Source organism: Panulirus ornatus, chromosome 21 (genome assembly GCF_036320965.1).
Source record: "Panulirus ornatus isolate Po-2019 chromosome 21, ASM3632096v1, whole genome shotgun sequence".
NCBI lineage: Eukaryota > Metazoa > Arthropoda > Malacostraca > Decapoda > Palinuridae > Panulirus > Panulirus ornatus.
Window position 1 is genome coordinate 7,825,137 of NC_092244.1, and position 72,089 is coordinate 7,897,225.

At 37.4% G+C, this 72,089-nt stretch overlaps 3 protein-coding genes across 5 annotated transcripts in view; 1 reads left to right on the top strand and 2 right to left on the bottom strand.

Annotated features, from left to right (window-relative positions):
- Oat (Ornithine aminotransferase precursor) overlaps nucleotides 1-10,298 on the bottom strand; it is a 22,639-nt gene extending 12,341 nt beyond the window's left edge. The window contains exons 1-4 of the mRNA XM_071675693.1: nucleotides 10,123-10,298; nucleotides 5,059-5,264; nucleotides 1,837-2,061; nucleotides 1-195 (exon numbers count right to left, since the gene is read on the bottom strand). The exon at nucleotides 1-195 is cut by the window's left edge and continues 29 nt beyond it. Of these exons, the coding sequence (XP_071531794.1) occupies nucleotides 1-195; nucleotides 1,837-2,061; nucleotides 5,059-5,263 (625 nt within the window). The 5' untranslated portion in view covers nucleotide 5,264; nucleotides 10,123-10,298. The remainder of the gene's footprint in view (nucleotides 196-1,836; nucleotides 2,062-5,058; nucleotides 5,265-10,122) is intronic.
- A 3,463-nt stretch (nucleotides 10,299-13,761) lies between these two features.
- On the bottom strand, nucleotides 13,762-55,807 carry Usp8 (Ubiquitin specific protease 8). The gene is made up of 22 exons (XM_071675696.1): nucleotides 55,682-55,807; nucleotides 52,420-52,523; nucleotides 51,506-51,614; nucleotides 49,154-49,275; nucleotides 47,200-47,342; nucleotides 46,594-46,762; nucleotides 45,965-46,124; nucleotides 44,963-45,113; nucleotides 43,062-43,528; nucleotides 40,086-40,232; nucleotides 36,412-36,552; nucleotides 35,132-35,295; nucleotides 34,063-34,124; nucleotides 33,131-33,240; nucleotides 32,220-32,360; nucleotides 31,932-32,047; nucleotides 30,157-30,271; nucleotides 27,427-27,531; nucleotides 24,725-24,964; nucleotides 21,511-21,641; nucleotides 19,747-19,842; nucleotides 13,762-18,546 (listed from the first exon to the last, which is right to left on the bottom strand). The coding sequence occupies exons 2-22, from the start codon at nucleotides 52,512-52,514 to the stop codon at nucleotides 18,327-18,329; spliced, it is 3,204 nt and encodes a 1,067-aa protein (XP_071531797.1). The 5' UTR covers nucleotides 52,515-52,523; nucleotides 55,682-55,807; the 3' UTR covers nucleotides 13,762-18,326.
- A 1,779-nt stretch (nucleotides 55,808-57,586) lies between these two features.
- Nucleotides 57,587-66,799, top strand: LOC139756341 (116 kDa U5 small nuclear ribonucleoprotein component). Of its 3 annotated transcripts, none has more exons than XM_071675698.1 (5): nucleotides 57,587-57,695; nucleotides 59,479-59,772; nucleotides 61,023-61,210; nucleotides 62,436-62,604; nucleotides 64,173-66,799. In XM_071675698.1, exons 2-5 carry the CDS (start codon nucleotides 59,482-59,484, stop codon nucleotides 66,450-66,452), a joined length of 2,928 nt encoding a protein of 975 aa, XP_071531799.1. In that variant the 5' UTR covers nucleotides 57,587-57,695; nucleotides 59,479-59,481; the 3' UTR covers nucleotides 66,453-66,799. The 3 variants fall into 3 exon arrangements, with proteins under 3 accessions (XP_071531799.1, XP_071531798.1, XP_071531800.1); XM_071675697.1 differs by having other exon boundaries at nucleotides 57,602-57,738; XM_071675699.1 differs by having other exon boundaries at nucleotides 57,617-57,728.
- Nucleotides 66,800-72,089: the final 5,290 nt, after the last annotated feature.

A 72,089-nucleotide genomic window follows, 5' to 3' on the forward strand; every position in this document is an offset into this window, starting at 1 on the left:
TGAGAGAAAAGCCTGGCAAATAAGGGCCATACTCGCCATAAGCTTCTGGGTCCGAAGAGCTGGAGACAGCAGCAAGGGTGCGGCCCCAGAAGTTGTTCTGTACAAAGATAATTTTAGCCTGATCCTTGGGAATGCCTTTCACCTGGTACCCCCACTTACGAGAAAGCTTGCATGCTGTTTCACCTCCTTCCACACCTGCAACAAACCTATGGTATGACAAATATTGAATTTCATTTGGTGTATAAAATTTACCTCATCAGAGGAAATCAACTAGAAAAGGCATCCTCTTTAAAATATTTAAGTATATTATGAATATCGGTCACCTCTCACAGGTAGAAAGTAGCAATGGATGTGGACTGGATGAATTTCTGTTCTATTTTTGTTGTTCCTGAGATTTAGACTATAACTGAATGGTTCTTAGAAGAACTTCATAGAAATAATAAAACATTCTGATGTTAGATGGTTCTAGAGTTGAAATGTTAAATACCTAGAGTGTGTTTCTCTAAAACTAAGCATACAAAAATTTGGTTAATGACATCAACAGTAAATGGATGATGAGATACTGCCACTATAGAGGGGCAAGTTAACTAAATGGGTGGCAGAGAAATGGGTCAGTGAAGATTATGGATAGGCTATTGTATGTGTGTGCTGGCCTGCATGAGGGGAAATAAGGAACATGTATAGATAGTGGCAAATAGCATTTCGTGGTGACAGGAAAGCACATATGAATTACTTGGGTTTTATACCTATGGAGGAAGAGAGAAATAAAGCCATAAGCTGGAAAGTAGAAGTATGTAGCAAGGCAGCAGCACAGGTGAATGGTGAGGCACTGGAGGTAGGTAGGTGAGGCTGTGCATGTGCATGTGGATGCTGAGGCAGTAGGGATTGGTGGCAAAGCGGTAAAAGTAAATGGAATGGTAAGGTAGTAGACTAAATTAATGGGTTGTAGAGATGGAGTGTTGGTCTTCTAAATTTGGGGATGGAGAAGAATTGGGTGGTTGGGCAGTAGGGGTTGGTGTCATGCAGCATAGGTGGATAGTAAAGCATTATAGGTGAATAATAGGACTATAGATATGTGTGTTACAACAGTAGAAAGGGGTGGTAAAACTGCAAAGATAGTAATATGGCAGATAAAACTGCAAAGATAGTAATATGGCAGTAAGGATTGGTGGCAAGGCAGCATAGGCAGATAGTTGAATTGAGGCAGTAGCAAAGGTTGGTGAGGTTGAAGGGGTGTGTCAAGGCTGTAGAGTTGAATGCTAGAACAGCAGAAGCAGATTTTGAAGCACTAGAAATATTGGTGGATAGTGATTAGGGAGCTGTGCAAGTGGGTGACGTCACAACGACTAGTGGGTTTTGCTTAATAGATGGCAGTTAGAATACGTGAGACACTAGAGGTGGTTCGCAGAGTTACAAGTATGTGCAGGTTGGCAGCTGAGGGGATTTATTGAGAAGTTGACATGAGAAGCAGGGCAGAGGAAGCAAGTAATGGTGATGTAGGAGTGAGTAGCAGAGTGGTAGATGTGGGTGACAAAGCAGCATAAGTGGTTGGCAAAGAGGCAACAGAGTTGTTTGAGGGCAGCTGAGGTGGATGGTTCAGAATTAGAATAAAAGCAGAGTTATATATTATGGCGGTAGGTAGGTGGATAAGTAGAGCTACATGGCATGACAACAAAGATGGGCAGTAGCGTTACAGATGGATGAATGCTTGATAGGACAGGGCAGTAGGAGTGGATGTTAGAGTAGTATGAGTATGTAACGGAACAGCACCAGGTGGAAGTGAATATATGACAATACGTTGTAGCAGTCAGAGAAGTTTAATCAGGATGGCAGTACCTGTATTCATGGGGAGGACCTTGTCATAACCAAGGAGGGACGTGATATACTCCTCAAATTCGCCCAGGACATTGTTATAGAAAGCTCTCGAGGTGAGGGTGAGAGTTGAGGCTTGATTATGTAGTGCCTGCAGGATTCTTGGATGGCAGTGGCCTTGATTCACCGCAGAGTAAGCGCTCAGGAAATCGTAGTAGCGTTTACCCTCCACATCCCACATATATACACCTGAATGAAGGAGACGTACTTATGAAATATGTTGCTTCTCAGTTATTTGCTTTTTACGAATAAAGCAAGCCGAAGAACATCATGAAGTAAGTTGTGTTTTTGCCAAAGTCACTGATTCTAGAGAACTCCTGTGAGCTTATTAAAGTCGGTATTTTTCCTGAAAACTGAAGTAACTTGATAAATAGCTAAGTCTACTTCTAAGAAACCGGGAGTATTCTTTAGATGTCAAGAATTCTTCTCTTCTGAACAGTTGCTCCGTTTATACAAAGGACTGAATCGCCCTTATGTGGAGTACTGCTCTAACCTTTGGGGTGGTTCTATGTCTACTTACTTGACGGAGTCGAACGTGATCCGACTTATAAACTTTCCAAGGCTAACTTCAAAACTTGACTTGGTTGCCCTATGTCATAATGTTCGATCACTGCCCCTCTTTGATAGGTATTTCTTTCGTTTTTGCTCTTGAGAGCTAGCTACTTGTGTTTCCCCACAGTCAACTAGACCAAACAATACAAGGCGAGCTGCTGCTCACATTATTACTTTGTGGCCATGGGCAACTCAGGGGTAGCCATTTCGTTAATTATTTCTTTCCCTACACTAGAAACTTCGGAACACACTATCGCCTCATGTCTATCCCATGTTTTAAAGACAGGTTTATCACTTTCTCCAAAATACGTAAGTACTTTCCCTTCTCTTTTTCTCTTCCAGTAACCTTTCTGTTTCAATCAAGGTCTGGCATTGATGTGGACTCGTTCTTGACTGGATTCCAACCTTTAATTTCCTATATAAAAAAGAAAATCTTAAAAGTTAATTGTAAATTAGTTGTTATAAGTTGCTTTATTGATAAGCTGAACATGAAAAACGACTATAAGTTTCATTACAGCCTAGAATAATGTGTCCCCATGCATGAGTGTAGCTGAAATCACCATCTGGATAGAAGACTCTTCTGAACCTGTATCTAAACCTCTCAGGTACTTTTGGCAAAAAGTGACACCATGATTCCAGAAAGAATATCTTCACTTAAAGTCACCATTTACAAATGGTGTATTTTTGAGACACCTACACCAAAACTCCAAAGTATCCTAGGATCCAAGTGATTCCTGAGGGTTCTACTTTACTGTATTATTTACCCCAATGACATCCTCATCAGACAGATCCCCAGCGAAAATGTAGAGGGAAATGAGTGAGTGCTGCAGCTGGATCCATAGCAAGAATGTCTATTCCCTGGCAACACTGTCAAGGTAGGGAGAAACAACACTGGCATGGGCTAAACATCCGCACCTCCCCTAAGAGAAGTGTTGCCGGCAACTCGGCAATTGACAAAGGCCCTTCCTCTCTGTACAAGCGTTTTTTAAGAACTTGCTGAAGATCCTGAATGAGAACTGCAACGAGCTCAAGTATAAAACAAGTGCATGTCGCGTATCATGAGTGAATGAGGAAGTGAAGATAAAGGTTTTTGCTTTACTACGGCAAACAGGATTACAGTGAACTGGGAAAAGGAAACACGAACAAACTCGAGCCTTGGACCCGGGTGAACGTATTCTGCGGCCGTACCTTTTTTTTTTAGTAGTATCTTATCACAAAAGGTCATAGACCTACTGGACTATAGTCAGTGTTTTTCTCAGTACGGAATTATGCATACATTACTGCTATGGCTGGAGAAAACCTGTGAGTGATTACCCAGTGAGCTGTCTGTAAATTTACGATAGAGAGATACTGGTGTACTTACACCCAAGAGAGTTGCCAGACGCACGATACCTACCGTACATAAACTGTGGCCAATAATTCTTCTATTTCCATGGAATTATAGACTTGCATGACACCTTCCCCTCTTACACACCTCCATGGATATAAATTGTTGGCTGTTGGGGTGATATATTTTTGATGAAATATTTTGTATTTTAACTACGATAAAATGCCTTTCAGTAGAATTTAGTTGCTGGAGCCCGAATATGCCAGTATCTATTGTCACTGGGATACTGGTGTATGAAAGCTTACAGTTCACATCGACTTCCACACATTTATTTAAACAAAAATGCACTGCGAAGAGAGACAATAAATAAGTTTAGAAACGGAAACTTGCTTCACCACCGATGGCCGGATACATTTCGCCAGATAGGAAGTGCACACAATACGTGGGAGGTCATGAGGCGCAACATATATATATATATATATATATATATATATATATATATATATATATATATATATATATATATATATATATATATATAAATGGAGATAGGGAGGAGTACGAATATGTATAAAAAAAATTCTCTCTCTCTCTCTCTCTCTCTCTCTACACACACACACACACACACACATATATATATATATATATATATATATATATATATATATATATATATAAACTCAAAGGGTGTGTTGGTGTACCACCAGTTCCCTTTATCCTGAAAACTGGCCATTAAGTCCCCCACCCTCCTAAGAAAGCAATGAAAGTTAGGTTAAACGTCTGTAAAATATCTTAAAGGTAGTGTCCATTTTCACTGTTAAAGACTTGGAAGATTAAGGAATGACTAATGAGTTTTTTTTTTTAATGTCATGTTCATAAACTACTACTTTGAAAGTTTTGTATTACATAAAAAGGACAAATTTTTCACCAGTTTCGTAAGAATTTAGTATACTGCATTTAGAATTTTCTTTATTTTTATATAGATTATTAATAAGTTAAGGAAATATGGTTTTGTAAATATCATGAGAGTGAAACAAAATGACATATAAATCCCATCTTCACAAGTACCAGCCATATTAGCATTCCCCGCGATTCTACCTAATAACGTCAAGAGTTAAGAGAACAAGGCTGGCTTATAACCCTGAGGGATTTTGTATATTACTACAGATCACATATCATCCTTGTAAATAAGGCACAGTAAGCTTAAAGTATAAGAATGGTTTCGGTCACCAAACTACATTTACTATGGCTGTGGTTTTCACTCGAGATCAAGAGAATACTTTATATATTGTAGGGTCATAACTTACCCTCCGCCCGACAAATGGCTACCGGAAGAGGTTTGTAATTGTGAGCTCCATACGTTGCTTCTCTGTCTATGACTTGCTGCGTGGTCAACCCCTCTAGTGGCTTGGTTCTGGCCTGAGGGGAGGGATACGACTTGACCTCATTGGTGGTAAGACCTCTCCTGGCTACCCAACCCACCACCTGCCTTGCCTTTAGCAGTAGCGACATTCTGAAAAAAAAGAAGAAACTCTTTAGAGTTTATGCCCTAACGAAGTTACGAAAGTTCTGTTCTGTACAGTCGACAGACATATTCTTAGGAAGCCCCTAAGTTAAGAACACTCATTCGTAGTATTCACTGACTTGTCGTATATCATCACACCAAAAAATCTCTGGGGCTGAAACTGTAATAAATTAAAATATATATATATATATATATATATATATATATATATATATATATATATATATATATATATATATATATATATATATTATCCCTGGGGATAGGGAAGAAAGAATACTTCCCACGTATTCCAGTTTTCCAAAAGAAGGAACAGAGAAGGGGGCCAAGTGAGGATATTCCCTCAAAGGCTCAGTCCTCTGTTCTTAACGTTACCTCGCTAACGCGGGAAATGGCGAAAAGTATGAAAAATATATATATATATACCGTCCTGCTGAAAAAAAATGAGAAGAAAGCTAAACAAAATATATAAATGAGTCAGTTTTGCACTGAAGGTCGGTCACTCTTGGTTTCCACATCTCATTTGTATTTGTTAACAATAATAATAATTGTAATAAAAATAATTATAATAACGTTCATACATGAATAAGACCAAAAAAATGGGTACATACATTTAACATTCAACATTACAGACAATAAAAATTTAAATGTAATTATGATAAAAATACTCATGTGACGCTTGCAAATTTAATTGCAGCAGAAACTATTTCTCGATACTATGTGGTAGTGGGTCTCAGATCAGAGATGTTTCACACTGTTTTGTTTTTCTTTAGAAAACGAAGACGGCAGCACACAGGGGTCGAGTAAACAGGACCTGAGCCAACCTCATTGGGCAACCCCTTTACAAAGGACTCTCTCTCTCTCTCTCTCTCTCTCTCTCTCTCTCTCTCTCTCTCTCTCTCTTTGAGAGAATTTACTAATAAGATCCATAACTGTGACAGCAAACGAGCTCGTAAACAAAGCAAGACATATATATGTATATACATAGTGTATTGTGTAACAGATGATCCTGGACTCCTGACTGGGCCCCCGCTCAGGGACCGCTCTGACTAGGCCTGACACTGCATCAGAGAGCGTTGTGTTGAATTAGGTTGCATATCTTGTACACTTTGTGGCCGCTTAACTGCCAGATTTTCGTGTCTAAATGTTTCATCGATCACATGAAACTTTCATCTTTATAAAGTTAATGTGCAGTGGGGTCTGGCGATTTGCTGAGCAGCAACAATAAGAGGAAAATATCCAACTCGTTGTCTTGGCGTGTCGGCATTAAGGGGTGGGGCCACCGCTTGACCTATTCTATTGACGCCCGTTCATACAAGGCATCCTACTTTTAATGAGGACTTGAAAGGGAGAGCCTTCAGTTTCTTAGATAAATAACGCAAAATAAATAACACACACCAGCGTGAAATAAGAGAATGAACTGAATTTCAAAAAGTAAGTGGTTTGGGCTACAACTTTTCCTACTATGGGTGAATAACCATCAAGATCGTTAACTAGTTAGACGTTGTCAGCACTGAACATTTTTTCCTTGAGATCCATTGCCAATTAGAGGTCAGAACAGCTTGTTAGGCAAGAAGTTTCTTAGAAAGGGCGTTACAATAAAAAAAAAAAATGTTTTACTGTAATGGTGGTGAATGACTGGAATAAACTCTGATGAAACTGTCAAAGCCGTCACTTGCGTTTCAAAAGATTCTCGAGGGGAGTTCAAGACTCGGTCCCACTAATGTAGCAGTGTCACACACTTATTTACAATTTTTAGCTTGTGGTTGAAGCCAGAGAATGGATGTGAGCGAGTGCACAATGACCTTACAAACGACTCATCGGCTTACTCATGGCACTTAAGCCTGCACAGAACCGCAACCACAAACTGATGTATCTGACTGCGTCATTTCTTGCTCTAATTCCCAGTGTAACATTCTTGTCTCTGATTATATATATATATATATATATATATATATATATATATATATATATATATATATATGTGTGTGTGTGTGTGTGTGGGTGTGTGTGTTATCCTTAGGGATGGGGAGAAAAAATACTTCGCACGTATTCCATGTGTCGTATAAGGCGACCAAAAGGGCAGGGAGAGGGGAGGATGGAATGTATATATATATATATATATGCTTGTGACTGATGTCACAGGTAGGAAAACATGCAGATAATGAAACAAAATGATGCTTTATATATCAAAATGAACACAGGTTATATACCAGCAACAATACTGTGTAACAGCTGCCAGGAATCCGTAAAGAGATTGAAAAATACGGCCTTATTTTGTCATTTTTTCAAAATTCAAAATTTCCAATTATCTGTGTCAGTGTATGTTACTCGATTTAAACTGAAAGTGTGGATTTCCTTTGGCATTATGATTCACAACATATACCGTAAAATTATTTGATATAATGCATAAGAAAAACATTTTAATGAACCACAGTCTTAAGCAAGAAGCAGAAGTTGTGGGTCAACTGTTTGTTCCTTTGGCGCCATACAGATTAGGGTCCCGCAGGAAAATGCCAACCCCTCTGGAGCCCCATCCAGTTCATCCCACTCACTTCGCCACAGGATGGTTGGAGTTATAAAGCAAAACTATAACTTATTACTAGTTTTACAGTGTTCACTTGATATTGATGGAAAGATAGATTATGGAAGACTGCATCCATGAAAACCAGTACCATGAGTGCCAGTAGATACCAGTAACTTTTTTTTTAGTTATTTCTCACTCGCTCTTTTCTCACTCGCTCTGTCTTCATGACTAGTTTGAAGCCTGGCTAGCGACTGCATAACTGGTGGGACATGTGAGTTCGTTATTAGTAGTCAATGTGGGTAGATACAATTACAGTGGTCATGGTGATAACTGTAATAATAATACTTCCCAAACAGAGAAGGCAATTGCCCCTCCCTACCCTATGAACTAAAATGATAAAAAAAAAAATGCCCTAACAGCTATAAATAGCTTATGCAGCTTGGAGCTGCATTGATAAGATCGTGTAACCACGGGCCTGCAAACCACATGGACGACGAACAACACTTGACTCGCATCAAGGACAACCACCACCATCCTTACCCGAGCAGACACCAACAAAAACTGGAAATTCTGATGTGAGACATTGCGCAACATTACAAACAAGACTGGTTGGCTGACTTCAACTCATTGGACCTGACCGGATTTCACGGCTAGAACCACTGTGTTTTGCGTCTATCGCAAGACAGCCATGCTCCCTACCCGTAGGGGACATCACCTCCTGCACTTAGACAAGGATGACTTCGTAGGCTGTATACTCTGAGAACGACTACATCTTATAGCGACCCTGCTAACGGATTACGACCAGCATACTTCCATTAGGTGACGACGACATTACCTGCCTCAGTTCGTGCAAGACTATTTGATCTCCCTCCTTACAGAACTATATGAATTCTACATATAAAGGACGACCACATGACAATTTAGGAAGAATATGGTAAAATATGGTAGCCTGTCTGGTAGGGCTATCCGATGAGCCATATGGTGCAACAAGCTCTGGGAGGCCGCCTGTTCCCAGAATACAATGACATACAACACACAACAGCAGTAGCCTGGTATTAACTAGCACAGCAGCATTCACCCGCAAGCTTGCCAGAGCACCTACCACCCCTCCGAGTACGGCGTATAACCTGAACATCACCGGCAGCAACCGGTACAAGTCACGTCACCATCATGCCTACTACTGCGTCTGCTTACTGCCCGCGCTACCATCCAACAGCATTCACACCCCGTCAGCTGAGCACGAACCACCATAAACCGTTCATCATCAAGCCCGCGATGGGCTTTCGTAGTATACTGGTTAAGTCAGCACGGGCTATCTCGTAGTCGTGCCCTCATGAGTTCAAATCCTGAAGCGACAGTCGGCACACACCCAGCCCAGGTGTTCGTCCTTCCCTTTGGCTTGATGGTCCATAAATGGCTACCTGGCTTTGGCTGGGCTGTATAATTATTACTTGCAATAACTACTTGTCTGCTACGTGGACAGTTTTACACTCGTGTTGCCCAGTCTCTTAACGATGTATATATCTGCCAAGTCTTTACTCCCACGTACGTATGCACACGCATTGTATACACACCCCAACTTAAGCCAGCCTGTGTGTGTGTGTGTGGGTGTGTGTGCAGTAAAGACATGATATATGAAAGGTTAAGTGGTGGGGAAACACAAGTGGAAAACTATCCCCGTAACACAAATAGTAATCATTCATCTCCACAGCGAACATCAGTGCGCTCGCTACAATTTCCTCTACCATTACAGTCTACCTTTAAGCTCGCTACCAACATCTTTCATTCTAAGTGTATCTCCACCAATCCCAGATGCCACTGTACCTCTAACCTACCACGCCTGTCAAAGGATCTTAAACCATACTGGCTACATCTCTTCAATAACATTTACAGTTTCCTCATACTACGCTCACTTGCATTAGACTACTGCCGTCAGTGTAATTATGTAACAAGCAAATTTTCAATGTAGTTTCAGAGCGTTGCACAGGTTATCAGACAGCTAAATGTAAACTGAGTACCCATAGTGATATATCTTTACCTAAGTTTACAAGTTGGTCACACCACCAACGCCGCGAGGCAAGTTTTGTTTTAGCGCGACAACTACTAGGAGTATTATTAGATATCCTTGAATGGTGTGCAGTTCTTAATACTTCTTTCTCAGTCTCTTTTCTTGTATTTATCTTTTTTCATAGCCTTCCCTCTTCCCTTTTTTATTTACCTCTGCCTATACGTTTCCCAAACATCCCTTACTCCCAGCATGACACACGATCACTCTTAGAAACGCTCCCACTTAACACTTGAATAGCTCACAACACTTACCTTTGGACAGGGATGTACAGTACTGATATTAATTCTCTGCAGGCTAGTGATATTTATGAAAAACGCGTGCACTTAATTAAATTTGAAATGCTTCTTGGATTAATTTGGACGATTAACGCGTTTGTTAAGAAATGGGTATTAGTTGTGCATGTCACTGATGTGCGTGGTCGACTGATTCAGAAGCGGCGCAGGTGGGCCTTCGGGTGAATGCTGCAGTTGCCAGTTAATGTTTTCCCCAATCAACACCAAGGAAAATTCCGATGACATGTATTCCATTTTGATATGTTTTACAGACTTACAGACACCCACAGATTATTATTTATATATCATGTTTTCATTTTGTGATTAAAATGAGCTTTCGGCATGCATAAGTATTTTTTTTTCTTTTTTTTTACAAATAGATTCTCGCAATGACGTACAGAGACGACACATCGGCCATATATCTATTAAATGGGTTGAAGCAAAAAGCTGTTAATGTCAATGAATTCGATGTGATATCATACGGTAACATGTGTACCAATCAGAGCTCGTCCGGCGAGGGGCGTAACCTTGGGTATGGCTTGCCAACGTTGACTTTAGTTATGCTCCTGAACTTGAGATTGTTGAAGGTAGTTTATTTCACCAGTTCCTAGGGATTCAGGATGAAAGGATTTTCAAGCATATCCCGTTTAATGTGTTATGTAAGTTTTAGTTTATATGGAAGGACATATGTAGGGCATGCTAATTAAAGTGAAATATTTGAAGTTCTCACTTCATGGTAACCTTAGTCGGACAGATGAGACTTTCACCCTATCCGCATAACTCAAATCAAAGACATGCTTTGAAATTCACAGGAAATTCCAGTATTTGCACCATGGGAAGAATTTCCCACTAAAGATTATCAGTAGGCTGGAAGAAAGGTTTAAGTAAGGAAGAGAAAATTGGTTTGTTTTCTCAGTCCTAGTCGAAACCTATCGTGATCATTATTTTTTTTTCATCTTTTGTAAATCATATATATATATATATATATATATATATATATATATATATATATATATATATATATATATATATATATATATATGGAAACAGAAGGATTTGTATATGGCGTTTATGGATCTGGAGAAAGATGATAGGGTTGATAGAGATGCCTTATGGAAGGTTTTAAGATAATATTTGAGTGTGGGAGGAAAGTTACTACAAACTGAGTTTTTATCAAGGGTTTAAGGCATGTGTACGAGTAGGAAGGGAGAAGAGTGGATGGTTCCAATGAAATATTGGTCTGCGGTTGGACTGGCAAGACTGGGACGAGTATGCCGTCTGTAGGGGTTGGGTTGGCTGGGTGGAGGGGGTAAGAAAGGAGTCATTTATTTGCTGATGATAGAGCACTGGTGACAGATTCGAATGATAAATTCCAAATGTTTATAGCTAAGTTTCAAGGAGTGTGTGAAAGAAGGAAGTCGAGTGTTAATGTAAGTGAAAGCAAAGTTATTAGGTTTAAGGTACAGGGACAGGTTAGAGGGATGTCTGAATGGGGGGAAGTAAAGTGTTTTAGATGAGAGTGGACAGGGCGGAAAATGGAATCGTCGAAACAGTAGTGAGTAATGATAGGGTGGATGAGGAAGCTAAGGTTCTGGGAGCATTGAAGAATTTTTTGGAATGAAAGTTTGCTATATAGGAGGGCGAAAATAGGTATGTTTGAAAGTATAGTAGTTCTGGCAATGTTATTTGGATGCGGGGAATGGGCTGTAAATGCGGATGTGCGGAGGAGGGTGGGCGTGTTGGAAATGGGGTGTTTGAGGACGGTATGTGTTGTGAAGTGGTTTGATCGAGTTAGAAAGGGGAAGAGCGAGGTCTGGTAATTAAAAGTGTAATTGAGATAGATGAAGAGAGTGGGCTGAAACGGTTTTGACATGGTGAGAACGAGTAAGAAGAGATTAACAAAGAGCATATATGTGTAAGTGAAGGGAAGGAGAAAGGGGAGACCAAATTGGAAATGGAGGGATGGTGTCAAAAATATTTTGCAAGTGTGAAAGACTTGCACAGGATAGAGTGAATTGGAACATTGTGGAATACAGGGTTGATATATATATATATATATATATATATATATATATATATATATATATATATATATATATATATATATATATATATATATACATATATTGTTTTATCTAGCCCCAGCACCCTTCTTATGCGGCTCCAGCAGATTTTAGACTGCTCTACAGTCAGTAGCAAAGAAGTGATGGATTTGTTTGAAGTGAGAAGTTACTCAACAAGATTGAACTCCTTTGCATCCAATGACCATCATATCCTTTTCAAAGGTGACTTCACTGAATGGAACCACAAGCAGGTGGTCTGGTAATGCTTAATACTAGCATAGATTTATTAATTCATTTATAAGTATCCCAGGACTCCCTTATGTAAAGGTCCAGTTGTTACCTCAGGACCCTTTTCCCAGAGGCTCCTGCAGCTCTTACGGCTGTGCTACACTCAGTAGCAGGAACAGAATGGACCATTTAAAGTGGGAAGTTCCTTGATGATTTTTTACTATACCATGAACTTACAATGATATAGCTTTCCTAAAGGTGGCTTTTCTCTCATTGTGTAACTTCAAGCTGGTAAAGTCCAGTAACACCTACCGATATGTACAGGGGCACCCTTTTCAGAATATGTTGGAGTATGATATTGCTAAACATTCTGTTACAGACTTCAGGCTGGGTGGCATGTTTTCAAGGAACTATGGGAATGTTTCACAGTGATGTCCTGTACTTAAAGATGTCTTCGTAATTCATCAGAGTAGCTTATTGTGTCTTTAGTAACCACTACTTTGTACAGTTGAATAAATTTAATGCAATTAGTAATATCCTGTCAATCTGTCTATATCTCTGACACCTGTTCCATTTGGAACTTCTTCAAAGGGGTGGCCATGGCAACAGATTCTTCATAACTAAAGATCTCCAGTGCTGCTTCACAGCCTTTAGTGCCTCACCCTTAACAGGCCACTCGCAGAGGGCAAGTATAGCGCAGTGTTTGCAAAGACTCCTATCTATTGTTCCTAATGACTGCTTCAAGCTAATATTTCTACCTAATAATCATGCTTAAATGTTCCATTCTACTACTATCTACTGCTCTTACCATTTTGCCAAAAGGCAGGGCTAGTGCATACTGCTCACCACTGGAAAATTGTGTGAATTAATTAATTGTTGTCAAGTATTGCATATGATAAGGAGAGATTGTATGTTTGTTGACAAAATGTTAGTAATCATAATGTTAGTGAGGCAGAAGGAAAACACAGGCACCTCGGTCAGAGGAGTGCAACTTGACATCCACTTAAGTGCTGGCTCACTAAGCAGATGTCACTTAAGCCCTCCTGTTACCCAGGCAGGGAGTACTGGTAATATACCTCCCTGGTTGTTGGCTGCTTACTAACTACTGCCTACAGTAATATCCTGTAAACTGAATATTGTATGAGCCAGTTCCCCTGCTTATGAGTTGGATTAATGAATAATATAATAAAAGACATGTGGACAATGTTTTGTCACACTATGACTCATCACAGAGACAGCAGTACCAAATATGATGCTGAAATTCAGATCAATAAGTTAATGTTTTTTATTAATGTAAATATTCTCAAAATGATAATTAAACAAAACATATTTCATAAACATTATATATATATTATACTTGTACAAATAATATGCATATGCTTATATATACTGTGTATTTACAGATAGAGGTTTTACATCCACAGTTGCTTCAAACAAACCAAATCTATCACAGCTCTCTGCAGAATAATCTGCATTGAGAAATCTCTACCTTAACCAGTGTCAACAGTGAATATATTAAGTCTCACAGTTTAGTGATACATGTAAAAGTCATATATTATACTTGAAAAAATAATAATATTGATACCTTTTCAGAATGTGAGTAATTACAACAAAAGCTCTATAAAAATGTGATGAAATTTCAAGTTGCACTAACATCTACAGGATACAGTAAAACTATATCAAAATGATAATATTTATACATCATAGTTTGGAGTCTTGAACTAAAACCTCAATATACTGGATTTGATCTTAGAACTTGAACTGGGTACAACTGGCAATACAGTCTCACTTTCCATGCAGTAGTAAAACATTATTACATTGTTTCATAAATCCCCAATCTAGCTATTTTGATTAGGAGTATGTTCTTCATAAAGAGTGATAGGACTGAAGTAGATTCCTTTCGGTTTCTGAATTCATGGCATTTCGGCAAAATACAAACAAATAGAGTTCAGCAATGCTGTATCATTATGAATGAACAGAAAGGAGTTCAGCATCATGAAGAACCTTCTCATTCCAAGGGAGTCCACCTTACAAAAGTATAATTCATTAGACAACACTAACAACATTACTTTTTTGAGGCATTTACAACTTCAAAGCTGCACCTTCATCAGGAGCAGGGAAATAATGAACTCTTTTCGAGCAAGAAGTTCCTCAACAAGGCTGTACTCCTTCTCACCCCCTTACAATGATACAGGCTAACCAACGTTGATTTTTTACTGGTAGTGTCCATAAGTGGGCAGAGTCTCTTAACACTTACGTATATACAGTATCCATATACATATATACATAAAGCACAAAAGTCTGTGTGTTTGTCTGTTATCTATCTCATCTGATGTCACTGGACTGATTCAACCAAACTTTGTGGGATAGTTTGGAACAAGGTGCATGGTGCATGTTAATTGGGGGGGTAATGATCCCTTCAATCTTTCATTCTCCATATGGGGATAACCTTTGTCCATATGTTCTTTGGGTGAAACATGGATTGATAATACAGAAATGAGTATCTGTTTATCTTAATAATTAGGACCACCACTGGATCACTGCTGAGATCACCACTAGGATCACTATGGGGGCCATTACTATGGTTGCCGTTGGGACCACACTGGGACCACCATCAAAAAGATAATATTCATCATTATTTCTAGTCAAAGAGCAACTGAATATAAATCAGTAAATGATGTTCTGAGACTTAACAGAGTCCTAGAAGCTAATAAAGACCCTCCACAAAGAATCTCTATCAACCCTATCATATGCCTTCTTCAGATCTATAAATGCTACATACAATTCCATCTGTTTTTGTAGATATTTCTCACATACATTCTTCAAAGTAAACACCTGATCTACACATCCTCTGCATATATATATATATATATATATGTGTGTGTGTGTGTGTATGTGTGTGTGCATGTGTGTGTGTGTGTGTGTGTGTGTTGGGGGGGGGGGGGGATTTCCAGCCTCCACTCCCTCCCCTTTTAGTCACCTTTTACAACACGCAGGGAATACATGGGAAGTATTCTTTCTCCCAATCCCTTATATAAAAGCACTCTCTCACTTATGCTCTGGACATTACCCATCACTACAACACTGCAGATACCATTTCAACACATCCTAGAACCATTTGTGCCTTTTTAGTCACCTTTTACAACACGCAGGGAATACATGGGAAGTATTCTTTCTCCCAATCCCTTATATAAAAGCACTCTCTCACTTATGCTCTGGACATTACCCATCACTACAACACTGCAGATACCATTTCAACACATCCTAGAACCATTTGTGCCTACAGTGCAACTACCATGAAGAAGACACTGGGCCCTTTGTTTCTAATTTATGAATTTATTATATAAAGTACTTAAAAGATCCCGAAATTAAGACACCTACAAGCTCATAAACAAAGCATATTCATCAAGTGTATTGTGTAACAATAATGAAGTGAGGACGATGATTTTGAGTTAACATTTGAAATAGAAGTAAGTGGGATTTGAAAAACTAAGGAGCTTAGGCCTGGGGAGGTAGTGACCCCAACCCTGCAGGCTTGGTTATTCTTGCTTTTGAGTGGGTAGGATCAGGCAGGTATGCATAGTTTGAAGCGAAGAGGACAAATTGTTTATGGAGATGCTAAGGTATTCTTTTTCTTGTTCAAATCTGGTGTCTTTTTGTGTTCTGTGGGCATTTAGTTTGTGTGAATGTCATTTATGATGCCTAGCATGGCTGGAGTTTTATTTACTTGGGGTGATTGTACATTCAAGGTGACTAGAGGGTGTGAGCTGGATTTGTGTCTGTGTGTGGTTAAAAGAGTGAGAGAAGACTTTTCTGGAAATGCGCATATTCTGTTACAGTTCAGCCACAGGTACAATTGTGTACTGTAGTGCTGGATGTTTGTTGTTGCTACTGAGGTGTCAGGGTGTTGTGATGTGATTGTGAGGTCATCTACATATATAAGGACTTTCATGTTGTGGGTTGCTGAGAGGTCATTTGGGGGCTATGTTGGGAGAGATTGACAAGGGTTGGAGAAAGGACTGCTCCTTGGGAAAGGCCACTATAAAGTTTAAGTATTAGGGTTGAAGCCATTCTGAGTGACTACCATGGTGGAGCCATAGTGGCCAGCTATGAAATTAGCCAACCTCTTTTTGTTAATGTTGTGGAGGGTGGTGTCAACCATCTTTTCTGTGAGAATGTGTTGGGGGACTGTTAAATGCTTTGTTGAAGTCTGTTGCCACTAATTATGATCGGGAGGGGGCATTACTTTACTCAGTTGTCAAATCAAGTCATTGCCTGAAGACAAGTCCATGTCAACCAATAAGTTATGTGGTGCCAATGGTACAGTAAGCTGGCTGGCACACATCAGGATTGTTAGACAGTACATGAAGTATATTTGTTGAAAAGTACATAACAAATGCAATAAGAGCACAAGATATATGAGACTGACAATGCCTCTGCTAGTTTCAAGGTTGTACTCCAAAAAACCAAAGTCAGCAAGTACTTGCCCTTCTTTACAATAAGAATACGATATTACAAAGCAACAAAATTATTGTATTTGAATGAAGGCCTCTTCTCTGCACACATTTAGGATAGATGGTGCTTGTGACTTATTGTTGGCTTTTGCAATACAAACAGTGGACCATGTTTACACTATATGATGATGGTTAACTGCAACTGTGTGGTTCTTAGTGGTGGTGGAGTCCACATAAATGTACTCTCATAATATATAACATAAACTATAAGGTGCAACATTCATTTCCCCCTTTGTATCATCTATAATCTGGACAGAGGGCTTTAAAACATGTGCATGCACAGCACAATTCAGACTCAGAAAAAATTAGCTAAAATAATAATTTGTTTTCACAAAAACACTTGGATGGCTTCCTATAAGAATTATAACTATTCATTACAGGTCACAATGTTTTCATGAAATCTCCAACTTTTACCACTGTGGTTTTAAATATTAATTACAGAAAAAGTTAAGGTTCTAATTCAATATGGTGACAGCCTTAAAATTTTCAGAACAAATTAGTTTCATAAGGAAATTTCAAACCATTACTGACAATCAAGCACCAGAATTCATGTTTTACTAAATTCATATGGTTTTCTGCTATGAAGCAGCCTTCATTTAAATTTACTTGGTTATATATCTAAATTTGTAACACAGTAATTACTCAATGTGCACGGAGATTTTATATTTATTTAGATAGAGTCCGTTTTAGAAAGCACTTTACCTTCTGATATAAGTAAATAAAATTTTGATATGAAAGTGATATAATGTAAGTCCTGGAAGACTTAAAACTACTTAATGTATTGGGAAACATGTTATGTATGACAAACATGGTAAATTGGCCCTGAAGAACTAATACTCCAAAAACTGCATCCTAAAACAAAATCTCTTTGAAGGGAGGGAATATAAGGTAATAATTGGAAGCACGTCAAGATTTTTTCTTCTCTAAATCAAAAAAAAAATTCAACTCTTCTTTGTGAGCAGATATTACAAATAACCATTTGCATTTACTATTCATTTTATTTTTAACCTTGTACAGTCATCTAGTAATATTTTCGTTTGCTAGAGATCTATAAAAACTAATTAGATGCTGTATGTACACCAATAACCATAAAAACATGGATATTTAAGCATAACAAGAGGATGCTAATATGAACAAAATTCATGCCCTGTATGCTCTTTTTATGAATGAATTCTGAATGCTGAATCAACTTATACAACAACTGTACGAAACTGGGATATCTATGATTATTCAACTGTAATCAGTAACAAGAAAAATGCTTCTTAAGTTATGTATCAAGTGACTTCCCATTATGAAAAAACTGTCTTTACATAAAACAAAACTCTTTGATATTAAACTTATTATATACATGAGATAAAGTTTTAAGTTCACAAGTGCCTCAAATTATTTTGCTGACCTTAACATTCATATTGCTTGCTTCATAGAACAACAAATATGCTGCTGAAGACTTAACTGAGTCTCGTGATAGTTCATAAACCTCGTGATCATCGAATTTGTACCATGATTTATTAATGGAGGACTTGCAGAATCCAGTATAGTGCCCACCATCCATAGTACCATAGTGGTTAGACACACCATACAGGTCAAAGTTTGTATACCTGAAAACAACAAAAAAATTCAAAGTAAGTACAGTACTGAACTGCCATTATGAGAGATATTATATTCAAAACTTCTTTTGGGTGTTGTAGTCAATGCAGGATACTATCTCAACTTACATATACTTGTCTGTGTCCTTCTTTAGTATTTAGTATTAAAAGGCGGTAGTGGGAAATAGTGAAGGAAGAAGGGAGTAAACAAAGCAAGTGGGTAAGGGTGAGAGAAGATATGTATCACAGGATAGCAAAGTTTCTTACCGATGGCATCAATATTACTAAATTCCCAATCCAGAAATTCTGGGCTGACAATTCGTAAAGCTCTCAGATACAAAGAAGGAAATATAGATTGTTTAATGGTAAATCTTTGACCAAAGTGAAAGTGAACATAGGGCACTGTATTAGCTGGCTTTCTGTAGATGTTATATTCAAAACAATACTCTTTCCTAAGAATCAACATATTCTAGAGTGGTAATTTTCCATTATCTTGAGTCTCTTCAGTAAATTTGATATGTGTCACTGAATTATTTAATTAGGAAATCATTTACATCCAAGTGAGAGGGTCATATCCATAAAATATCATCAACATACCTATACCACAGTATTATAGTGTTGATTTTTGTAAGAACAAATTTCTTTTATGTATATGGCCCTCTCACTTGGATGTAAATTATTTCCTAAGTACATTAAACAATTTAGTGCCATCTATCAAATGAAAAGCCAAAAAATGCCAGAGGGGCCATTTCTGGATGCCTAAAGACTCATCAACAAATGGAAATGCCCATAACAGAGTTGAGAGACTATCAGTAATAGTGGGTAGGAAGAAAAAGCAGCAGCAATTTCTGGGACTGTCAGAAAGAACCAGAATATAAAGATTGATGTAAAGAAAATGAGACATGGGGACAATGAAACACAGGGACACAAGGTATCAAATGAAGCTGTAATGGCAAATACATAACCCTAAGACCTTTTTGGTGGGGCTCCTGAAGCTTGGGGCTGAACTCCACTTAAGCAGAACAATGATATACTCCTCTGGGGTACAAAGAGCCTTGAAAAAACTGCACTACTTTCTCTTCACTGATGTTGATACAGCCTTGCCGAGGTAACTTATTTCTTGTGGTGTAAACAACAGCATACATAATTTGTTTGTTACCACCAGTGAAAGGAAATGTCTCATATATATGATTAAAACAAACAAAAATTTACCGGTTTCTGATGCCAGTGTGTTTTGCGAGGTCCAAACCTTCCAGAGGGAAGTCAACAAAATTTTGCTTCTTCCTCATCAAAACATCATGTTCAAACCTGAAAAAAAAATAAAAAGGAAGAGTCAAAGTATCATGAAGTAAATTATGTCTAACAGGAGTAAAATTTCACTGATGATATACTGTCTACCTGGTTATATCTCTGGTGCCTGTTCCCTCTAGGAACTCCCATCAAGGGGTGGCCACCGCAAGTCTTCACTTATCCCTGTCCTTACATGCCTCCTTTGCATACACCATTCCATGCATTCTTTCTCTGTTTCTCTCCCTCCAGTATTCCTCCACCCAATTTGCCCATGTCACAGGTGGTCTTCCACTCATACCAACCCTCCCAGTCTTGCATTCTTTCTACATGCCCAAACCACCTCAAAGTATTATGTTTCACCCATTCTACCACTCCACAGTTCATTCCCTTAGCATTCCTTGCCATACAACATCTCTCATACACCCCTTCATTTCTTTTTTCACTCCATCTAGTCACACCACATGCTCTTTTCAAGTAGCTAATTTTCACAGCCTGGATTCTAGATCTTTGTGCCTCATTCCAGGTCCATGTTTCGGCTGCATAGGTCAGGGTTGGGAGGACTATGCTGTCCCTTAATCCTCTCTTCTGTTCCATATTTACACCTCTACCCTTCATTATATTATTTTGGGACCCAATGACTCTTCTACCCTGTACTGCTCTCTCCCTCATCCCTCCTTCCATATCACCACACTTAACCAAGACAGTTTCAAGATACTTAAATTCCCTCACTTCCAGTCTTTTTTCCCCAGCACAATTTAGTGCTTTTTCTTCTTTCACTCTATAGGATTTTAGAAAATCTGTACTTTCATTGTTTCCTTTCAAACACCATTACTTTACCTTTACTTGCAGTTACCTTCGATCTTCTCCACTTACACGCATCATAAAACACACAACCTTCTGCAACTCCTCTTTACTCTCTGCAAACAACACGGTATCATCCACAAACAGGCTTGCCACAATCCACCTTATCTCACTGCCACTTCATCTCTGCACCCTTTTCCCTAGTTTTACTTTCATCTCTTTTATTACTTCATCCATTCATACGTACATACTCACCACTTCCTGCGTCAGCGAGGTAGCGTCAAGAACAGTGGGCTGAGCCTTAGAGGGAATGTCCTCACTTAGCCCCCTTCTCTGTTCCTTCTTTTGGAAAATTCCATATATATATATATATATATATATATATATATATATATATATATATATATACATATATATATATATATATATATATATGTTTCCTTGCGCTACCTCACAAACGCGGGAGACAGCGACAAAGTATAATAAAAAAAAAATATATATATATATATATATATATATATATTAAAGAGCCACGGTGACATCACACAGGCCTGCCTCACACCTACATGTATCCAAAAACTTTTGCTTAGCTCTCCATTCACTCTTACACATGCATTTGCTCCTCTATATAACTGTCCATGAATTCCCTCTCAATACTGTATTATGTATTTGCTCCTGTTGACAACATATTGTTACTTATCTTTCATGCTAACTGTTTGTACAAAAGCTCCTACTCCTCATTCTAAACATACTTATTTCCTTGACATACAACCTCTAACCCATTTTCTCCACTTGGAAGAGAAAGGTTATGGAAATAGAGGTACAAATTGGTGAAATGAAGATTTAAGAGGACTGGATAAGGAGAGGAGTTTAGTTGATGCTCACCGATTGAGATGTAAGATCAGTATAGGGGGTAGTCTCCATATGTCAAGCTTCCGAATGCAGTTGCGCAGCTTCTTGCATTTTGAACACTTGTAATCAATATTTGTGTCTTTATAGAAATGATGGAGCAAATCCTGTTAACAAAATAAATTTTTAAGACAGTGGCACAAAATTAGGGTTTTGAAGAACAAAAAGTTTATTTGCTGGTAATCTCCAAACTTTGAAACACCACCTATACATTGTTATTGGTTAATCACTTATGGTTCCTGTCAGCCATTCTGTATCCACCAGTGGCCATGACATTAACCTGCTCAGGTTAGCAGCAGTTCCTCAGACTTTGCAGACCACTTGCAACAACCCCAGAAGAGTCATAGTCAAAAAACAAAACAAAACAAAACTTCTTTAGCATCTGTAATCCCTTAAGTTTCCAGAGCAGTGCGATAGTTTGTCATCATGGTTGAGAACCTCTTTTTGTCACTTAATTCCTTAATGTTCCACTAACTTACTCTTTCCAAACCTCCAAAGTTCATGTTTTTCAAGTTGTTTAAAAAATGCAGTTAACCTAATGATTTAAAAAATATTCAAATTACATTGAACTTGAGAAGTATTTTTCATCCAATACTTTCACTGTAATAATGTGTAAAATTTTGTAGATATTTTGGGAGCCTTGAAAAATGTGTGGAAGTCGAGAACATTATCTCGGAAAGCAAAAATGGGTATGTTTGAGGGAATAGTGGTTCCAACAATGCTGTATGGTTGCGAGGCGTGGGCTATGGATAGAGATGTGCGCAGGAGGATGGATGTGCTGGAAATGAGATGTTTGAGGACAATGTGTGGTGTGAGGTGGTTTGATCGAGTAAGTAACGTAAGGGTAAGAGAGATGTGTGGAAATAAAAAGAGCGTGGTCGAGAGAGCAGAAGAGGGTGTTTTGAAATGGTTTGGGCACATGGAGAGAATGAGTGAGGAGAGATTGACCAAGAGGATATATGTGTCGGAGGTGGAGGGAACGAGGAGAAGAGGGAGACCAAATTGGAGGTGGAAAGATGGAGAGAAAAAGATTTTGTGTGATCGGGGCCTGAACATGCAGGAGGGTGAAAGGAGGGCAAGAAATAGAGTGAATTGGAGTCATGTGGTATACAGGGGTTGACGTGCTGTCAGTGGATTGAAGCAAGGCATGTGAAGCGTCTGGGGTAAACCATGGAAAGCTGTGTAGGTATGTATATTTGCGTGTGTGGACGTGTGTATGTACATGTGTATGGGGGGGGGCCATTTCTTTCGTCTGTTTCCTTGCGCTACCTCGCAAACGCGGGAGACAGCGACAAAGTATAAAAAAAAAAAAAAAAAAAAAAAAAATTTTAGTACAAATATTTATTAAAGTGGAGTACCATATAATTCTGTGGTAGCATCTGTCCATGCACCCTTCAACTGCCTTCATGTCACCTCAATTTCACTAAGTATCATTTTACTGATATCTCTTAGTTTCTCATTTAATTTATCAAGGACATTAATTTTTGCACTTTCATTACTTAGCTTTTATTCTCCTTTCTTTTTCATTGGCAACTGTAATCTTTATTTAAAAAAAAAATTATCCAACATTTTATCAGTATTTGAAATACTAAAACATAATTCCTTTATGCTTTCATCACTGATTTTTCAACAAAATCCTGTAACCAGCTTATATATAATTCATTCCTACATCTTCCACATGTGCGTGTGTGGACGCGTTTGTATATACATGTGTATGTGGGTGGGTTGGGCTATTCTTTCGTCTATTTCCTTGTGCTACCTCGCTAACACAGGAGACTGCGACAAAGTATAATAAAAAGAAATAATATATCTTCCAGTCATCTATTACCATCATCCAGCACAATCAAATTCTTCCCATATTCACTCACCTTACCCAACGTTTCTTTTAAATTCTCTCCAAAAGGTATGCTTAATCTTATCTTCTGTATCACTGCATTATACATGTGCAATTGTTACTCTTATTTTAATCTGCCATACTTGAACTCTGAAACTATCAACCTAGACCTTGAAAATATGCAGCCACTCATTACCTTCCAACCTAAGGAGTCACTTTTATGGTGCTCCCACAGCACTCAGGAAGCTAAGGATGTCCACTGAGCAGGACCACAGGTCAAAAAATGTAATGTTGCTTTTGTGCATATGTGTGTGTGTGTGTGTGTCTTTATGAGGTAAGAACAGGAATATTGAGGACTGATTCTCCAGTGTCTTCATTGAGGATGTTTCATCTGAGGCATTACAGTGTATATGATGTTGGAGAGATAGAAGGTGTCCAGAATGCAGATGAGAAAGGGTACTGCACATGAGTCGGAAGAATTTAATTTTAGATAGGTGCGTGTGGTTGGTGTTTCAGACTAGATTGAAAGGGCTGTTGTGTAGTGTTTGTAGGGTCATTCTGACAGCTGTATGTTTTGAAAATGTGTTTGTTGGGGAAGGGGAGAAGGTATTGGCTGCTGAAAAAGGGCAGGGGTAAGCTACATGGGGGATTTGATGGCTGGTTATGGAACGGTTTGGACGAGAAGGGTCTAGTGCCATTGGAAAGAAATAAGTGCCAAGCATATTGGTGTGAGACTGTATATTAAACATTTTTGTTCAGGTTTGTAGTTGATGAATGTTTACGGTTGCTAGAATGCTGGTGGTTGTTTAAAGTGCTCTGTTTTGTATGGTTTGTAGCATTTGTCACATAAATAATCCATAAATAAAATTTCATGTCTTCCTTTGCACAGCCATCTGCACCATCTAACAAGCCTGATCTTACATCTCTCAGTAAATTAAAACTGTCCCCTACCTCTGTTTTGTACACATTTATTTACATTATCCATTCTGAAAGTATCATTTCTGTATGCTCACATATATAACTTACTTCTCTTACTTTCCACCCATTGATACAAATCAGCATATCTTGTTACATGCAGCTGCAGGCATACTGCTTCTATCTAAGGCCACATGCACCTTTTCTAGGAATCTCCCTTACTAAATTACAACTCACAGCACTAACACCACTGTTTCTCACAGACTAGAATATGGAGTTGAAGCAGCTGAAGCTAGTTAGGGAACCAGGCAAATATTCTTAATGACATGTTCATGAGTATACTAATATAACAGGGCTCGGTTCTATCTAACTTCCAAAACAGAACTTAGATTACTGGTCTGTGTATGCTGTGCATCAACTGAATACAGTTCCCCAACTCACCTTGAGAGCACATCTGTTAGATGAGGGAAATGAAAGTGAGAGTACTGAAAATGGTTCAAAGGTAAGGGAGCGATGACCACAGGTGCCACATATAATATTTGAACGGTGGAGGCCTTGGAAAAGGGAGCAGAAAATGGACTGATCTCGCCGCCTCAATTCATCTATCACTTTTTCTCCAGCAACATTATCAGGGAGGTCATCATGATTTTGTTCTTTCATCGGTGGTTTTTTCCCTGTAATCTGAAAAAAAGGAAACATTACTCCTAAATCCTTCTCACTTCAGCACTAGCTTATTTGGTAACTGTATTTCTTACTTCAGTTTGTGTTTAGCTTATTCTTTTTACACCCAAGTGCATAATGCCTCTCAGTTAACCCATACATCATTAACCCATTACCAGGGCATTAAAATGAAACATAGGCATCTACATAATTTAAAATGCATGTGCCTTTTTCAGTCTGCATACTTAGTTGATAATATTTAGGGAGACTGAAGTCTCCATTTACACTTCCACCTTCACACAGAAAACAACTTTACTGCACACCACTAAAAATTATTCCTCTAGCATCCTCTTCTGAAATACCTCTGTTTCTAATCAATTCACTTAATGTATTTGTCTATCTCTTTTGTGGTCTATCTTTTCTCTTCATACATTTTCTTAATGTAGCAGAAGCAGTTGATAAAGTGGCAAGACTTCAAATATATGAGGAATAATAAGTAAATGAATCAAAGAATTTCTAATCAACAGAAAGTTCAAAGTACAGGTACACCACCGATTTTCTGGTAACTGATGGTTCGGTACCTCCTTTAGTCCAGACAAAATTATGCGAGGGAACTTGAAATTACTGCGGCCACCAGACTAGTTTACTGGGCAGCCACAGATGGCGTTTTGTGTAGGGCGCGCTTATTTACATTCTTTACACTGCACTTGTTGGTGGTGATGCTGCAATTCTGTGAAATTCTTAGCTTATTTTGCTTAAATTTAACCCTTGCTACGGCTTCTAAGACATATGAGAGTGTCAGTTGTGGAGTCAAATGTAAACACCAGTCCATATTGATCCAAGATAAAGTAGAACTGTTGAAAAAATGGACTGTGATGTTTTGGTGCTGTGTGACATCTACAGCATTGGTTCATTGACTGTTTATGATATAAAGAAGCAAAGGGGGGAAAATATTGAAATTCTAAGCAGACAGCGATTCCAAGAAGCAAATGACGATTAGAAAAACTATGAAAGATGGTAAGAGTACTGAGCACGATCGAGTGATGATGGAATGGTTTCGACAGCGTCGGAGTGATAGAGTGGACTTGTCAGGTAGCATGATAATGGACCACGCTAAGTCGTTCCATAAAGAACTTAAATTACAACATAAGTGTGACGATAGTGAAGGACGGATTCAAAGATTCAAGAAGCATCATGGAATTTCCATGAATAAAGTGTGTGGAGAAAAGCAGTCTGCAAACCATGAAGGAGCTGCCAAGTATGTGGATGAATTTGCAAAATTCATAACTGATGAGCACCTCAGTCCTGAGCAGGTGTACAATGTATTTCATTTATCTATTTAATTTACATTTAATATTTGTTTAATTTAAATTTCTAGCAGTCCATGGCATACTTTAGAAACTTGGAAGATGTATAATTAGTGAGTTTGAGGTGTGTTGATGAATTATCATTACGTGACAATAGTTGGTCCGGCAAAATGGTTAATTCAGCAAGGCTTTGGAACCAAGAGTGCCGGAAAATCAGAGATGTACCTGTAGTTGCAATTGGAAACATATCTAAGGAAGATGTACCATCAGGGATACTTCAAGGAACAGTTCTGGGTGCAATATTCACTGTAATCATGATCTCTGACATAAACAAGGAAGTACAAGAATAATCAAATATTTTGCAGATATAATAAAAGTAAAGCAAGAGTGTGTGTGGAATATCAAGAAAACTACAATGAGATTTGGGTTGTATCTACAGATGAGATGAGGACTTAATGTAATTTATTGAAGAAAAATTTAAACTTATCAGTCATAGGGCAGTTCATGCTATTTCAGTGCCTCCATACAGTGGTCCTAAATGATAAGAAACTGACAGTAAAGCAAACAGCAAAGACTTGGGAATAAGTATTAAAATGTTATGATTCAAAAAACATATTGAAAAGTTAGTGCTTTCATTCCACTTTAATTTCTTATTATTTCTGTATTTTTAGCCCTTCAAGATATCATCCAAGAGACCAAGAGGTGCAGAGGATTTACACTTGACAAGGTGGAGTTACAGAAAAAATTAGATAAAAGAATTTTGTAAAGACTTTGTGAGTACTATGAGACTGGATCGTCAACTGCGTATAACTTAGGGTCAATTTCTGTGGTCTAGCAATGACCAGGTACCAAGTTGCTAGATTAACGAGGTACAACGTGTACATCAGACAGATCTCAAATGAAAAGATGAAACCTCATGAGTGTAAACTTCCCAACTCATGCACATAATTAATCATTCAGGCAAAACAAAATAAAAAAAACCAAAGAGCATTCATAATGTTCTGATGAACAGGAAATGGCAAATTAATTACTCAAAATTGTGTCAATTTTACAGTATTTAATATATCTACAGGCTTCCTTTGGATAATGTTGAGAATTCAAGTTTAAATGCTCGTATATTTTTCTTCATTTCTATATTTCATCAGATGAAGCATGATATAACCAACTGCAAATTACCTTATTGAGGTCTTCATGTGCCCAGTCCATAAGTTTGATCAAGAACTCATGAGCATCATGTTGATCATAACCTTGGAATGGCTTATGATTGCGACCCACTGCTGTCTGAAAAACAAATAGGGAGTTCTGTATCATAGACAAAGAATGAGAACCTTATCTGTGATATACATAAGAGAAATGAAGCTACATATGTAAATGATTAAAGATGATGTAATTCTGATAAAAGAAGAGACACAAAAGTTGCAGGTATTCATAAGTGAATCTTCAGTTATGTGAAAATGATAGAATGTGAAATTAAACTCGCCAGATATACTAATAATGATCAAAAAATAAATCTACCAGATACACTGGATATCAAATAATATAATTCAAATGGCTTTCATGGTGAGAGTGGTTATGGTTATCTTCAATATGAAGTATCCCTGTGTCAATAACCACAGAACAATCATGTCATATGCAGCAAACAATAATGAATCAACAATTAACCCCTTTAAGCAGGAATAAAATTCTTGGGCTATCTGAAATGGTATTTTTCAGGTTAATGGTAAAATAATTTCTCCTATTAAATGAAAGAACATCAACTAAGAATACAAAATAAGAGAAAAACATGCAAAAAAGTAATAATTTTTTCATTTATGACAATTTCATTAATCAATTTCTACACTTTCAGTGGAAATCACTATATCATGAAGGTAGTCCAAGTATATGATAAAAAATATTGCAGCAAAAACATGAGCTTATTTTACACCTGGAGTAACTGAGACAAAATGAGATATTTACTAGAAGTACTTAAAAATACCATTATCATTAAAGTTTAAGCTTAGTGCAACACCAATACACCATCATAAAATTCTGCTGAGTCAAGAGATGTGAGTCAAATGCATGTTTGTAACAACAAGTAATTCTTTTAATGTCTAAGTCTGTAAGTGATTTAGTAATCCCCTATCACAAGATTTTCTATAGGAACTTCCTACAACATAGTATCAAATGCTTTCATGATATTGATATACTCTGCAAAAAATTTTCAGTGAAAATTATATTGTACTGCTTCTCAATAAGAACACATATTGCATGGTGCCAGTCAGCTGTAAAGATCTTGGAAATAAACCCAAAACACTCAGGATGTGGCATCCAAGGCAAATAACTCTGGATCAGTGCCAATGGCAGATGAACAAGAGCATTGTCTGGCAAACAGAATAGCATTACTTTCTAATGGTATCTGCATTCCTTCAGTCTCCCTTAACTGAGCAAGGTTATCAATACACCTCTTCAGTTACATGGAATGGCGTTTGTGTACAAAACAGCAAATAATCTTCCATGTAACTCCCCCAAAACCTGACCTACATCAAAACCTTTTAATCAGTTCCCTACTCATTTCAACTACTCAATTATCCTAACTCTCAGCTCTGCCACATTATTCACACTGAAATGGATGAGGAATTATTACTAACTGGTGGGTCATAAACAAACACCTGGATAAGATGATTGATCATAAACAGTTTCTCAAGGAACTCAACCAAATAAGCTGTACCATGTATGACACAAGACAACTTGCACCAGTCTGAACTGTCTTACCAGGTAAATAAGCAGAAATGAGATCAGTCACAACAGTATTTACTTTAACCTCCCTTGGAATTTCTGTTACATACTTTGGACTGTCTACTCTGGATACACATTATCAGAACCGCTTCAGAGTAATAACAAGTTTACTACTACAAGTGAATTCTCCTCTCCTGAGACCAGCAAAATTCTAAAGGAGCCAGAAATGAATGACTATCAGTCCACTAATGTAGCGCTAAATCTATCCATGAAAACTAGTTTCTAATACCATTATCCAGTGATGCTCAGTTTTCAAAGACTGCAAGTTCAGAACTGACTTATTGGCACTTGAGAAGCCTTACCCTGAAGACTAACACAAGCCTCACAATCTATTCTTTAAGTGCCTCTACAGTGCTGCAACTTCCTGTATCAGTGAAAATTTATCAAGAGACATTAATAGTCAAAGTTCGCACAAAATATACAAGCATAAAAAGCTTTATAGTCCTTAAACTTCCCACTATGCTCATCTGAGTCATGGTGGTAAGATGGCCTGAAATTGCCACAGTAACAACTACAATGTAGTCACCACTGGTATAAAGTAGTAAATGGTGTAACCGCCATGATCTTGTCAATACAGTGCTTGGGTTTTGCTCCCACAGCAACAAAAGTAATGTGGTTCTCATATGCAAACCCAACTCATTAACTGATGTATCCACCCCTTGTGATCTTCCAAGTGTTCAGATTTTGAAAATCAAACAACACTGTTACCCAGATTCCTAACTTTAATGGCTCTTATTGCAATCATGGTAGTCTTTCATCAATAGAGGCTATAAGTATTTCATATGTCCTCCTGGAAAGACTGGCAGAGATTCACCTAAACCTTTGTGTTGACTGAACTTATCACCACAGTAGAAGATACTATAATTGAGGAAATTTTTCAACTCACAGTGTGAAGGTGCTGAAATCTTCAGCAAGAATCTATCATCTAGACTGCAGCAACCCAAATGGGATTCTGCACCTACGAGTCTATCAATCAAGAGGCATGGGTGAATGTGCATCATCTATAAATCTCCAGGAGGATATAAAAGACATTTCACACCCTTTATAAGGTCCTCTTTAAGCATTTTGGTAAGAATCAGCTGAGAAATGATAAAATCTATTCCACATGAAAATGAATAAAATGTAACTCACTTTAAGGTCCCACATGGCTATCGACCGATATTGTCCGCACCAAAGAGCTCTGATGACTGCCCCAATTTCTTCAGCTATTTCACCACGATATTTGCTGTTTGGGTTGATGTCATCACTGTAATTGGATTAAAAACATAAACAAATGAGAAAATTATGCCCCCTGCTCCCTTCCCTTTTAGTCACCTTCTACGACACGCAGGGAATACATGGGAAGTATTCTTCCTCCCCTATCCCCAGGGATAAGGGATAAGGGAGCCTTGAAGAATGTGTGGAAGTCGAGAACATTATCTCGGAAAGCAAAAATGGGTATGTTTGAAGGAATAGTGGTTCCAACAATGTTGTATGGTTGCGAGGCGTGGGCTATGGATAGAGTTGTGCGCAGGAGGATGGATGTGCTGGAAATGAGATGTTTGAGGACAATGTGTGGTGTGAGGTGGTTTGATCGAGTAAGTAACGTAAGGGTAAGAGAGATGTGTGGAAATAAAAAGAGCGTGGTTGAGAGAGCAGAAGAGGGTGTTTTGAAATGGTTTGGGCACATGGAGAGAATGAGTGAGTTTGAATATATATATATATATATATATATATATATATATATATATATATATATATATATATATATATATATATAAAACCGCTGCATGTTGGCTTGACTATCATATGTATAAGATATGAAGTGTGAAAAGAACAAGAACAGCCTCAGCAAGTACATCCTAAATATAAATTAGTACTGAAGTACATAATCTGTCAATCAAGCAACCTACAAAATCCTCATTTATAGAATCAGGCAATCTTCATAGATCTACTATTTGTGCCTTTTGAAAATAATTCTTTACTGTTGCCACTGCATTTTTACCTTACATTATGACTGGCACAGGGGATATGTTGGAAAAGAACTGTATGAAAATCAACTACCAGCAGAGCAAATTTACTTTTACAAAATAAATGGTAGGATATGTTCCTGGTTCCTGCTCCATTCCTAAAATTCCCACTCCTACATCACACATATAGACACAAATCTTACTTTACTTTCTCTACCCTTTTACTATGAATAGGTTATGAACCTACAGCACAGTACTGAGGATGGGATATAGTAAAAGGATGTATGTTCACGCATATGATCTAGCATGAAATAAGCTGATGGAATCTGTGTGTAAGACTTGAGTACTGACATTGTATATAGCCTTTTGGGACAGCTCCAGTTAAGGAAAACTGCAACTACTATGTTCAATTCTTGAGTATGATCATTATACTTAAAGAAAAAACTGCCAGAGAAAGACAAGAGGAAAGGAACAGAGATGGTACCAGAGTTAAAGAGTGGTGAGTCACAATGAAAGATTGAAAGTCATAAATATGCTAACCATGGAAATAAGAGTAAGGGATGCCTTCAACTTACTAAACTAGTTTGATGATGTCAACAGCAAATGTTTCTTCAAAAGATGCAGAGATAGAACAAACAAAGGCTGTACCAAGAAACTAAAAAAAAAAATTGGAAAAGATGTGAAGTTCTTTTATGGTATATGTGTAGTGGATGACTGGAATAAACTATGTGATAAAAATGTAAATGCTGACAATATATGAAAGTTTAAAAAATTTTGTAACAGTAGTGGAAGATCAAGACATGGGGCCTTTCATGTGTACAATTCCCTCCTTGTGTGGAAGAAATAGGTATTACAGAAAAGTACATGCATAAACATACAATTAAACGAGTACACATATAATACAGAAACAAATTCACATATAAACAAGGAAGTACAAGCAAACACATATGCACTGACCTGTAAGTGCCCTCTATGAAGTATTTGACAAGGGGCGTAGTGTTATTCAGACACTGAATGACTGAGTTCATGTAGCAGGTATTTCCCAAATTCTTCAGTCCTGATCGTGCACGGGGCTGAAGAAGGAAGAATAATGGAAAGATTTACAAAAATTTCATATTACTCTTGTCAGACTTATGAAAAATGTCATTTTCTGTCTTTATTTTTGTAACATTAATGACAATAATGAGGCAAAAGTAAATACTATAGAATCAATATATATGTAAAAAACAAGAAGAAACAATTTACCACACTGCCATATTTAGGTTCAAAGTTTCTCTGACGAGCAGCATTAATGTTTCGTCGTTGTGGAGCCACTAGAGGCTTGAGACCTCTGTCAAAGCTTGGCATGAGGTTCCCAGTGCTCATCATATCATCACCTTCTTCGAGCTTCAAATCAATGTACAGAGTTAGTATGTATTCCAGTCTAATATACTTAATTAAGCATTTCACTGGATGAATGAGAAATTTTGAGTATAAATAATTTTTCATCCTTTTTCATACTTGTATGCCATTTTCCAAGGAGCAGAGTAGCAACAAGAACGGACAATAATGGCCTTAATCACTTACATCCACTCTATTGCTGTCATATATAATTCACCATAACTAGATTCCCTTATCCACAGCCAAGCCCCAAAATCCTCTCTGTGGTTTCCCATAACCCCTTCATATGCCCTCATTCAGCCCACTGACAGCACATTACCCCATGTGCCACACTGTTCTGATTCACTCCATCCCATGAATGCCTGACTCCCTACTGCATCTTCAAGCCCCAATCCCTCAAAAGCATCTTTCACTCCATCCTTCCATCTCCTATTCAGTTTCCCATTTCTCCTCAACCCCTTCATTTATGGCATGTATCCCCTCTTAGTCAGCCTCTTTTCACGCATCTTATTTGTATGTGCAAACCAAATCAGCACACTCCCTTCAGCCCTCTTAGCCATAATATTCTTTTTACCAAACAGAAAGGTATGTGGGGCCACGTCATGGACAAGGGGCTCAGGTTTCTGTGCATTATACGTGGTGACGAGAATGGATGTGAGCAAATGAAGCCATTTCTTTGTTCCTGGTGCTACCATACTAACATAGGAAACAGCAAACATGTATGATTAGCAATAGTATTAATAATTAAAACAAACTACTACTTATCATCCTCTTACCTGCGACAAGTTAAATGCAGAATGTGATCGCTTGAGATTTGAACCACCTCGTACTGGTGAGGACCTAGGAGAACCTCTTAACTTGGTTGTGTAAGTATCACCACTGCTACCTACAAGGTTTAACACCACTTTTGTTAAAAAACTTTAGAAATTCTACCTTAGCATTATAACTCTTATCATACAACTAGCAGTAAAAACGATATAACTGAACAACTCCAGGAGAAACTAATGAAATTTAATGACATGAAACAAAGTTAAGACACTGAGATCACATCTTGCACATTCATTCACTCTTGAGCAGTTCTTTGAAATAAACTCTCTCAATTCCATAGAATTTTACAACCCCACAGCAATAACATAAGGTACAACACAAACCTATTATTGTGCATTCTCATACATGAATTAGATCTTTACATCATGAATTACAGCAAAGTTCTGTTAAATGGCCTGCTGCTATGCAAGGTATGTGTGTATGATGTAAAACAAGGTAAAAACGAGAGTACATAATAATTGGAGCACATAGGGTTTCAGTATGCACAAATACCTTTACAAGCGCCATACTTTTGGAGGTGCAAGATTTCAGAAACATGAAACCGAGACTAGAGTATATACATGTGTAATTGGGCTCAGGACCATTACATGTGTCAACTGACAGGTGTGAAAAGAATAGGTTGTCTGTTGTTACTGTACTGAGGTGGGCATCAAATGGAATGTGCAAAAAAAGAGAACTAGGTGGGTTTAGTGTCTTTTTTCAGACTGCCAAGAAGCATTTCAAATATTCCCCACATTGCATGGCTGGATTATCTTAATGAAAGCTATAATTTCTGTATTATGAATCTATGGTAAAGAGGTGTTTGAAAAGTGTGACAAAATACACTGTGGTAAAATCAGATGAAAATGTGCAATAGCAAAAGAAATTAATGCTATATTACCCTTTGTCTTGTGGGGTCGTAGTTCTCCATCGACTCTTGACCTTCGTTCTTCAGGGTGGTGCCTGAAAGGGAAGTACTCTTATAGTTTAGAATATAGAAAAAAGATCCTAGTTTGCAAAAGTATGAGTATATTCTCCTCAGTCCCCAAATCATCTAGCTCCTGCCCCCCCTCCCCTTAACTATTTGATGTTCTTTGGAAACTGGGCTTACTGGCCTTCCCTGGGAGATTCTATCTTTTTGTGCATCCATGTTAACAGCATCCTTCACTTTTACATTTTAAAGTCATGCTCTGTCACAGTGTTCTTCAGTATGCCCATCTCCCTTAAATGACCTATGATACTTTTGATGGCGCATTCTTTAATGCAGCATCTATTGATTCAGGTAATTTATCTTACTAATGGATGGAATATGTGTATATGTCACTGTCTATCTATCTACATATATCTGTCTATCTGTCTATCTTTCTGTCTCCGTATCAATGTAACCAAAACTCCACGAAACCTGAAAACTAGATCTGAACCTGTAGCATAGAAAAAACAATTGGTGTGCTAATATTAATCTAAACCTGTGGTGTAAAAAAAGACTTTCCTTAATTATTAGTTACATAGATAGGAAGATGGATAGATACTGACATCTATCCATGCTACATACATTATAATGAGATTGGGGGTGAGATAAAAAAAAGATTATGTTGAACCTACATATGTGAAGATAGGGGCATTTTGAAGAGCAGGGTGTTGTGACAAAGAGCATAGTGAACACAGAATGATCCAAGGCAGGTTCAAGGCTATCTGAAGAAGTTAATCATCTTAATTCAAGTAACTTATGGTCATATAAATAATATAGTTTTCCACTGCTTAGTTTCACTTCTGAAGCTCAAATCCCATTCATGAAAAGTCTCATTCAAAACAAGTTTCACAGCTACCCTTTATCCCATCATCACTTTTTCTTCACTAAAGACAAATTCCAAAGCTACCTCTCATCCCCTGATCACATTTTCATAGCTAACCCTTACCATTTGTAAGTTCAGAATATAAAATCAACATCTTGGGATGCTGTATGTGCTTACTTTTCTCTTTCAGTCCCTCTTGCCTTGCGTTCATTCATCATCCTTTCTTTCTCCGCTTGCTCCTTCAGTTTTTTCTCTTTTTCCTTTCTTTCTCTACGCATACGTTCTACTTGCTCTTGCATAGCTCTCCTCTTATCTTCTTGTTTTTGAAGATTTTCTTGTTCCTGGGAAAAAGAAAGGTTATATCTAAGGAAGTAAACATTCTAGTTCTAGCCAAGTTTCAAATAAATTTTTTACATCATAGTTTTACTCTACATGTAAAATGAAAGAAATCAGACACGCCTGGAACCTGTAAATAATCATTTACACATGTATTATAAATTGGTGTCTGTATTTTTCTCCAAGCTTCATTTAATATAAGAAAGTTCCAGCTAATACAATATTCTTCAGTTGCTAGCTAGTTTGTTAAGTGTGTGATCCACAACACTCCTTCTATCTTCATCTTTTACCTACCAAGTATCGTTAAACTCAATTCTAATTTACATGTGGGTAATCAAGTGCATACTAGTACTTTGGTGGATATTAATACTGCAAAACTGAGATCTCCAGTCTCAGCCACACAGGTTGGCTGAAGGGTAGGGATGCCCAATTATCTAGAGGTGACTTGTTGCTCTGCTATCCAAGGAATATTTTCCATGTCTGCAGCACTATCTTGTGACCTCCATTTTAAATATCATTCCGAATTACAAAGAAAGAGACTAGTACTGTAGTACTGTATATGAAATGTAAACTAGGTTGTCTCAGGTACAGTAAAATCCATCCAAAAGAATTAGCCTGAGAAAAATTCTGTCAGGAATGTAACCTACACACACACACACACACACACACACACACACACACATACACACAACATGGATTTCAGTGGTTTGACTCACAACAGACTTAACTTGCAACAAATTTTCCAGAAACATAACCCCGTCATAAATTGAGGCCCTCCGCCAGGTCTATGAATCTTCCCCTCCAGTATACTTACCTGCCAAAATAAGGAACATAGGAAGGATCCAGGAGGATTCCTCTAAGGCTCAAGTGTTTGTTTTTGATGCTACATTACAAAGGTATAAACAGCAAACAGGTATAAAAGAAAGAAAAACTGTTTATAATGTTTACAGAACTTCTGAACAGGTACCTCCAAAATGTTGCTGAAATGTATGTACTGATATACCAGATGGGACAGGTAGATTCCTGATATTTAATGCATGGAGACATTAATTCTTGAAACAGGTATCTTCATAGTAAAGTAAGTCAAACGATTACATATATAAGATACTTAAACATCTTACTTCTTTCTGCAGCTGTGCTTCAGTGTCATGATCTGGCTTTGCTGTAGGAAGGTTCATACCACTTAGTTGTCCTGATAATACTTGGTTAATCATCTTCCAAAGTTCTTCATTTTGCTTGTGAATCTTGCTGTATCGTTCTTCCTGTTAACAGAGGGATATAATAGTAAAAATGCTTCTTCCCCAAAAGAAACCTATATCAAAAGATATGATTTCAGAAATTAGTAACTTACTTTAAACATGCTTGTGGCATGAGAAGAGTGGGAGGTGGGCTGTTTAGAAAGGGTAGTGAGTGGTGGGATGAAGAAGTAAGAGTATTAGTGAAAGAGAAGAGAGAGGCATTTGGACGATTTTTGCAGGGAAAAAATGCAATTGAGTGGGAGAAGTATAAAAGAAAGTGACAGGAGGTCAAGAGAAAGGTGCAAGAGGTGAAAAAAAGGGCAAATGAGAGTTGGGGTGAGAGACTATCAGTAAATTTTAGGGAGAATAAAAAGATGTTCTGGAAGGAGGTAAATAGGGTGCGTAAGACAAGGGAGCAAATGGGAACTTCAGTGAAGGGCGTAAATGGGGAGGTGATAACAAGTAGCGGTGATGTGAGAAGGAGATGGAATGAGTATTTTGAAGGTTTGTTGAATGTGTCTGATGACAGAGTGGCAGATATAGGGTGTTTTGGTCGAGGTGGTGTGCAAAGTGAGAGGGTTAGGGAAAATGATTTGGTAAACAGAGAAGAGGTAGTAAAAGCTTTGCGGAAGATGAAAGCCGGCAAGGCAGCAGGTTTGGATGGTATTGCAGTGGAATTTATTAAGAAAGGGGGTGACTGTATTGTTGACTGGTTGGTAAGGTTATTTAATGTATGTATGACTCATGGTGAGGTGCCTGAGGATTGGCGGAATGCGTGCATAGTGCCATTGTACAAAGGCAAAGGGGATAAGAGTGAGTGCTCAAATTACAGAGGTATAAGTTTGTTGAGTATTCCTGGTAAATTATATGGGAGGGTATTGATTGAGAGGGTGAAGGCATGTACAGAGCATCAGATTGGGGAAGAGCAGTGCGGTTTCAGAAGTGGTAGAGGATGTGTGGATCAGGTGTTTGCTTTGAAGAATGTATGTGAGAAATACTTAGAAAAGCAAATGGATTTGTATGTAGCATTTATGGATCTGGAGAAGGCATATGATAGAGTTGATAGAGATGCTCTGTGGAAGGTATTAAGAATATATGGTGTGGGAGGAAAGTTGTTAGAAGCAGTGAAAAGTTTTTATCGAGGATGTAAGGCATGTGTACGTGTAGGAAGAGAGGAAAGTGATTGGTTCTCAGTGAATGTAGGTTTGCGGCAGGGGTGTGTGATGTCTCCATGGTTGTTTAATTTGTTTATGGATGGGGTTGTAAGGGAGGTAAATGCAAGAGTCCTGGAAAGAGGGGCAAGTATGAAGTCTGTTGGGGATGAGAGAGCTTGGGAAGTGAGTCAATTGTTGTTCGCTGATGATACAGCGCTGGTGGCTGATTCATGTGAGAAACTGCAGAAGCTGGTGACTGAGTTTGGTAAAGTGTGTGGAGGAAGAAAGTTGAGAGTAAATGTGAATAAGAGCAAGGTTATTAGGTACAGTAGGGGTGAGGGTCAAGTCAATTGGGAGGTGAGTTTGAATGGAGAAAAACTGGAGGAAGTGAAGTGTTTTAGATATCTGGGAGTGGATCTGTCAGCGGATGGAACCATGGAAGCGGAAGTGGATCATAGGGTGGGGGAGGGGGCGAAAATTTTGGGAGCCTTGAAAAATGTGTGGAAGTCGAGAACATTATCTCGGAAAGCAAAAATGGGTATGTTTGAGGGAATAGTGGTTCCAACAATGCTGTATGGTTGCAAGGCGTGGGCTATGGATAGAGATGTGCGCAGGAGGATGGATGTGCTGGAAATGAGATGTTTGAGGACAATGTGTGGTGTGAGGTGGTTTGATCGAGTAAGTAACGTAAGGGTAAGAGAGATGTGTGGAAATAAAAAGAGCGTGGTTGAGAGAGCAGAAGAGGGTGTTTTGAAATGGTTTGGGCACATGGAGAGAATGAGTGAGGAAAGATTGACCAAGAGGATATATGTGTCGGAGGTGGAGGGAACGAGGAGAAGAGGGAGACCAAATTGGAGGTGGAAAGATGGAGTGAAAAAGATTTTGTGTGATCGGGGCCTGAACATGCAGGAGGGTGAAAGGAGGGCAAGAAATAGAGTGAATTGGAGTCATGTGGTATACAGGGGTTGACGTGCTGTCAGTGGATTGAAGCATATTACACAATATAAATAGTTTTGTTGATTGTAAAACAACAGTAACAATAAATATTTCTATCTAGATACTGGCAGTCAATAAGCTATCTCTATGGATATTAAACTGTCACATGTACAGTCAACTCCATACAATGAACAGTTCTAAATTTTATATCCCTCTTTACTTGTCCCTCATACATTCAATGTCATTCTGCATTATCAACTGATGTCTCATTACACTGGTTTCCACTTATACTGATATCGCTACTGTTTATTTGTTATCATTCACTCTATTCTTTATTACATGAGCTACTTCAGATACATAAAGGCTCTCATAATACGCATACACCAGTTCTAAATCTAATAAATTAGCAACTTGTGATTTAGTCTATGAGCAGTTTTTTGTCTTAACAACTGTGAACATAATTGTTGGTTTGAAGAGAAAGGAAAATCAATCTTTTCCCTTCTTAGTTTCGGTAACATCAGTTTTGAGCCACTGGGCAACAAGGCAAGACTATGTCTCCTGTGTTATCATGCAACAGGCACTGATGGTAGCAAATACTACACCTAAACTTCCACTAATTAATGTTTCAAACAGCTTCAAAAATATCATGCATGAGATTCTAAGATCAGATGACCAAAACTGTTAGTGTCGGTATGAAGCTCATGACATTCAGCTTTGCACACTTGAAATGATGCACCAGATGTGCTGACTGTTTTACTGTACTCATAATTTTGTTCTCATTTTAGATGAAAGCTGATAAATCACTGATAAATGCCATTATACTGTTCATCATACAATGCAGATACAGTAAGAAATGGATCTAAGAACTAGTGACCAAGAATAAGACCTGTTCCTATGTACTCTAACCTGATGCTTCTTTCTAACTAGATGGTTTAACAGAAAGATATGATTGCTTTGCTTTCCTCATTGATCTACAAGAAGCAAACAGAAAAAAGGCACTTAAGAATTTCATGGCTTCAGTTTACATAAAAAAAGAAGCTACTTTTTCACTTTAACAGTCTGTGTCTTAATTTTACTGTTCATGAGATAATGATCAGTACTGTACTTCCTTCTGCAGAGTACAGTAACCTTAAGTATATTTGCTCTTATCTACCGGTGAAATTAATCAACAAGGTATATCTTTACATATTTTGTGAAATATACATAAGTGGTCATTTGTGGCCGAGAGTATTTCTATGATGTACTGTGCATAGTAATGCTGCTGTACTGAAAAAAGATGAACAGAGAAATACAACCATGGATTAAGGTACACATGGCATATAAGGAAATAATCTTATGAAGGAAGGAAAATCCTTTACTTATTTCACTGTTGCTTTCAAAAGTGACCAGGACAAGCTTAATATATCACTTGCTCAGCAGATCTGAGCTTAGCTTTTCCTTTGGGAGCAGTGCTAATAAGCAACTTACCATTTCAGAACTCTTTGCCTGCAGCTTGTCTATCTCCTCCTGTAGTCTGTCCTCAGTCTGCTGTAAATGAGCTCGACTTTGTTCATCCAGAGCAGTTTCCCGCTGCGTTGTTGTTGCTTCCATTTCTTCAATCTTCTTAAGAGTGTCCTGAGGGAGATAAATATTATATCACTAGCCTTATCTTTACCAAAGGATAAGTATGCATTGTATATGAATTTACTCTTTCTTTATAAACTGAAAGATTCAATTTATTTCCAACTTAGTAATGTTAAGAGAGCATCAAAAGTTTTTTCACATTGCCCAGCATTAATGATGTTAATATCAGGTTATTACCTGATTACTATCCACCTATCTACTGTATTCACTGATAATTGAATATAAGTATGGCACTTTCATAACATAGCAGAGTAGCATCTGAAAAAAAATACACAAATTACATTGACTGTATATCACAGCAGACACTCATATCCACTTTTCCATTCTTTTCTTTCACTACGACTTCAGCTTTTCTCTCCATATAGTTGCTATTATGTCACTAATATAAAAACTGTTGATCAGTGTGTCTAGGTGTGTTTCTCCCCGCATCCAACCCAACTTCAATATTCCACCTTTCATTTCAAACAGCTCCCTTCTTGATACTGTCTCTGATATCCCCAACCTTCAAAGTATATACTCTCCTAACAAAGCATCTGCCTTAAAAGAAATTCATCTCTGGCAAGTGCTAAGGAAAAAGTCTACTACTTCAAACTAAATATATTTGGGCATTTTATGTAAATGAGCTACACCTATGAATAATGTAGCAACTATGAAAACTGCAACCTACATTTCTTTCTATTCATTTTTTCATCTCCAGAAATGTCTACTTTCTGAAATTCTCTTTGGTAACTAAACATTACTTTCATATGCCTTACTAACTCTATTATCCTGCTTTTTATGACACTGACCTCTCTCCCGTTAAGTACATGAACCACATTTCATTAAGATTCCTCTTTTTCAAACACAAAGAACATCATTTCTATATATATTTATGCAAATCACTTTTCATATACACCTTTAAAAATCCTTTTCAGTGTTATACAAAATTTTGCATCTTCCCCATCAACATCATTAAACCAAAAGCCCTAAATCTGAGGACCTTTAACCTGAAATTAAAATGAATATGCAAAATGAAGATTAACTAGAGTTTATTTTCAGTTTCCTGTGTTTGTAGAGCAGGAATCAGATAACTGCACCAAAAATTCTTCCCATGCCTCCCTTCCCGACGAAATGAAGACTTGCATTTAATAGCATTGTAATACATAGGTCTTTGTGACCTTCACCTTTAACCCCATCCTTATAAATTTCAATAGGTATGCTGCTCTGTATTAAGTATCTGTGGTACAAGTTTGACTCATATTCAATCAGAGTTGGTTTAACTCACATGAGAACCTAAACCAAAGCTTCCCAGATGCGAGTAAAATTTCTAAATTATCGATCAGAATGAATGCAATGCTTTCCAAAAGACACTATTGTTCTTCCATACTACTCACTCCATAGGATAGTAAGACCTGTAACCAACCAAAATTCCATTTTTCCATGTCCAATATTGGTCTGAGCAAGAGGACCATTTCTGAAGCAAGGATAGAAAGATTGTTCAAAAAAAGTACCATTTAGAGTAGACTGGAATTCCATCAAGATCCTTACAACCGGACACTTGAGCTGCTGAGTTACACTGTGTCATCTGACAAGGGTTGACATAACAGCGGTACTTCATTGCAACTGAAGTTAGTACACATTCAACTGCCAACCAAAGGAAGGAAGAACAGCTCACTGGGTTGTGTGCTATCTCCTTGCATTTGAAAATAACCCAAGTCAGTAAATCAGAAGTTAGGAATGCTACCATCTGCATCAGGAGGCACTTCTCAGAAGGCTATTATAGAGGGACCTACATGAAAAGAGATGATTCCTTAAACTTGGAGACAGAAATGGCAACACATCATCATCCCCTTTAGGGTAATGCTGATACTAAAAACAATCCATTACCAGAAAGGGTAAATGTTTTATCTGGACTTCTGCCTCAACCAAATCAGATTCACTGGAAAATATTGTGAGAAAACTTCTGCACCCTTCAGTTGAAACAAGTGCTGAATTCTATAGTTGAGGGTGTTAAGAAGACAAGCTTAGTTTGCCTATTTCTTCATCCCAGTAACTTTCATCCCATTCCATCACCATCTCACTATGATTCTGATAAGTCCATTAAAACTTTGTCATCTCCACTGCCTTTGACAAGGTAAAAGTTACTAAACCAAAAAAATATGAGGGTCATATATAGAAGCCTCTCCTCTAGCTCATGGTAGTCCTAACTCCATCCCATCCCACACTAGCAGCATCTCAAGCTCAAATCAGTTTATACCATTTTTTTTTTGGTTAGTTTCCACTAAACATCATCTATATTATGTCATGACCAAGTGTGGTGCATTGGTTATAAGCTAAATTGTTTTAGGTACAGTCCATCCGTAAGTTAGAATATTTTTGTTCAGAAACGTAACCCTCCCCATAACATGGATTTCAACTCCTTGGCTTAATGACATTTTTAACTTGCAACAGGTTGTTTACAGATGTAACTCCATCACAAATCAGTGTATAGGTGCACCCACACAATTAAACTTACTAAATGTTGTTAAAACTGTAAACCTTTTTAACTGCAAAATTAATTAGTGTCGTTTGTGTATGTTATAAATTTAAAATTTACTTGTTTGCTGAAACAAATTTCTACGGTAATATATCCAAAGGTAGGAAAATGGGCCAATTGTAATTTATCTGGAGCAAAAATGAAAAATCACAGTTTGAATAAATGAGCCAAATTCCCTGAAAAAGAATACATGGATCTTGATATTCAACTTTTAAGTGACCTTGTCAGAAAGAAGTAAGCCAGATTAAGTGATCCATCCAACTTATCACATGACCTGTAAACTGGAGTGAAAAATTAATAATTACCTCCTCAACTTTCATGGACTGTTCCAACAATTCTTGTTCTTCTTCCATTTCCATTTTTTTTGCTGCTAAATTTGCTAACAGATCTCTTGGTTTCAGAGATCTGCTTGGTACTGATGGTGTATTATCCACTTTCTCTTGCAGCTGAGGAATAGATCTGTTTTTCTGATAGTCAGTTGTTTTACTACTCTCTTTATTATCCAAATTATTGACTTTTGAGCTCAGAGGCACCTTAACTGGACTCCCTTCTGGTGCTGCTGTATCATTAAAAACTCTAGGACTAATAATGTTGTTATTGTTATTCTTGCCATCCATTAGTTCCTCAACATCAGCTGGTTTTAGATTCCGGTTCACAGATGGTAGAGCAGCAGGGGTAGTTCGAGTGTCTACTTGACCAGTCTGATGCTGTTGAGGACTTGGGGATGGAGTGACCAGGAAGGCTTTATCCAGATCAGGATACTCAAAATTAACTGGTCAACAGAAAAAACAGCCATTAAGTTATTATTGGTTAAAACTTTAGGGATTAAATTAATAAGAATTACTGTATTTCTGACCTATTTTCACATAAATAATATTTTTGAGAGAAAGATCTGAAGACAAATACAAAACACTTTAACATGTGACAGATATATTGTGGAAAATGCTAAAGCAGTTTGTACATTACTGGCAAATATAAAAGTAGCATTCAGGTTCATGGAAAAAGGTTGTTTATTATAAAAAGTACACACTATTCATATGAGAGCAAAAGATGACTTTAATATAACTTAGTAAGTTTTAAGAGGCATACAGACTAGTAGAAAAGAGTGCAAATATGTGCTATTGTTATGGTCTGGGCTGCAATCATCAACTGTAAAAATAAATGGGAATGAGGGGGTCTTATCAAAGCTTACAGAATTTTGCATATACCACCTGAATGGAACTTGAGAACATTGTCAAGGGCCAGAAAACATTAAGATAATTAAAAAACTTACAGAAAGGCATGACAGGTACATAAAAAATATCTGACACTACCTGTGTCAGAAAGAGCTAAAAGTCATTGACAATCTGAAAAACTGTAGAGAAAAGTGACTGCAACACTAAAGATCTTGAGGATATGTGCAGCATGGGACTAAGTGAAGGCAGAGGCACCTGAGGAGACTGAGGAACTGTTCAGGAAATAATTTCATTCATTGCTATGAAATTATTGATACTGATGGAAATATGGGGCAGGCTGTAAAAAAGTTCTTATATTAAGGGGAAAACTACACATCAAATACTGTATACAGAAAAGAACAGAGATGTGGTGACTCTGACCATGGTAGTCAGAACATATACTGAATGATGCAATTGAGAAGGTAGTTGACTAAGTCAGAGATGACAATCAGGGAAGTGTGTGGAGCACTGCAGCTGATGGAAGAGTAAAGAGAGTGCAGACTATCCGAAGGAATAGCTAGGGAAGGAATTATGTTAAAAGGATACTTGTTGCAAATTACTTGCCTAATGCAAGTCCTGAGAAAAAAGGAGTTAGGAGAATTGGCACATACAGACAAGATTTAAATTGTTGAGAGATAGGAAAGAGAGAGATGTTGATCAAAAGTGAGAATAAGCAAGGGCATCCAAACAGGAGGAATCAGGTATATCCATTGGACAAAGAAACCCTCCCAACGAAAACTCACGGGGACCAAGATTGCATAGTAGTTGAAACTATGAATTAAAAATCATGTTTTATGGACAAACAGCAAAGACAAAATAATGAATGTGAAAATGTAAGAGAAGAAAATGTACACCATTTATTTTAATCTATCAAGCAAACTTTGTCAGCAATGAATTATTTATAAAAAAAGAGAAAACACTTCTGTACACAAAGGTTGCACAGATAACAATATAGCACTCCGCAAAAACTACAAAAAAATCCAACAACTCACGTAGTACAGACTCTTGGTGTTTCACTGATGATGTTGTTTTACGCCCTGCTTTAGGGTTAGTAGTGTGCATTGGATACATAAGCTGCCACATGTCATAACCTCCCTGAAGCACCAATGGACGGCTTTTGTACTTCTTATTATCTGGGTCCCACTGTTATGTAAAGATTAAGATTCAGTCACAGAAGAAAAGTGTATGAAAACTGAATATTTGCAGTTTTCTTTGTTGTTACCAAATTTCCTTGCATTTTTTGAATGGTGTTTCATATATAAATAGCAATACAATGTGCTGAAATTAAATGAGACAGGCATTTAGCCAAGTTTTATACAAATGACTTTGTTTTAAATGTGGAACACGGGTTATGAAATATCTGAACAAACAGTACTAACTAGTAAATTAATTCTCACAGAGAAATATTGAAAATACTGAAAAATCATGAAAAACTATCATTATTAAAGAAACAAACACTCAATACTAATTGTATTTCTATGATTTTCTTTACAGTCAACACATACTATCCCAAGAAGTCAAAATATTACTTATATAATTTTGACCAATTTACCATCACCATGCATTCTATATGGTTATTTTTCATACCCAAATGCTTCTCCCACTTTAGCAAGGTACCAACAGGAAAAACAAAGAAAGGCCTGATTTGCATTAATCATTACTCTTTCACTTACAACAGAACTTTCTCATCCTACAACTCATTATCCTTTCTGAAACATATACATCCCACCTACCACAGAGCACACAATTCACCCACACAGGTAAGAAATACTACCTCAAATTCCTTCAACTAATGCATATTGTTTCCTTTATCTCCATCCACAATATAAGCACATACATTTTTCTCAATTTCTATGATGTTTAGTTAATCCTCAAACGATTAATAACTATTACATAAAACGTCCCTACTTCATTCCAGTTAATCCTCTCATGATTAATAACTATAACATAAAGGGTCCCTACTTCGTTCATATATGGATAGAATTCATCATTACCTTCATCATGGCATCCGTAAGACTTTCAAGTGGAAGTGGCAGCGGTAAATTTTCTGTTTCCCAGTCCACCAATATCAGATAGTCAACTTTATGTCGCTGCAATATCCACTGAGTACGTGCTGGGTCTTCAAGCCCATTCCCAATCCTTCCAGCTGTTAATCTGATGGAAATGAATCAGCTGTAGACTTCTTTAGTTATACTAACATCATAAATTGCTCCAAAATTATGTAAATCCAATCCTCACTTTATGTGGGATCACAATATGTTATTTCACTATTATGTGGGAATCATCTTCTACCAGTCCCTCATTTTAAGCAGTCAGCATTTGTTACTATGTAGGTGTGTGCAGTAGAAAGTGTGCCAAAACTTCAAAGAGGGTAGGTGGGCGGAGTTACTGTGGGTCCTGGATGAAGCATGCCAGGTTCCCACAACTGGGTTATTCTCACATTTACTGCTGCTGTGTGTGGATCTGTGCTACTTGTGCAATTTGGGTATGAAAATGTAACAGGAAAGCTGTATAGGTAATTGATGTTTACTGAAATGAGACTTAAGATATTTTCAACTTAAGATTAATGCTGATCGCAACCCAAAAACATGTTGTCTCTCAACAAATATATTCTGACACCAACCCAAGATGTAATATTTCCTCTGGTATATTGATAACACTTGGTAATGACATATGCGATTCTGAAAAGTCTTCACTGGGTCTTGCATCCAAAATCATATATGATGAGCACTGTTCCTTCATCAGAGAGTATAGTTTCTTGCATGATATAAATCCGTCATCATCAATCAATCCTGGAAATGTGAAGAAAAAAGTTAATGAAAACACTGCTGATATAATGACTAGCTGTTCCATAATACCTACACAATCAATCCCTTAAATGGATTTTGGTTATGTCTTACCACACCTAAAACATCTGAACATACCCACTGTTTTTACTCCAAAAGAATATGATTCCCTGCAAAATGTATCAGATGCTGCATTCCTGCTACTTGTTGGACACAGTCACACATGCCATAAAAGACCACCTGTCACAATTGTTCATCTTGTTTACAAAGGCAATTAACAAAGGCAACAACAATGATGCACAGTTCTTCATAATATGATTTGAGTTTTGTTAAAATGAGAATAAGGAGAGTTCAGTAACTAAACCTACTGGTTACCACTATGTATACTATTCTTACATGTGAAAGGTGCCTAACTGGAAACTGTTTGACAAACATTAACATACCATTGGTTACAGCTCGATTTGCAGTTTTGGCTACGTCTGCTGCTTTCTTGGCCTGTTTTTCTTTTTCTGCTTGCTCTAGTTTCTCTGATGCCTTTTTTTCTTCTAACTTCTCTGCATTTATAGCATCTTTCGTAAGATCATACCTAAGTAAAAGCAAAACATTGGTGCTTACAAGGTACTTAACATTATCAAAAGGAAAATGAAAACAAGCAAGCAACTTCTATTTCACCATTCAAAAGTCAATTATACTCCCTTTTAACTCTGAAGTAAATCATATAAAAAGTTTTAAATGACTAAATACTGTGACAAAACATGTTTGCCCAAAACATTTCAGGTTACCAAAAGCATTTGTTCTGGTACAAATTTCACCCATCAAGAGCATTTAATCAATTCAGACAATTAATAAACCACAATAGGAAAATGTAGTAACACTCTTAAGTTCTTAGTGTTTAAGTTCCCTTGGCTTAAATCTTTCCCTAAGTCTTGTTTATGAATATGCTGCACTCACTGCCTCAAACTTGATATTTTCATGATATTTGCTCTGTCTTTTTTCAAGAATATTTTCATGACGGGCAACTTTTCTTTATTTTATAAGGTTTCTGAACTGTGGGAGGACCACTGTAACTCAGCTTTATTTATTCCTGTAAACACACATGCCAACCTCTAAGGAAAGCAAAATGTAGTGTGTGCAGAACAACAATTTTAAGTCTCGTATTTTCAAAAGAATGTTTCTACACATTCATTCAGTACTTGTAATATCTCTGTGAAAAGTCTATTTATTTTATTATGATAATTCTTCACATTCTGATATCTTCTTTATTACCTATAAATTTTTTCTTGATTTTTTAAGTTTGTTTGTTTGGTATTCCAGTCACTTTATAAAAATTATATTCAATGCATTTCAGGCAATAAAAAAACTATACATACATGTATATCCATGTACTATAATGGTTACCATAAAAAGAAGTAGTAGTTAAAGCCCCTTGAAGGAGTTTACAAAAATACATAAACAAACTACCTTTAAGATCATGTGTAAAGACATAAACAAACTATAAGTTACATATATTAGTAGAGATATTTGTATCCCTGGGGACAGGGGAGAAAGAATATACTTCCCACGTATTCCCTGCGTGTCGTAGAAGGCGACTAAAAGGGAAGGGAGCGGGGGGGACTGGAAATCCTCCCCTCTCATTTTTTTTTTTTTAATTTTACAAAAGAAGGAACAGAGAAGGGGGCCAGGTGAGGATATTCCCTCAAAGGCCCAGTCCTCTGTTCTTAACGCTACCTCGCTATCGCAGGAAATGGCAAATAGTATGAAAGAAAGAAAGAAAGAAGTTTTAAACACGAAGCAACCTTCACTTAATGTGCCTTGTTTAAATTACTGTTAAATCTTAAAGTAATTAAACAAAGTAGCATAGATTAGTGCAGTATTCTCTACTATACTTTCAATTAGCACTACCATGGAGATATCTCTGGGGCTTGCCTGTGAATGGTACGATCTGGTTTCAGCATATTATATTTGCCAACTAGAGAGAGGATGTCTGCAAATGAGGCCACTGTCTGTTTGTTCCTGATGCTATCTTGTTAAGGCAGGAGAGGCAGAAGGAAAACTGAATGATTACTTCAGCGAATCATTTGCCACACGACATGAAGGCAATCAGCTTGAACGGATGATGGTTGGGCAGGTGTAAACTTTAAAATGGTCTTTATCGTAAATTTCCAAGTCTGTTAGACACCTGATTCTTTACCCTCCTCAACCATAGAAGAGTGCCATAACAAAATGTTAAGGTTTAAAGCTAAAAACTGCATTATATCAATTACTTGAAATCCATTTTAATGCTATCTCTCCCTAAATAAGAATCTTATCAATGTTATAACAAGTGAGCAACTGAGATCAAACAGGGCTAGCCAGTACACTGCCTTCTACATTATAAGACTTTTTTTCTCATCAAACCTGCGACTAAGACTCCTTTGTAAATCTTCTGCTCTGATAATGACATTAGATGTCATTTTAGGATCTAGAAGGCCATCATAGTATTTCTTGTTTTTTCTGTAATCTGGATCCCTCTGTATTGTCTGAAAATAAAGAAGAATATTAGATAAACTGGATATATACATAAGAATGCAAAAGTATTTTCCACCCCACTTGCAGCCAGTGCACCTGTTCTTGCTATCAACAGTCCACAGTGTGTCCTTTAACAAAGATCAGATTTGAGCCTATACCCTATGTAATTTGTCTCGGAAATTAAAAGGCTGGCTTAATTTCCCTTATGCATTTTCTAAACTTCAATTCTTTGCTGTTATGCAGAAGTTTAGCAGAGGGCAAATGGATAATTACATACTATGGAGAAACTACATACATGAGAATATGGATTTAAAGAAAAGAGGCTGTGTATAAACCTTTCACATTTCTGGGATAGAGTGGGCTCTGTTTTAGACAAAATGGATGGATTGTGTGTTTCTAGACTGCATGTCAGAAACCTATATCATCCCACACAAGAGAAGGGAAAAAAAGCTTGATTTTCAGGCAGACTCAGGGAGGAGACTCCTTCAGAGGACTGAAAATCATCTGAGTGAAAAGAAACAAAGGACACATGTCAGAGGTGCTTTTTCTAAGTTGGGTGGAGTACCCACCGATATGCCACAGGGCTAGCCTTTGGGAAGCTGTTTTCTCAATTCATAGCAATGACCTAATAGAAGAAGTTGGTTCATACCTGAATAAGTTTGCATATGATACCATAATCAAGGGAGAAGTGAGGAATGACCAGGACTGCATCAACTTACACAGGGATCATGACAAGCTCCAGAGTGGTTTAGATACATGGATGTTAAAGTTCAACCCAAGCAAATGCAATACTTTGATCCAACAGGAAAACTTCATGAATACGTGTAATAAGGGAACTAAGGGTCCAAAAGAAATTGGGGGCCAATACAGAGTTAAATCAATCGCTAGAACAATGCAGTGGGAAAACTGTTAGGGGAAACATGTTAGCTGCTGGTTGATATTAAAACTGCATATAAGTTTATCGAAAAAGAAATATTCACTATCTATTTACAGCATACAGATATAACCAAGTTAGAATATTTATCTCAACTTTGGTTACCACACTTATAGAAACTAAAGGCCCAGAGGTAGGTAAAAAAAGAGATGGTACCGATAACTGAAAATACAGCTGAATTGCATGGAAAGGTCAGTCAGTGAAATTTTGCCTACCTTAGGAAAAGATCATGAGATGACTTGATTACAATGATCAAGTTTCTTGATCAGACAGACAATGTCAACAGTGAACAGTTGTTTAAATGATAAAAAGCAAGCACAACCAAAGGTCACAGCAAGAAACTGTTTAGAATATTTTTTCATACTTGATTGCTGTTTTACACGTCGGCGAGGTAGCACCAGGAACCAGATGAAGAAAGGCACATCCGCTCATGTACACATATACGCACACACACTCATATACATACAAACATATATATATATTTCTTTCTTTTTTCTTTCAAAGTATTTGCCATTTCCCGCATTAGCAAGGTAGCGTTACGAACAGAGGACTGGGCCTCTGAGGGAATATCCTCACCTGGCCCCCTTCTCTGTTCCTTCTTTTGGAAAATTATAAAAAAAACAAGAGGGGAGGATTTCCAGCCCCCCGCTCCCTCCCCTTTTAGTCGCCTTCTACGACATGCAGGTAATATGTGGGAAGTATTCTTTCTCCCCTATCCCCAGGGATAATATATATATATATACACGTCATTCCTGGGGATAGGGAGAAGGAATAATGTCCACGCATTCCCTACAAGTTGTAGAAGGCAACTAAAAGGGGTGGGAATAGGGGCTGGAAATCCTCCCCTCCTGTTTTACTTTAAAAAAAGACTCTAAGGCTCAGTCATCTGTTCTTGACACTACCTTACTAATGCAGGTAATGTTGAATATGTATATGAAAATATATACACATGTACATATTCATATTTTTCTGCCATCATCCATTCCTGGCGCCAGGAATAAGTACTCATAAGCATAGTATTACACAAACTGAGTTTATGCCATATATTTATTTATCAGCTCCAAAGGGGAGGATGAACGAATAAATATCGATAAGAGATAACACTTTTGGTATTTTCTCCTCACTTACATTACAACGTAATGTGCAATGGAAAGGGTCTTTGATGCATGTTCATTAACAATTATAAACTCCCTCATGTTTATATTCTTATTCTCTTTTTTTTTCAACTGAAGCCTATACATCATAAAATGTTCAGAAGATAAGATACTCCATTATGCTATGGAAGTTTGATGAATTCTGATACTTACCGAAACAATTGAAAAGTATCTCATGTACATGACATATGCTTTCTCTTCATCTTTACTTTTATCTACAGCCTGTGCCTCTTTCAGGACTTTCTGAGCTGCATTAGTCAATCTGCAAAAATAACATCACTAATTATACATCAAAAAGTTCAATGTTATCTATATATCATGAAGAAACTGGATATTAAAATTCTTTACTGAACTGCACATGTAAAAATGATTCATTATCAAAATAACTTTTTCAGTTTTCTTAAGAAAAACCTCCCATCTCTTTGAACAAGCACAGTGTCTAGAGTTAGCACTCATGTAATAACAGGTAATCACCAATTATGAAGTTTACCTCAGAGACATGACATGCAGATCAAGGTAATCTACTTCTGGTATGGTGCTGAAACACATTTGCTTATAGAGTTACATGAGCATAAATCAAATAGTGGTGAGAGCTAAATTTGGGTAAAATTTGACAACTGTGTGGATACTCATATGCTTGTAAACAAACATACAAGACATGATACTATGGGCAGTGGAATAGACCTTTCTCTACTTCACAAGGGGAACTAATCAGACTGATCAAAAAATAACATGGAAATCAAGACATGAAATGCAAAGCTCTTTCTCATTGCTACCCTCATATATCTTTATCTCCAATAGGTTGAGATTCGACAATCTAAATGAAAATTATGAAGATACAAAGACCAGTGGGTCAACTCTCCCTTTAACAATTTATAGCAAGATAACATTAAAAAGAGAGAAATACAAAACTAGCTTTGCCAATTGCTGGCCAAATCAATATTAGTGCTAGATAGGGAAACCTGCATGTATCTTCCCATCCCTGCTGTGAGACACCCTGAAACACTGCTTAAAAATATAATATGAACTAAAAAAAGTACCAAGATTCAAAATTATTTCCTACTTACCGTTTAGTTGAAGCTTTGGGGATTTCATGAATCTGCTTGTTTAATTCTTCCATGGACTTGGCCATGTAAAGACGACGCAAACCCACATCTCCCATTTTGGCTCACTGGAAAATAATACTACATTCTTCTATTGTGCAAAGATTTCAAATAAAAGAAAAAAAGTGTTCAATATGTATTTCTATCATCACACCTCCTTAAAATATCTGTAAGCATCATAAAAATTGAACACAGGATATTCTCTATGAATTGCAGAGATCACTTGACATCCGAAGTTAGTGATCTCTGTAATGAATAGCTCTTTATTACCATTCAGAGCTCTGATATACACAGAATCTTCTCCAAGCCCTTTATTCTTTAAATTTCATTCTATTTCTTGTGGGAAAAATAAAAGCAGTTCTTTACCATTCGTTGATGCACTGTTCTTACTTACTTGGCAAGTAGACAGATGTTGCCCAAATTCTCCTGATAAGAACTAAGAAATAATATTCTCTGATCCATGAATTTCACTTCAATGATATTCAATATAAAGAACATGATCAGAGACTGGATGCTCCATAAACTCACCAAATATTGCCCTTGAATTTGATTAACATTAATCAAAAATATCTCAGAGAAATCTTGAACATATATTTTAAGTTCATACCTTCAGGAAAGACCAATAAATATGTGCATATTCAGAAAAATTTAATGAAAAAAATTGGAGGCAGAGTTGGAACTTAACATGCATCCCACAAACACCTCATCACTTTTGGTTCAGAATATTCACCTTATAATCAATTATAATCAGTGAATTATTTTTTTCCATGTATTTCTTTTTACCCAATTCTCTTCAGTAGGTTCATAACTTATGTATTAATTGATAATTATTTACATTTTCAAAAAAATATGAGAAAATCCTACCAAACACCAAACCATGCGATCGTATTTGGTTATAACCAGTAGCTTTGCATGCACATATCTAGCTGGCCATGCATACCTGAGCTTGAGTTACAATTCTTAAAAATATGGAGGGTAACTTAGCTGCAAGTTAAGAAAAAGCACATATAATTATGATGCCATTATGATGCCAGTGTAAATTACAGAAACAGCTGCCCATTAATGGTATTTAAGGAAAAACATCGAAGTATATCAGAAAAGGCTAAGGATTCCTCTCCAGTTTGCTATAAATTATCTATATTCTATATGAGTAAAAAAAAGAGGATTAAGGTCTGTTTGCATTCTGCTATAGATTATTTATATTCCATTTTATCAAAAAACATCAAATTCACATTCACACCCACAAAAAAGAGAAAATACCTTTTGTACAACATGTGTGGAAATGTCTGGATTGTAATAACAAAAAAGTGAGAAATATTAGCTGTACAAAACGACAATTAACTACCGAGAACCTTACACACAAGAATTACTTGTTTGCTGTACAGTGTACACAAAATAATACAGTGAATCAGGCAAAGATCATGTTCACCTGGATTAGCATTTGCAATTATTTTATGAAAATCTTGAAAAAACCCAACAAAGCAATGCACTGTAAACTTATGAGACTAAACCCTGCATTAAAGAGACTTTATTAGATATTTCAAACCAGACTACAGTACTGTATTGGATCCGTATCTAAAAATTGTGAGCCGTATTAGTCAATTGGTGGGTTTATTTGCATGTTTCCCTTACCACAGTCTGCATCTACATGCCAACAAAACTGAATGGTATGCAGTCAACCAGACCCCTATATTAATTTCATATTACAAGTGCACCAAAACTCATCAAGCATATACAAAGATCTGGGTGAATTTCATACCGTATTGTTAAGTGCTACATTCTATGACTGCAAATTTGTAAGTTATGGTGAGAAATGGCCTTAGGCCTCACACTGGTATTGACACAAGTATCTTCCAATAAGGAATGAATTATCTGGTACCGCTGCAAAAAAATATATATTTCCCAGAATTCATTTTAAGTTCCTTGATTCAAATCTTTGCCTTTGTAAGTTCATAGAAATTTCAGTTGGTTTAAAACTTTCTCGTTCTCACTTTTTATTTTTCAAAGGAGGAAATATCCACACAGTGTTTCCCCTTTCCTATACATTCAAGGATTTTGTTCCTTACAACACAAAAGAACCTTACTTATGTAATACCAAAGGAGAGGTGACTATTTCACCGTCAGAGATGAGAGTGGACAGTATCTGTTTCATGTATATCTTAAATTTTCATTTTTCTTTTTATCTTACATATGAAAGGAATGATTATTTTGCTTTTTTTTCCCTTTAAATACAAAATCTGTATGTAAACTTTATTAGTACTTTATCAAGAGTATTTACAAAGATATTAGCAAATGTGGCAAATTGACATAAATTGTGTATTTTCACTAACAGTCATGTCCACAAGGCATTTGAGATAGTATCCTATGGAAGCTTTCAGCACCCATGCATGACTATCCCCTTAACCCTGCCCAGAGTGTTTCCTTGAAATTGTGGTAGGAATTGTTGCTATTAGAATCAGTGGATGTTGATCATGTGGCAATCTTTGTTTGTGAATTGTAATGGGTGAATATAGTGGTGAACAATTGTTTGTCTTCATTTTCTACGACTATGTGTACTTCTAAGACCTTAGTACTATGTAATGCATTTACTTTCTGCTTATGATCCAACATATAACTCCTAAACCAGGAAGACCTATGTAGCATATGGATCATAAGGCCTAGGGTTACATTTGTTAGAGGCCTTATTTAAGCCTTCTATCACTGACCCTGCATGTGCCTCTAATTTGACATCTAGGCTGTTGTGCCCAATATGGGGTACTTTGGTCTTCACAGCTTCAAGAGAAAGTATCCATTCCTTATGACCATCTAATGATGATAAATCTTGATCTTAATTCTTTGCAGAGATAGTCATATCATTAATATTTTCTTTTACCAAGTGTACTATCTTTTTCTTGGCAGGTGTTAGCTGCTAATTCATTTAATCTCTGGCGTTTATATTTACATAATATTAATTGATCTAAGCAATACTCCCTCTGAGATTGTTCAGAACCACCGAGAAGAGCTTGGGAAAACACTAGAATCCCCTTCAAAAATTCCTGTTAAAATTTCATCAGATACTGATTACTAAGTAAACCACATGATAATGATAACATGAGAGATAATATTAAAATAGGCCAAAACACAAGATCTGAGAAGAAATGATTCAATAAATTTCCCCCTTGTCCTTAGAACATTACCTTATCTATGACCTCTATCAAACTGTTATATTGAATGTATCTTGCCTTACTTGGATAATGCAGTTGTTCTTTGCAGGAATTGTTACTTCTCCAGAACGTCATAAGATGAGGAACTTCAGGCAAATAGGATTAACCTTGGTCACGTCTGACAACACAACGCTTATTTACCAGGTGTTGTTGATACTACGAGCAAGCCAGTTACAACAGAAAACGTAAAATGATTCCTCGACTGGGTAACTTAATTTTTTTTCTTCATATGCTTGCTGCTTGAAGAGAATTCATATTCCCCCATGCTTACGCAGCCAGGTCACTTGGATATGTAATGAATAACCTATGCAGTCGGGGTGCATTATAGTGAAAGTTTATATTAGTTCTGCATCGAAGGTTAGGTTTTGATAGGTTAGGTTACGTACATAACACTTAGCGCTATGAAAACTCATCCTATATTTTCGATTTAAGTGTTTGTCTTAGTTGTGTCAGACCACTGATATCCATCCTCTTTACCCAGGGTCCCATTTCATTAAGCAGTGATGGCGGGTGCGTCTCATAGAAATTCAAATATATCATAAAATAAAAAATGCCTTCTGTCGAAAACCCATAAATAATTGCCCTAGAATTAGCAATGATGTGGCAATAGGGTTTTTACTTGATTATGTAATTAAGAATGGAATTTAGTTCAATCTGATTTTGGTAAGAATTGGCCGCCTTTAACAGCGATTCTTCTTTAAGGCCATAACCTCCATTTGGTCATATGAGTTATGAACTTCAGTCGTGAGCAAACTGAAGAATATCAGTATTTCTTAAGAGATGGAACACTTTTATAATACATAATTCATTATAATACAAAATTTTAGTGCAGTGCAACAGGAACACCAGCAACCACTTGTATTGCATTGAGGTCATTGGATGGAAGACTGATACGTCTATGTTCCAGAAACAGTTAATTATTATTTACTGTTTTGACTTTTCCAATCACTCTGAAAACTAAGCAACCCATGTAGTGTTTATCACCCTCCTCATTTTCCAAAAACTCTTATTGGGAGATCACCGCATAGGTTGGGAACCACTACGGTAGACATTAAAACTATTGATGGTGATTCAGTTTTCTCTTGGCAGCGATAGCAGCAACAGTAGTCATTGGTATATCTTATCTTATTTCATGTATCCCTCATGGGACATAAAGGATACCAAGTGAGAAAAACCTTTCCTCTTCACACACTAGTTATTTATGAAGTGAAGGAAAATAATTGTATTTTAGTTTAGTTTTAAGCATGATTTTCCTTGTACAAGTTTTTTCATTTAATTCAGCTCTCGACTTTAACACACTGACATCCTGTCTTCCGTCTTTTCTACCCTCGACGAAAATTGATCCAGCGCTCATGATCGTCATTCACCCATATATCTGTTTAGTCGTTCTGAGCATACAGTCCGTCATTATAAAGATATTTTTCATAACCTTAGAAAAGTTCTTCTGTAACAACAATACTTTATGGCTATGAAAGGAGATCAGGTACCATGAATCAATGACGTGTCATTATTCGTAAGGCAAGAAGGCAGTCACTGAAGGATCTTGGTGTGCGAGGTCTCCATATCTCGGAAAGTGTTGTGTTAATGATATCAGGATACATAGATTCAAACTATCACAGAGAATTTTTTCTATCCCTTTATTATTAAACTGTGTGGGAACATCTTGAAAGGCTTCCCTATTATATCAACTTATTGTAGCTTCACGTAACCATGTCAAGCTAACACATACAGAAAGTAGTCTGGTTCATTATTTTTGTAGAGGAATAATACCCATTCACACACACACACAAAAAGACACCTATAAAACAAACTATCTTGGCTGGGTGGTTGCAGGAGAAACTTGAATTAAGATAGGCATATTAGTATGGAGCAGATGGCTGTATAAGTGTTCGCTACGTGTTCACTAGAGATATTGTGCTTTGTAACGTACGCTGGTGACTGGCATTGTGCGCTGCCTCCATAACAGACTGGGTGGCTTTAGACGCGTCCATGAGGAAAGATTACTGCGTGTATTAAACTACCGCTACAGATATCAAGGTATTGAAACACTTCTATCAGAACAAGGAAACGGTAAATACCGGTAAGAACTTCATTTACTGGTAATATCACGTAAGTAATCAAGTTCAGGTCAATTAGTGTAAGCTAGTAAGTGCCGAAGTGCCTCCGGTATGAGGGCAAATGTTTGACCTGTAGGTTTGCAAGGTTACTTAAGCAAACGTAATAGAGTATGAAGTGAGTAATGTTCCAGGCTAAAAACGACACCACAATCACTTTGGAATTTAATTGCTTTCATTTTGAAATGCATAACTCTTCAGTCTAAACGGAACCACAACAATCATTTACGAACCTTAACTTTGGTTTGTGATGATAGTATACTATATTTAGAGTAAATTAAGAGCAAGGAAGCAAGATTTGGAACTGTAGTTTTTATATTATAATGAGTAAGTGATAGTCAGGAAACCTGTGAATATCAAGGAAAAATATGGGACCAATTAACCTAGAAAGTGAAACTTCTACAAATCAATAGAACATGAAAATTTCACCTAACTTCCACTACCAGTAGAGATTTATCGTAGTTTTCATCATATATACTATGATTTGACCATCAGATTGTTAATGGAAAAGAAAAAATGAGCGGCTGGTGGAGCTTCTGTTCATCTATTACACAAGCAACTTTGTTTAATGGTAGTTGCAGTTCAAAGCATCAATGCTGGCCTATTTTTACTGTGAATATCAGTTTCTAGGGAAGGTTGAATGAGCCTTCCATAGGTTCTGTTGATTTCTACAAGTATGTCACCCTTTTCTCTACTAGTTAACCCTATATTATATATTATCTTCATTGTCATCCCTACTCTTAAGTACTTATTACAATAGTTAGAATGTAGTTCTTCAAATCACTCTTACCTGGTCCAATTTTGTTTTAAACCGTAAACTGCAACATACCTCATGTGAGTTCATTCAAGCAACTGTAACATGCTTTGCTTGTGAACAGATTTCTGAACCATTTTTTTTTTATTGCGAGCCAAATTTAGCAATCATCCTCGATGTTCACTTCATCACAACACCACAGATTATACAAATTTGAATAAATGATCAGTACTTAATATTTTTCATTCCTCTGCATGTACATCTTTAACTCTGTAAGAACACATTATTTTCTGGAAACATTGAGGTTCATCAAAGTAAACCTGTAAATAGAGGCATCCCCTATAACAATGGTGTCAAGGAATTTAGATGGTTAAAATTACTTTTCATATGTAAGATAAGTATAATACCCCACAATTAAGTTGATACAAAAGATTAGATAACCTCATATGCTTTGAACTGGATAACAAACATTCCTTTTCTAAGAATGGAGTAAAACATTGCTGTCATGTAGGCTTATTTGGCTTGCTTTTGAGGGCCTTGCTCCAGAGTAAGGAAGCCTTTAGGGGAGCCTAAAGGTAAATTATAAGCATTTTAATGGCTAGGCCATTCATATCTGTGGTGATTTACCCAGACCAGAGTTGATATCTATTTGCATACTTGCAAAAGGAAGGATGAACAGCTGGTTGGGCTGCATGTCGTCTGCCTTTTTTAAGGATCAGGCTGAGCCAGTGGATGAGAAGTCACCAGTACCAATCACTACTCTTTTGAAACATGGATGCAGCTTCCCAACAAAACATCATTCCTTTATTTGTTTACTCTCCTCTCTTACAACCCAGAGACAATTCATACAATTTTAGCTCTTTCAGTATTCCATGTTACTTGAATATTTGTCGATTCCCTATATTACAGGCTGACATATTTTGTTTCTTTTTAACATTAAATTACCAATCAGGAAATGGATGTGGATCTGTATGATGAGTTTGGTAACTACATTGGGCCAGAGCTTGACTCTGATGATGAAGATGATGAGGAAGATGAAGAGGACTATCCTGACCAGGACCAGGAGGCAAATGGTTTTGATGATGATGATGGTGTAGGGGGTGAGGAGGAGGAGGTATCTGCCCAGGCAGTGGTTCTGCATGAAGACAAACAGTATTATCCAAGTGCTGCTGATGTGTATGGACCAGAAGTTGAAACCATTGTGCAGGAGGAGGATGCTCAACCATTGACACAGCCCATTGTTCAGGTAAAAAATTTTCCATAATATTGTAGAGGTACAGATGTAGATGAATTTAGCTTGGATAGATTAGAGCTTGATTTGTTCAGAGTATTAGTCTGTGACTGTAGAATGATCAGAAAATTCCATGCAGTATGGTGTTATTGGAATAGGTATTTGTGAGATTTAGGAAACTACTGGAGGATCTGATGTTATGAAAGGATTGATCATTAAAGTGAAATACAGAGCACTGAAGTGGTATGAATATTTGGAGACAGAATTTGGGAAGAATAACATAAACATGTTTGAGTTGCCGAGTTAAGGTATTCATATAACCTGGAAATACTGTGCGGGGATTAAGTGAGGTAATACGTGAGGGAGAAGGATGTCAGTATGTTGAGGGAGAGGGATATTCGTATGGTGAGGGAAAGGAATGTTAGTATGAATATACATGATGATACACTGAAGGGCTTAATCTTTATGTTCTAGTTATGCCCCTTATAAAAGTATCTTAACTTTGAGCATATACTTTATTATAATGCCAAAAGTATGAATTACACAGGAATGTAACTTTATGCAGGTGTCTCCCTGCAGTAAAGAGCTTAGTAGCTTATACCATGAACTCTAGTTTGGATTTTGTCAGAAGTATGCCATGTATAGAAAGGCTTAACCTGCAGGTTGACCTAGTTCATGACTTGTAGGAAATTTGCACCTCTGACTATAGACCTTAGCACAGATGTTTTTGATGTTTTCCGAACAATATTTCCCCTTTTTCTTACACTATCAATAACTATATTGCAATGCTGGTAGTGTGAGTATTCCATGCGACACTCTTGTTTTTGACAACATGATCCACATGTGCCTTACATATGTTTTTAACATTGAAATATATGTGGATGAATTCATTTGTATGTGAAAAATTGTAATTATATTTATATTATCTGTGTAAGTCTTGCAGACTCTTCATTCCAATTGGTTTGTCTTTTGATATGTTTTGCTGCAGTTATTCAGCATATCTAGAATGGAAGAATAGCAGGTCTAACCAAAGAGATTAGGATCTCCTGCCCTTTGTCAGTCTGCAGGTTTGGGGCCTTAGTATTGCATAACTAATTTCTGTAAAAAAAATTCATGCTTATATGCACATATAGCACCTCATGCAAATGAGAATGGAGTTACTGGTGATAGATAGAGAAAAAGATATCCACCAAACTTTGAGACTTCAAAGTATATGACAGGAATCCTTTGGTCATACTTGAATGGGAATTGGTCTTTTTTTTCAGCCTGTAAAGGTGAAAAAGTTCAGCCATGTAGAGAAAGATTTGCCAGCCACCTGTTACAACCTTGAGTTTTTGGCTGATCTTATGGACAGCCCATCATTAGTTCGTAACATATCCTTGGTTGGTCATCTTCATCATGGCAAGAGCACCTTTGTTGACTGTCTTGTGCACCAGACACACCCAGAATTCAGGTATGGAACTATAGTAAAATGTTTTTCTGTAACACATTCTCTTCTTTATCTTGCAAGATAATCTTTTGTATCAGGCAGAGGATATGGTTGCAACAGAATATCACATAAGTTTTTGTAGAATTTAAAGATAACACTTGTGACAAACCATATGGAGTGCATTGATCTTTGAATTAACATGTGTTTATGACCAGAGAAACACTAGTAGATGCTCATATCATCATAGATGGAGTTTGGCTTGTTTACTGGCACTGGCAGTGTTGTTCATATACAACAGGAAAATGCCTAGAGAAAGAATTTTAGTCAGTCATTTTCTCGTAGGAGAGTGAGTTGAACTTGTTTACTGAAGTTGGCAATGTTAATTTACAGTAAGAAAAGTTGAGAGCATATGATTTGTTTACTGAAGTTGGCAATAGTGTTTAAGTACAATATGAAAAGTTAAGAACGTAGTAAAGACCCTTAAGGTACACCCTCTCCTTAGAAAGACATATCTTTTGGTTGTTGCTATAACTATCAGATCACTATCAGATCCCATAAATGATATGGTTTTCAGATTGAAGGATATTATTGTTAATGATGGATACTTTTGAGAGATCCAGGAATAAAGGAAAAAATCTGTCTCTATTGACTGCCCCCAGAAAATCAGGGAGAGTATTGGTGGATCAGAACACCATTTTACCCTCTAAATAGGGTTGCTTCACTAGGATTTCTTTTCACTCTCCATGATATCAATGCAGGCAGATAATATTTGTTTATTGACACCCAGTAACCTTACAGTTTAAAGGGAAGTCTACGTCCATCAGAATTACTTTTCTTCCCCATAACATTTGTATGTTTGAGTGCCTGATTCTCTTTAATTCAACTCATTTGTTTCTAGATCTTTGTGGCTCACTTAATACTGTTTTAATATGTTGGATAGCTTGATAAGGAGCTGGAGTGTGTGTGTGTGTGTGTGTAAAAAGTGAAGAATCTAATGACTACAATAGTAGCTAATGCTGCCATTTATACAAGTTACAGTTGTACCTGCTTTTTCTTCACATTGTTTTACATAATTGCAAAAGTAAGCATTTCTCATTCAGATTTTTTTTTTGTATTGATTTGGATTTGATATTTGGTATTACAAAAGAAAATTTGAAATTGTAAAAGTAAATACTATATATGATTATTCTACTTCAGTAATTGCATTTTATTTTAGTGCATCTCCATTAATTTGTATGTTTTCTTTTAGGAGTAAAGAGGATGTCCCTGTGCGATACACAGATACACTATTTACTGAGAGTGAACGGGGGCTTAGCATCAAGGCCACTCCCATTACACTTGTAATGCAGGATGTGCGTGATAAGAGCTATCTTATGAACATCTTTGATACGCCTGGTCATGTCAATTTCTCTGATGAGGCAAGTGGTTTTGTGATTTTTCACTGAAAATTGTCACCTGAATGCCATTCCACAATTTTCTTTAGATTTGCATTTTTTATTTTGTGGTTAGGATATTAGAAAAGAAGGAGTTGGACAGGGAAAGTAAATTGGATAAACAGATCACTTTGTATGATCTACTCCAGTAATGTTACACGTGACATATCTTCATGTGTAGTTTCCTGGTTTTTCAGCTTTGTCCGTTGGTAGGCAGCCACCGACCAAGAACTTATATTACCAGTAATACCTGCCTGAGTATTGGGAATAGGAGGGAGTTCCAAGTTGAAACAGGCATCAAAGATATAGGTCCAGATAATTCTACACTCATTACACACTGTGAGGCCAGCTCACTCTTTCAGGTCTCGATGAATGTAGCTTCTTTTGATACCCTTCTCTTTTACAATGCTTCCATGATAGAGTTGTAAACCACAACTTTTGCATCTCCCAATTGATAGTGTTTCCATTGCCTTACCTGTCATAAAAGAACTCAAGGTAGTGGCCTGCTTTTCCATCTTTAAGCCCCGTGTTGTGACACATCTCCTGTCACAAGTAAATATGAACACACATCATCTGACTTCTGAATATAGGTAGATGTGTACTCTCATCTCGTATCTCCCTGCACTGGGCCCCAATGGACCCCTCATTCTTTTAAGTTTTTTGTGTCTGTAATCTTAACTGCAATTTTACTCATTCCAGCTATTTATCTTGCTCATTCCATGCTTTTTCCTGCACAGTTACAATGAACTCCCCAAGGTTCTCACTTTTATAGCCCAAAGATTGTTATAGCTCAAATAAGTTATCACGATTCATGGTCTTCCCAGCTTTCCTGCACATAACAAAGAAAAAAAGGACTGAGCAGAGTAGTCATAGCACTGGCACTTTTATTATAGGAAGTGAACTATTATGCAGATCTGAAACACTTCCACATAACATAAGCAGAACAGTTCTTAAAAGTTTATTGTCTTAGCAAGAATAGTTTAAATCCAGGTGAAATGATTTAAATATTAATGCGAAGTGGTAGTATTATGGTTAAACATTGTAGCTAACAAATCTGAAAACGCTTTCCCTAGGTAGAAAAGTAAATTAAAACACACTAATTAGAAATTAAGCTTCAGGTGTGTTTCAAACGCATTGTAAAAAATTTTTAAAGATATTTTTTGTCCATAAGCCTCCTTGGTGTTACTGTTAGTGTTACCAACTCTGAGTCAGCATGGGCTTGCCCAGGGTCAGGCTTGCATGGGTTCAATTCCTGGGCATGGCAGTCAGCCCACAGTCAATCCCATTGTATTGTTTCTCAAGCTTTGTCATCCATGGTATTGTGCTTGTTTCCCTGTTGACTTGGGTTAGTTAGTAGGTCAAGCAGACAGAGTTTGTACTGAATCACATGTTATTGCATTAATTATCTCAGATGTCTTTGAATGTAGTTTTGTTGTTGAATGTATTGCAAGATTACCATACATTATTTGTATTTTCCAGACATGATTACTCTTATTTTTATTTTCCAAGTCATATATTGAATGCACATAAGTTGACAGAAAGCTTTATTGCAGGTGACTGCAGCAATGCGATTAAGTGATGGTGTGGTGTTGTTTGTAGATGCTGCAGAAGGTGTAATGCTCAATACACAGAGACTCTTGAAGCATGCTGTGCAAGAACGACTTGCTATCACTGTGTGCATCAACAAAGTGGATCGCCTTATACTTGAGCTAAAACTTCCTCCTCAGGATGCTTACTACAAATTAAGACATATAGTGGAAGAGATAAACTCTCTTCTTCAGCAATACACAGACCAGGAGAATCCACAAACTATCTCCCCCCTGCTAGGCAATGTTTGCTTTGCCAGCTCTCAGTATTCTCTTTGTTTTACACTCAAGTCCTTTGCTAAGATCTATTCCCAGCATTATGGCTATGATCTGCCACTGGAGGACTTTGCTAGACGGCTATGGGGTGACATATACTTCAACCCTCGGACCAGAAAATTCACAAAGAAACCCCCAACATCAACAGCACAAAGGAGTTTTGTTGAATTTATCCTCGAACCTTTGTACAAAATTTTTGCTCATATTGTTGGTGATGTAGATACCCATCTTGTGTCATTAATGGATGAGTTGGGTATCCACATGAGTAAAGAGGAACAAAGAATGAACATTAGACCATTGCTGAAACTCTTCATGACTAAATTCACTGGAGACTTTGAAGGATTTGTTGATATGTGTGTTCAACACATTCCATCTCCTCAGTCATATGGGAAACAGAAAGTGGAAACAACATACACTGGGCCACTAGATACAGAGTTGTCAGAGAATATGATGCTTTGTGACCCAGATGGTCCATTAGTTGTTCACACCACCAAACAGTATCCCAATGAAGATGCAACTGCTTTTCATGTATTTGGCCGAGTTCTCTCTGGAACCATTCATGCAAATCAAGATGTTCGTGTTCTGGGTGAGAAATATACACTGATGGATGAAGAGGACTCACGCATACTAACTGTTGGAAGGTTGTGGGTGTCTGAAGGCAGGTACAATATAGAGGTGAATGCTGTACCTGCTGGAAATTGGGTTTTGATTGAGGGTATTGATGAGCCTATAGTAAAGACTGCTACCATCACAGATCTTCCACCCAGTAGTGAACTCCACATATTTCGACCCTTAAAGTTTAATACCCAATCAGTCATAAAAATTGCAGTTGAGCCAGTGAATCCCTCTGAGTTACCCAAGATGTTAGATGGCCTTCGTAAAGTAAATAAATCATATCCATTATTGAGCAATAAAGTAGAAGAGTCTGGAGAACATATTATTCTTGGAACTGGAGAATTGTATTTGGATTGCGTTATGCATGACTTACGGAAGATGTATTCAGAGATTGACATCAAGGTAGCTGACCCTGTGGTCAGTTTCTGTGAGACTGTTGTTGATACATCCTCACTCAAGTGTTTTGCAGAAACTCCCAACAAAAGAAACAAGATCACTATGATTGCTGAACCACTAGAAAGAGGTTTGGCTGAAGATATTGAAGGAGAAGTAGTGCAGATAAATTGGGATAGGAGACGACTTGGTGAGTTCTTCCAGACGCGATATGACTGGGATGTACTAGCTGCTCGATCCATTTGGGCTTTTGGACCTGATCACAGTGGCCCAAACATTTTAGTTGATGACACCTTACCATCAGAAGTAGATAAAAACCTTTTGTCATCTGTAAGAGATTCTGTTGTTCAAGGTTTTCAGTGGGGTACAAGAGAAGGCCCTCTTTGTGAAGAGCCAATAAGAAATTGTAAGTTCAAAATTTTAGATGCAGTCATTGCTGAGGAACCTCTACACCGTGGTGGTGGCCAAGTCATTCCAACTGCAAGGAGAGTAGCATATTCAGCCTTCCTGATGGCAACACCTCGTCTCATGGAGCCTTATTACTTTGTCGAGATACAAGCTCCAGCAGATTGTGTGTCATCAGTGTATACTGTCCTAACAAAACGACGTGGACATGTAACACAGGATGCTCCAGTGGCTGGGTCTCCACTGTATACGATCAAGGCTTTTATACCTGCCATTGATTCCTTTGGATTTGAAACAGACTTGCGTATGCATACCCAGGGTCAGGCCTTTTGTTTAAGTGTTTTTCATCATTGGCAGATTGTGCCAGGTGATCCATTAGATAAGAGCATTGTAATTCGTCCTTTAGAGCCCCAGCCTGCAACTCACTTGGCTCGTGAGTTCATGATCAAAACTCGGAGAAGAAAAGGCTTGTCAGAGGATGTGTCGATTAACAAGTTCTTCGATGATCCTATGTTGTTGGAACTTGCCAGACAAGATGTGACCCTCAACTATGCTTAAGTCTAGCTGTTATTTTTTGTGAATTACATATGTAAATGCAGAATACAATCTATGAATATTTGTTCATAACTTTTTGTATGTGTAGAATGGTAAACTCCATACCTCATTTGTCTTGGAACATTTTATAGTACAATAATCAAAGAATATAAAAATTTTGTAAAGGACCACACACTTAATGCGATGTTACAATATTAACAAGATGTTATTGTTATTAGTAAATTTTTGTAAAGAGAATTACAAAAGAATTTCTTCATTTTTAGAATACTACCACTGTATTAAGATAATGTAAAGTTTGGTATATCTTCATTCTGTAGTGTCTAAAATCATAAAGCAGAATTCAGCTTCAAGATATTGATATACATTTCCTCTCTACTAAAGTTAAATGAACTTTGCTCTATGTATATTTATTTTATGATATCCTAGCAAGAAAAAGGTTAGTGAGTGGTGGAATGACAAAGAAAAGTTGCTGGTGAAAAAGAAAAGAGAGGGGAGAAAGAATACTTCCCATGTATTCCCTGCTTGTCATAGAAGGCGAGTAAAAGGGAAGGGAGCGGGGGGCTGGAAATCCTCCCCTCTCATTTTTTTTTTAGTTTTCCAAAAGCAGGAACAGAGAAGGGGGCCAGGTGAGGATATTCCCTCAAAGGCCCAGTCCTCTGTTCTTAACGCTACCTCGTTAATGCGAGAAATGGCGAATAGTGTGAAAGAAAGAAAGAAAAAGAAAATATACAAAATATATATGTGTATATACTATGCAACACCTCATCAGTGCCCTGCCCAGTTAAAGAGGTCAGGACTCTATGGGCCCAAAACATCTAGAATACTTCAGGAACTTTGCCAGTTCCATGCACAGATGTCTGCAGATGGTAATAAAGGCCTGAAATGACAAAGTACTAAAATGTAAGTGTGACAGCGTCTCTGCAAATGTACTGGGAGGGAGACCAGGTATTTTGCAGACACTGTAGCTCCTCATTTACGGGCCTATCTCAGTGACAGTGTCGCTATAAAGCCACTAACAGAATTTTATATGAACAGAGTGACCCTTTAAACAAAAGTTTTACATAAAATGCTATAAACTACTCAACATTTGATATCGCGGATCTCCCATTTCCCTCGTAAATTCATCGTTGGCTTGAAAATATTATGATTGCAGTTACTTGTTGGTTATGATTACAAAAATTGAACTGATTAAGATTAATTTCTTTGTGTGCTGAAAACGACTTTCACTGGTCACAAACATGAAAACCAGTGCAATGTCCTTTTTTATCAGAAAAACCTAAACATTAACCCCCCCATAATATGTTTCACTTTATTCATCAGTGGGTATACCACTTAGACTTTGTCACTATTAACCAATTTACTATTACATCAGATCATCACAAGTTTTAGGGAGGTATTCTTTAAACATCATTGGTGAAAGACTAAAGATGGGATATTTTTCCGGCAATGGTAGATAAGAGGTTAACAGCTGCTTACATGAACAGGCGAAGTGCACGCCACGCCTGTGACAAGGTCTCACCACTGTGGGCTCTGTAAACCCTAATGGCTCCTGTGTCCTTTCTCCGTCTGCAGGGCTGGGGCCATGCTGCTGTTGCCCCCAGTTACAGTGAAGGAAATTGTGTTTACGTGTTAGATAATAAATCATAACCGAATGAAACCTATTTATAGTGTTGTGGATAGGCAGATGTAAGGAGGTAAAGATTACATCCTTTCGGTATTTGAAAGGTCTTCTACCATCGTTATACTGATGTTCTTGCAGAAAGGAGTCAGCTTTGTAAGGACTGTATGTGTTGAACAGTAACGATTCAACCGGTGTGGCTGCCCAAACTGATTGGTAAGTACTTTTCCATTTCTTACCCGTTGATTAAATTTAATCATCCCATTGAGGCAATGGAAATTAGTTAGTTCACCAAGTATTGTATTTCTGCACTTTTTTACGTCACGTTTCGGCATTTAGAAAATGCCTTTGCTAGTTATTATGCCTGGCTTAATGGACAACCATCACAACCCTGAGGGATTAGTTATTTTTTCTCACCAGATTCCTTGGGAGAGAAGCAACGACTATGTTGTTGTCCTTGAACGTACTGAGTTTTTGGCCTTTATTACCCAACCTAACGGGGAAATAGTGGCAGCTCTTGTGTGCTTTATCGCATATGTGCATAATGGCGTTGTTTGCAGGCTTACTTTGCTATAAGTGAATATATATATATATATATATATATATATATATATATATATATATATATATATCACTGGTGTTGCCAAACTTCACCTGCATGGGGTTACACTACGAGTGAAGTCACCCTTGGCGAAGTTATGTCAAGGGATTCAAGAGTTCCGGCTCGTTATGGAACCTCTCACTTCAGAGGAGTTCATAATTTCACTGCTACTAATTGTAGCGCAGTTTTGAAGCTTCAGAAGCCTTTTAATAGAGCCTATATATATATATATATATATATATATATATATATATATATATATATATATATATATAAACGGTAGTTTATGAAACCTGTAGACTATTAGCTGTGTCTGTTCGTTGCATTTGCGGTGTATATAAACTGGTCTTGACATCTTGGGAAACAGGTAACAACCGTGTGAACCTGATCCATTGTGGTTTAGCACTATTCTCGTAAAGCACACAATCTATACCCTCATGGGAAATCGGTGAAGACCTTGGTAGAAGTAGGTGTTAGTGGACCGTAGCCTGTGTAAGATTTATTGCTAATCTACGATACTTGCTGAAAGCGCTTTTATTTTTTTTTAAATATGGGATATACTCGTAATCAATGTTTCTTATCTATTACCTTTCCAGTAGAATTTTATACAATGGACTTAAGTTGCTCCTAATTGCCAGTAAGATTTTAAAACGAGCATGTAGAAAATAAGTGCAACCACACCAAATCCAGATGATCCCAGTGATGACACGATACCTTATATATATATATATATATATATATATATATATATATATATATATATATATATATATATATGGGCGTCCCACTGGGTTTGTAGATCATCCTGCGCTAAACACGAGAATTCAGCGAACATGTTAGCAAATCTATGCAGACGTTTCTCGTAGGTTATCAGCGCCGCCAAGTGGGAATCAACGGAAATAACAGCTGCTGTTGCATCTGTTGACAATCTCCTCCATTGTGTGTACTACGGGCATTGTGATGTGTATATTTGTTCAAAGAATCAGTGTTCAAGAGGCCAAATTCTTGTTTTGCATCTTACAATGACAACTTTTAAAGGTAGGAATTCGTATGGTGGGGTGTTATGATTTTATGCGGTTTGCTTTGCATTGTTTTTGTTTTTATTGCAGTAAATGATTCAAAAGCTTGATGAGGTATTCAGGGGCTCACATTTACATTTACACAGTTATGTGTAAAGTAAAATATTAATTAGTAAATAGATGAAATGAAACGAGTGTTTTTAAACTTCATTGACGCACACACCATAGGGACAATCCTGTTTGCTTAGTGTAGTAAATACTAGTTTACTGGCAGTTAATCATGTATAGCGACGACACACAGGTTTGATTTGGTAAGTTGTCATCGTGAATGATCATTATGGATTTTCAGTAAGTGGTACAGCGACAGGCTGCATGTAAATTAGAAAATGGGACTTAAGGATTAGCATTTGAGTCAGAATGTACCAGTACAGGTTGTCACAGGCCTTTGGGAATGGTCTTGTATGGTTAGTGCATGAAGCAAAGAGGTGTAGTCTACTGCTTGTATTCTACTTAACCCGTTTAAAACATTCTATGGATATCGTTGTTTAGATATCATACGTTATGCTTTAGAAAGTGATTTGATATAGTTGTGGACTCAGCAGATTTCACCTTATAGCTGGCTTTTAATGAGTAGGAATGCGTTAACTATTTGCTAATGAGTATATATGGGGGAAATGAAATAAGCTGCTTTGTCAGCAAACTTTTACATTATACAGAGGAATGGGATGTTGATTTTGGTGGTCGAGAGCTAGGATAACTGATATGATAAACAATGACCTCATATAATCTGTACTCTTACGTATTTTCACACTGAATTGGTTACGATGTGAGATTCTGATTACCTTTAGATATAATAAATAAAAAACATTTAGCGTGTTATTTTGTCATGTTTACTTGAGCAAAAGCTTGACAGTCTGATGCAGACAGACAGGTTTGCACCGCTAAGGAGGAAATTATAGGAAGTTTAGATTTAATTTAACCAGCACAGTATAGTAACAGGTGCATGTACCTTTTGGTTATTATATGAGGAAGTCTTAGTAACTTACGAGGTTTTGTGAAAAAAGTTTAGCGATATGTTACCATGATTTTGGCTTTTTTCTGATATGAAGTGGATCCAGATGATAAATTGGAATATAGGCACGGTGGAATTATAGAATTAGATTTAATACTTAATTCATGATAATTTTTGGATCTTATGATAATGAAAAAATAATTTTCATGATAATTTTTGGATCTTATGATAATGGAAAAATAATAAGCATTTAACAGTCAGGAAATATTGAAAAATTGAGAGCGAGTTTGGATGATCCGTTTTAAATAATTTGATAGTTTGGAAGCATTTTGAGGAAAGACTTTTGTCCAAATGCCTATGGTCGGTCGTGCAGCATATTTTTCTAGATTATGGGAAAGTAAGGTCATGCGAATGATTTTGTTTGCAGTAGCTTTCGACGCAGTTATCTGCATGGACGTGTAAACGCAGACAAGCGAACGCAGTGAAATTAAGCTGACAGAAAACATCATAATCCCAATTCTGGTGTGCAGGGAAGGCATTATGGGAGTGGTCAGTAAAGCCAACCTGAGCGAGCAAGATGCAGCCAACGATGCGATCGGTGGATTAATTTTATAACACCAAGACCCGCGCCCCAGGGGCATCTGTGGCTGCGCTACAACCAGTAACAGGGAAAGAAGGAACTTCTTTGGAGTGAGTTCGTCGACAAGATATAGCCTTCCCGAATGTGTTTTCACACGCAATATAAGTAAAAGCAGGCAAGTCCGGTAACGCTTGGTAGTTGGAACAGACCAGTATTGAAGGTAGCGCTTATGATAACAATTGAAACTAATTTCAAGCAGTTTATACATAACGGGAAAAAAGCGTACGTTTTTGAAGGCCGCTGTGAAATAGTGTTTTAAGCTGATCATGACTGTTTAACGCAGATAATTTTCGCACGTTCCTTGCTGACGTGTGCCATTTGTGACTTATTGTGGGGAACATTGTACTGACGCTAGGTCTCTGGTCTTGAAAAAAGTCGGGGGTGGAGGAGTTTGGATATACTTTCCTGCCCCCATAGGGATTTGTGCCCATGCCTGTAGTGGCCGGCAGCACTCTTGTGGCAGAAAACACAACGGTGCCTGGCACCATAGCAACGGCAGACAACACAGCAGTGGCTGGCACCACAGTTGCAGCTGACACCACAGCAGTGGCTAGCACTACAGCAGCACCTGACAACACAGCAGTAACTGGCATCACAGTAGCAGCCTCAGCCGCAACATACAACACAGCGGTGGCTAGTGCTACAGCAGCAGCAAACACAGCACTAGCTGGCAGCACATTAGCAGATATAACAGCGGCTAGCACAACAGCAGTACCAGCTTATAACGCAACAGTGAATAAAACCACAGTA

What these genes read in the sequence shown, in the direction of transcription:
- Usp8 (XM_071675696.1), bottom strand. Translation starts at nt 52,514, where the DNA reads ATGGGAGATGTGGGTTTGCGTCGTCTTTACATGGCCAAGTCCATGGAA. An exon ending in TTACGGATGCCATGATGAAG is followed by an intron (nt 45,114 to 45,964) that starts GTAATGATGAAT and finishes TTTACATAACAG; the next exon opens with TGGGACCCAGATAATAAGAA. An exon ending in ACGACCCCACAAGACAAAGG is followed by an intron (nt 33,241 to 34,062) that starts GTAATATAGCAT and finishes TAAACCTTGTAG; the next exon opens with GTAGCAGTGGTGATACTTAC.
- LOC139756341 (XM_071675698.1), top strand. Translation starts at nt 59,482, where the DNA reads ATGGATGTGGATCTGTATGATGAGTTTGGTAACTACATTGGGCCAGAG. An exon ending in TGACACAGCCCATTGTTCAG is followed by an intron (nt 59,773 to 61,022) that starts GTAAAAAATTTT and finishes CTTTTTTTTCAG; the next exon opens with CCTGTAAAGGTGAAAAAGTT. An exon ending in CAGACACACCCAGAATTCAG is followed by an intron (nt 61,211 to 62,435) that starts GTATGGAACTAT and finishes GTTTTCTTTTAG; the next exon opens with GAGTAAAGAGGATGTCCCTG.